The 72,089-nt window shown below is 41.6% G+C and overlaps 1 long non-coding RNA gene across 1 annotated transcript; it reads left to right on the plus strand.

Annotated features, from left to right (window-relative positions):
• Window positions 1-26,548: 26,548 nt before the first annotated feature.
• Window positions 26,549-32,075, plus strand: LOC114548838 (uncharacterized). The gene is made up of 3 exons (XR_003691432.1): window positions 26,549-26,639; window positions 26,905-26,961; window positions 31,671-32,075. It is a non-coding gene; the product is annotated as an uncharacterized LOC114548838 (long non-coding RNA).
• Window positions 32,076-72,089: the final 40,014 nt, after the last annotated feature.

A 72,089-nucleotide genomic window follows, 5' to 3' on the forward strand; every position in this document is an offset into this window, starting at 1 on the left:
CATAAATACTACAAACAGGATTGGTGACAAAAGCGCAGCCCCTGGCGGAGGCCAACCCTCACCTGAAACGAGTCCGACTTACTACCGAGAACCCGGACACAGCTCTCGCTTTGGTTGTACAGAGATTGGATGGCCCTGAGAAGAGACCCCTCACCCCATACTCCCGCAGCACCTCCCACAGTATCTCCCGGGGACCCGGTCATACGCCTTCTCCAAATCCACAAAACACATGTAGACCGGTTGGGCATACTCCCAGGCTCCCTCCAGGATCCTTGCGAGAGTGAAGAGCTGGTCCGTTGTTCCACGACCAGGACGGAATCCGCATTGTTCCTCCTCAACCCGAGGTTCGACTATCGGCCGAACCCTCCTTTCCAGCACCTTGGAGTAGACTTTACCAGGGAGGCTGAGAAGTGTGATACCCCTATAATTGGCACACACCCTCTGGTCCCCCTTTTTAAAAGGGGAACCACCACCCCAGTCTGCCACTCCTTTGGCACCGTCCCAGACTTCCACGCAATGTTGAAAAGGCGTGTCAACCAGGACAGCCCCTCCACACCCAGAGCCTTGAGCATTTCTGGACGGATCTCATCAATCCCGGGGCTTTGCCACTGTGTAGTTGTTTGACTACATCAGTGACTTCCGCCTGGGAAATCGACGACAATCCCCATTATCCTCCAGCTCTGCCTCTAACATAGAGGGCGTATTAGTCGGATTCAGGAGTTCCTCAAAGTGCTCCTTCCACCGCCCTATTACCTCCTCAGTTGAGGTCAACAGTGTCCCATCCTTACTGTACACAGCTTGGATGGTTCCCCGCCCCCCCTCCTGAGGTGGCGAACAGTTTTCCAGAAGCACTTTGGTGCCGACCGAAAGTCCTTCTCCATGTCTTCTCCAAACTTCTCCCACACCCGCTGCTTTGCCTCTTTCACGGCAGAGGCTGCAGCCCTTCGGGCCCTTTGGTACCCTGCAACTGCCTCCGAGTCCTCCGGGATAACATATCCCGAAAGACTCCTTCTTCAGTCGGACGGCTTCCCTGACCACCGGTGTCCACCACGGTGTTCGTGGGTTACCGCCCCTTGAGGCACCTAAGACCCTAAGACCACAGCTCCTCGCCGCAGCTTCAGCAATGGAAACTTTGAACATTGTCCACTCGGGTTCAATGCCCCCAGCCTCCACAGGGATGCACGAAAAAGCTCCGCCCGGAGGTGTGAGTTGAAAGTCTGTTGGACAGGGGCCTCCTCCAGACGTTCCCCAATTTACCCGCACTACACGTTTGGGCTTACCAGGTCTGTCCAGAGTCTTCCCCACCCTCTGACCCAACTCATCACCAGATGGTGATCGGTTGACAGCTCTGCCCCTCTCTTCACCCGAGTGTCCAAAACATACGGCCTCAGATCAGATGAAACGATTATGAAATCGATCATTGACCTTGGCCTAGGGTGCTCTGGTACCAGGTACACTTATGAGCATCCCTATGTTCGAACATGGTGTTCGTTATAGACAATCCATGACTAGCACAGAAGTCCAACAACAAACACCCACTCTGGTTTAGATCAGGGAGGCCGTTCCTCCCAATCACGCCTCCAGGTGTCTCCATCATTGCCCACGTGTGCGTTGAAGTCCCCCAGCAGAACAATGGAGTCCCCCACTGGAGCCCCATGCAGGACTCCAGTCAAGGTCTCCAAGAAGGCCGAATACTCCGAACTCCTGTTTGGTGCATATGCACAAACAACAGTCAGAGTTTTCCCCCACAACCCGCAGGCGTGGGGAGGCGACCCTCTCGTCCACCGGGGTAAACTCCAACACAGCGGCGCCAGCCGGGGCTTGTGAGTATCCCCACACCCGCCCGGGCGCCTCACACCCTGGGCAACTCCGGAGAAGAAAAGAGTCCACCCCTATCCAGGAGTATGGTTCCAGAACCAAGACTGTGCGTGAGGTAAGCCCCACCAGATCTAACCGGTAGCGCTCCACCTCCCGCACCAGTTCCGGCTCCTTCCCCACAGAGAGGTGACGTTCCACGTCCCCAGAGCCAGCGTCTGCCGCCCGGGTCTGGTCCGTCCGAGGCCCCTGACCTTCACTGCCACCCATGTGGCATCGCACCCGACCCCAACGGTTCCTCCCACAGGTGGTGGGCCCATGGGATGGAGAGGGAGTTGCCACGTAGCTTGTTCGGGCTGTGCCCGGCGGGCTCCGTGGCAAACCCGCCACCAGGCGCTTCGCCGACGAGCCCGCCGCCTGGGCCTGGCTCCAGACGGGGGCCCCGGGCTTCCTCCGGGCAGGGTCACTCCATCTCTGCTTAGCTTTTGCATTCGGGTTTTTGAACCATTCTTTGTCTGGCCCCTCACCTGAGACCACTTTGCCTTGGGAGACCCTACCAGGAGCACAAAGCTCCAGACAACACAGCCCTCAGGTTCACAGAGACACACAAACCTCTCCACCACGATAAGGTAATACTTCACTACATTTATTTGGTAGTATTTAGTTACAATACAAATACATTTTTGTACTTTTACTTAAGTAACATTTTGAATGCAAGTAATTTACCAAGTATTTCTAGTCCTATTACTCACTAAGCTCTGAGTACTTTTACCACTGCAGTAAACCAACTGGAGCTCGTGAGATCAGGACGGTCTCACGAGGCTAGATGTTTATATGCAAACCAAACAATTGAGAAAATCTGCAGATTAATTAATCATGAAAATAATCCTATGTTACTGCCTTAACTTAATTGTTTTTGGCTACCAAGAACCTTTAGTACTTAAAAGAACCATATAAAATGCTTGAAAAACCATTCCCTGAATATAGAGGTTCTTCAATTGGCGATGACTCTTTGAAGAACCATTGAGTCCTTTGAAGAACCTTTTAAGAACCATTATTTTTCTGTGTGTATGGTTGTTGGAAATAAAAAAAATTATGTTATGACGCAGGGTTGATACTAGCTTTTAATATGATAACTTCAGTCTGCAACGATTTTTCTCTATTTGGTCAAGGATAGGAGGAGAGAAGCTTTCTTTTTTCTGTTCTGAGGGGTTAAAAAGGCTAATTCGACTTCAGCACACAGTTCTTTTTTTAATACTTAATCACTGAAACACCCCATTAACTAGTTTAGGCTTTCTATAGTGCATAGGTCATCACAGGATTGAGCTTTATAGCTGCAAGCTAATCTCTATATATGATATCTGTAATGTTTTTGGCAATATGGTAAGTATAGAGTATGTGTTATTTATTAATTCATCAGAATTGGGATCAGCATAATTCTCGTTTGAAAGACACATTATGTCTATAAAAAATATTCCTTAGCGGTATGATGAAATCGAATTGGTCCAAGAATTGACCCCTGTGGTACTCCACAAATGTAGTGGTAACTTTGTGTGGTACTTTCATTGTTGAAAACAAGTAAACAAGACTTATATTTTAAAGGCCTGTCTCTGTGCTGTACATAAAACAATCACTGGAATATTTAAATAAAAATAGATGAGTCAGCTGTTGGAAGTAATGAGTCAGCTGTTGGAAAGTAATTTTTTCCACATTTTATTCCAGGAAACATAAGGCTTGCTATTGTAGGTAATTATTGAGATTGAAGCAACCCTACCCCTGCTGGAGCTGCTGCCCGACCACGGATAAGCAGATGAAGATGGATGGATGGATTTCTTTCCACCTGGCAAAAAAAAGTCCACCATTCACCCTACTTAAGCTCTGTTTTGCTCTCCAAAACTACGTGCCCCTGTTAATCCCTAAATTCGTCCGTCTGCTATTTGGTGTTGAGTAGTTTACAGTACAGTGAGTTTAAAAGAGCTTTTTTTTTGCTCAAAAACAGATGCCTGCTGCTGCTGGAAATTAAATTAATGAGAGCATTGAGATCAAATCAAAACATTATAGTTGTCATAAAACCAAAACAATAAGCTAAAAAAACTCTAAAACACTCCGTAGAGCTGAGGAGAACTGTGGAATCTGGTGATAATTATTTGTAGGTTCATCAGTAAGAGTGAGTCCTTTTTTAAGCTATTAATATTAATTACATAGTATATTAATGGTAAGGAGGTTAATAGTGCAGCTTGACATGCATGTTACTATGATGAATTAGTACAGCTTGGACTGATAGTTAACAGTGTAGAGCTGAGCCTGACAAGCAGAGTCTGAGATGCCCACACATACAGAACCTAGAATAAACCCTTTGGATTTAGATTTTTAGTTTAATTAATACATCATTCTAACAAGTATTGTGTTTGTATAAAAGCCTCTGTGCTATGGACCTTCATTAATGTCCAAATACAACATTAAAAACACATGAATGAGCCCTCATTACCATGTGCATGTAGACACACATGTAGTTTATTTGGACTCAATCACACACACACACACACACACACACACACACACACACACACACACACACACACACACAGAAATAAAGATCTGCGGTTGAATAACAATGCCTTGGAGGAGTGTGAAAGGATCAATTCGTGCCTCTAAGGTTAATTCGGGCAAAACCTATTTATTCAGATTTCACATTTTGTGTGAATTCGCTTCAGGCTGTTGCTCCATTTGATACTCCGTGCCACGCTGCAGAAATTGTGGCTTCCTATGGTTTCATATATAGATGATGAGGAATCAAGTGGAGGTTCTGCAGAGGACAGATGATGTCTGCTGTTCCCAAAAAATGACAATTCTTCCAAAAAGAGGCTTTAATGCATTTCTGCTGCCTGCGTGACTTTTTGAGTCACTGCACATCATGCATTAGTACAATCTGCAGTAGAGTGTTTCATGGATTGCATAGTGTTTGGAAACCATTGTGTAATCACAGCAGGGTTTGAGAGGGCAGGCTGCACAGCAAGGAAACAAAGCAGCCTCATTAATCCCTGCTGATGAAAGGTTAGCCATCATTTCACTGCAACAGAGATGCCTGAGCTGTTATATCAGTTCACAGCACAAAGGAGCTCACAACCTCGTAGAATCGGTATTAGACTATTTTCCTTGATTCATTCATGTGAGGTTTCTGCTTTCTCTTTTCACAGTCTCTTAAATTGTGTCATGACATTCACAAAGCCACACAGCAGCCTGCTGAGGGATTTTGGCACTATAGTATAAACACTTTCAGTAAGCACTCAAACCAACTGACTTGAAATACAAAGTGAAATCATAAATGTGACAGCAGATTATTTCCCATCATATTTTCCAAACTGTGCCTGCTCTACAGCAAATTAATGAAAAGTTCCTGACAAATAACAAATAAGCTGTCTGAACGGACATCTCCATCCATCCATCTTCGTCCGCTTATCCGGTGTCGGGTCGCGGGGGGAGCAGCTCCAGCAGGGGACCCCAAACTTCCCCGAGGCCTCCTCCCAGCTGGACGTGCCTGGAACACCTCCCTAGGGAGGCGCCCAGGGGGCATCCTTACCAGATGCCCGAACCACCTCAACTGGCTCCTTTCGACGCAAAGGAGCAGCGGCTCTACTCCGAGCTCCTCACGGATGACTGAGCTTCTCACCCTATCTCTAAGGGAGACGCCAGCCACCCTCCTGAGGAAACCCATTTCAGCCGCTTGTACCCTGGATCTCGTTCTTTCGGTCATGACCCAGCCTTCATGACCATAGGTGAGGGTAGGAACGAAAACTGACCGGTAGATCGAGAGCTTTGCCTTCTGGCTAAGCTCTCTTTTTTCGTCACAACGGTGCGATAGATTGAATGCAATACCGCACCCGCTGCGCCGATTCTCCGACCAATCTCCCGCTCCATTGTCCCCTCACTCGCATGAACACAACCCCAAGGTACTTGAACTCCTTCACTTGGGGTAAGGACTCATTCCCTACCTGGAGAAGGCATTCCATCGGTTTCCTGCTGAGAACCATGGCCTCAGATTTAGAGGTGCTGATCCTCATCCCAACCACTTCACACTCGGTTGCGAACCGATCCAGTGAGTGCTGAAGGTCGCAGGCCGATGATGCCATCAGGACCACATCATCTGCAAAGAGCAGCGATGAGATCCCCAGCCCACCAAACTGCAACCCCTCCCCACCCCGACTACGCCTCGATATCCTGTCCATAAATACTACAAACAGGATTGGTGACAAAGCGCAGCCCTGGCGGAGGCCAACCCTCACCTGAAAAGAGTCCGACTTACTACCGAGAACCCGACACAGCTCTCGCTTTGGTTGTACAGAGATTGGATGGCCCTGAGAAGAGACCCCTCACCCCATACTCCCGCAGCACCTCCCACAGTATCTCCCGGGGACCCGGTCATACGCCTTCTCCAAATCCACAAAACACATGTAGACCGGTTGGGCATACTCCCAGGCTCCCTCCAGGATCCTTGCGAGTGAAGAGCTGGTCCGTTGTTCCACGACCAGGACGGAATCCGCATTGTTCCTCCTCAACCCGAGGTTCGACTATTGGCCGAACCCTCCTTTCCAGCACCTTGGAGTAGACTTTACCAGGGAGGCTGAGAAGTGTGATACCCCTATAATTGGCACACACCCTCTGGTCCCCCCTTTTTAAAAGGGGAACCACCACCCCAGTCTGCCACTCCTTTGGCACCGTCCCCAGACTTCCACGCAATGTTGAAAAGGCGTGTCAACCAGGACAGCCCCTCCACACCCAGAGCCTTGAGCATTTCTGGACGGATCTCATCAATCCCGGGGCTTTGCCACTGTGTAGTTGTTTGACTACATCAGTGACTTCCGCCTGGGAAATCGACGACAATCCCCCATTATCCTCCAGCTCTGCTTCTAACATAGAGGGCGTATTAGTCGGATTCAGGAGTTCCTCAAAGTGCTCCTTCCACCGCCCTATTACCTCCTCAGTTGAGGTCAACAGTGTCCCATCCTTACTGTACACAGCTTGGATGGTTCCCCGCCCCCTCCTGAGGTGGCGAACAGTTTTCCAGAAGCACTTTGGTGCCGACCGAAAGTCCTTCTCCATGTCTTCTCCAAACTTCTCCCACACCCGCTGCTTTGCCTCTTTCACGGCAGAGGCTGCAGCCCTTCGGGCCCTTCGGGTACCCTGCAACTGCCTCCGAGTCCTCCGGGATAACATATCCCGAAAGACTCCTTCTTCAGTCGGACGGCTTCCCTGACCACCGTTGTCCACCACGGTGTTCGTGGGTTACCGCCCCTTGAGGCACCTAAGACCCTAAGACCACAGCTCCTCGCTGCAGCTTCAGCAATGGAAACTTTGAACATTGTCCACTCGGGTTCAATGCCCCCAGCCTCTACAGGGATGCACGAAAAGCTCCGCCCGGAGGTGTGAGTTGAAAGTCTGTTGGACAGGGGCCTCCTCCAGACGTTCCCAATTTACCCGCACTACACGTTTGGGCTTACCAGGTCTGTCCAGAGTCTTCCCCACCCTCTGACCCAACTCACCACCAGATGGTGATCGGTTGACAGCTCTGCCCCTCTCTTCACCCGAGTGTCCAAAACATACGGCCTCAGATCAGATGAAACGATTATGAAATCGATCATTGACCTTCGGCCTAGGGTGCTCTGGTACCAGGTACACTTATGAGCATCCCTATGTTCCGAACATGGTGTTCGTTATAGACAATCCATGACTAGCACAGAAGTCCAACAACAAACAACCACTCTGGTTTAGATCAGGGAGGCCGTTCCTCCCAATCACGCCTCCAGGTGTCTCCATCATTGCCCACGTGTGCGTTGAAGTCCCCCAGCAGAACAATGGAGTCCCCCACTGGAGCCCCATGCAGGACTCCAGTCAAGGTCTCCAAGAAGGCCGAATACTCCGAACTCCTGTTTGGTGCATATGCACAAACAACAGTCAGAGTTTTCCCCCACAACCCGCAGGCGTGGGGAGGCGACCCTCTCGTCCACCGGGTAAACTCCAACACAGCGGCGCCAGCCGGGGCTTGTGAGTATCCCCACACCCGCCCGGCGCCTCACACCCTGGGCAACTCCGGAGAAGAAAAGAGTCCAACCCCTATCCAGGAGTATGGTTCCAGAACCAAGACTGTGCGTGAGGTAAGCCCCACCAGATCTAACCGGTAGCGCCCACCTCCCGCACCAGTTCCGGCTCCTTCCCCCACAGAGAGGTGACGTTCCACGTCCCCAGAGCCAGCGTCTGCTGCCCGGGTCTGGTCCGTCGAGGCCCCTGACCTTCACTGCCACCCATGTGGCATCGCACCCGACCCCAACGGTTCCTCCCACAGGTGGTGGGCCCATGGAATGGAGAGGGAGTTGCCACGTAGCTTGTTCGGGCTGTGCCCGGCCGGGCTCCGTGGCAAACCCGCCACCAGGCGCTTCGCCGACGAGCCCACCGCCTGGGCCTGGCTCCAGACGGGGCCCCGGGCTTCCTCCGGGCAGGGTCACTCCATCTCTGCTTAGCTTTTTCATTGGGGTTTTTGAACCATTCTTTGTCTGGCCCCTCACCTGAGACCACTTTGCCTTGGGAGACCCTACCAGGAGCACAAAGCTCCAGACAACACAGCCCTCAGGTTCACAGAGACACACAAACCTCTCCACCACGATAAGGTGATGGTTCACGGAGACATCTTAGTTATATAATTATTTGGGCATTTTTGGCCTTTATTGTTTACATAGGACAGCTAAAAACAGGAAAGGGGGAGAGAGGGGGGCAATGACATGCAGCAAAGGGCCATGGGTCAGAATTGAGCCCGCAGCCGCTGCGGCAATGACTTAGGCCGGTTACACACTGGATGCGTCGCGCGAGCGTGTCAGTTGCGTGGTGTGTCTATTTATATTTCGGCTCCCATGTTAACAGGTTAGAGCTTACACACTGCCTGCGTGACACGCACGTCTCAGCGCGTGCCTCCTAGAAATAGAACCCACGCCTATTTCACGTGACATGCAAAATAGAATAGGAAAAGATGTTTATATGTCGTTTAGACACGAATACATCTTAATAAATGACATAATGTTCTAATATTGCACCTGTCAATACAGAACGAAATATTCTGTAGCCTATTTTGCCATCAATACTGCTGACGTTGTCTTTGCTGTAATCAAATCAGTAGATATTCATGTTTAAAGGAACATGCCGATTTATTGGGACTTTAGCTTATTCACTGTAACCCCCAGAGTTAGATAAGTCCACACATACCCTTCTCATCTCCATGCATGCTGTAACGCTGTCTGACGGCTCCAGCATTAGCTTAGCCTAGCACAGATCCTGCAGGTGACTGGTTCCAGTAATCCTACTGCTCCAAATTGTGACAAAAGTGACAAAATAATGCCAACATGTTCCTATTTACATGTTGTGATTTGTAGAGTCACAGCGTGTACACAAAACAACGTAACATGAGACACAGCCATCTTCTAACCGTAAACAAGCCGGGAACTATATTCTCAGACAGGCTTGCTGCGAGCATATCACTCAGCCAAAGTACTGTATTCTTCCACCTGAGAATATAGTTCCCGGTTTGTTTATGGATGTTGTTGGTGGCTGTGTCTCATGTTACGTTGTTTTTTGTACACGCTGTGACTCTACAAATCACAACATGTAAATAGGAACATGTTGGCGTTATTTTGTCACTTATTCGGAGCAGTAGGATTGCTGGAACCATTCACCTGCCTGATGCCGCTGGAGCCATCAGACAGCCTTACAGCACACACGGAGATGAGAAGGGTATGTATCGACTTGTCTAACTCTGGGGGTTACGGTGAATAAGCTAAATTCCCAATAAGTCGGCGTGTTCCTTTAACATGGTATTTCATTTTATCAATGAGAAACATACATGTGTACAGACAAGGCTAGCAGCAGCATGTTTCTGGTGTGTAAAGACCACGCAGCCGCCGCACAGCTGACACACAACAGAAACGCCACGCTCACGCCACACAGGCAGTGTGTAACTGGACTTAGCCTCTGTACAACAGCCAGTCCCTGAGCGGTCTGCATATCCAAGAGCCGGGTCAAGCAGGAGCCAATCAGAGAACCGATGCCATGGGGTGCTTCCCGCCCTCACCCCCTGTAGCGGCACAAGCTCCGAATATGATCTGCACAGGTACGCTAGGTTATTTACTACCTCAGCGAGTATTTTGAAGTCACGTTTCTGCAGAGGAAGATTTCGACTTCGTTGGTATGTTTGTTTACGTTTTTTTTTTACTGTATCGTAAGTGTCATGTTCAAAGTTACCAAACGGTCCCCTTGAAAACGATTGATCACTCACAGACTGAACTCTGCTTCATTCATAAAGCTTGACTGAGTGAAAGTTATTGTTTTTTTGTTATTGTTTTTTTGGCAAAACATTAGCATTAGCCTACCATTGATGATAAATCACTGCTAGTAATTAGGAGAGCCTTTATTACTATATAATAGCATCAAGCTATAGGTATGTGTGTGTGGGAGTCTCGGTACAGTGTCATTCTCTTTTTCCCCCCTGTAATGTTGGCTACCTGATATGTTGAAGTAGCTAGTCTACCTGCATTGATATGGGGTGGTTCATATATAGCCTTAGCGGTATCTGGACTTGTCATCATGTTTCTAACTTTTTTAATAGTCTTTAAGATGTGTCATTAGGCTAATCTTCTGATAGGTGCTCAGATAAACATGAGGTTTTAACATTGTCTTCCTTACTGACAGATATGGAGCCAAAGTTTAGAAAGAGGGCTGATGGTACAGTCAATTTAAATGACTCCCATGATGCTGGTCGGGTGAAGAGCAGGGCCGCGTCCTCTTCCACCAGACGAGGTGTTGGAGTCGGCCAAACGAGCTACAGCTGAGCAAGGTCACGACCCAGAAGATGAGGTCTGTGTGGTGGGTCTGCATAAGCTGCAGGTTGGTGTTTTCAGGGGGCAGACATTCAGGTGGGTCCTGGAGAATGCTCTTGGGTATGGTGGGTACCTGGTGGCTTCCCCCCACAGCCATTACTTGCCCCCACTGGTATTCCGCCGATGGAGAGGTACCCCCTGTTCCTTTGGATGCCAAGGAAGCTGTAGTGCGTGTGGCTACTCTGCCCTCATGAGGACTGCGGGAAGGAGGAGCTGACATCTGCCGGATTGCACCAGAGGGTACGGCAGGTGGTTGGTGTCAGGGGGACCTACTTTACCCTTGTGTTGTCTTCCCGTCAACCTTGAAAAAAACACTTTTTTTTTTACATTTTTGACGCCAAGGTTTTTCCAACGTTTTAAATTGTAAAATTTTTCATTTACACATTTTCAGCGCTTATTTCTACGTCCCATATTTTCTGATATAAAACTGAAAACGGGTCAATTTGACCCAAAGTCAAAGGGTTATGGTGGCACAGTATCTGGCCTGCAAGGGGTGCAAGTGGAAGGTCATCAGTTTTTTGGGCGAGTCCTGAAAATGGACTCAACCAAGAAGATTGTGAAGAAGATGGCACACCACTCCACAGCATCATGGGCCACCAACATTGGCAATGAGCACGGGCAGGTGATCATGTCCGTGTTTACGGCCAGTGAGGGCTATGGCCTCGGGCCACTGATTGGTGGCCTCGTCAGCCGCTACAGGGACGCTGGGGTGTCGCATCCTGAGGTGTTTTATGTGGACCTGGACTGTTGTGGATCCACATACGCCTGGACATATGGCACTACATGCGGAGGATTGCCGTTGGGTGCACCACAGACTCCCACTCTCTCTACGCTGGCTTCATGAACAAACTGAGCCAGTGTATTTTCATCTGGGATGAGGACGACGTACATGCCCTGACGGAAGCTAAGCGTGCTGAGCTGGCAGCAAGGCACATCCACCCCTCCATCCCTGCTGATCTCATGCGACACTTCTCCAGGGCAGAGATGGCGCTGCACTGCAGGCGGACGACCAGGAGCAGTGACGAGATGGAGGCCCTCGTCACCCAGCTCTTGGTGTCCTACGATGGGGAGAGGGGGTGCAACACTCTTGGAGTGCCCCTCATCCACAGTAAGAGGATGGCGGAGATCTGGAAGGCGCAGAAAAAACACCTTTGCTGCCTCCAGGACCCCCCTGGCGTGCAGCCGTATATGCAGACGGGGACCCAGCAGAAAGGGGCACACACTCTGCTGACCTACAGATGCGCCAGGGGGTCAACATCTCTGGATAGTTTCCATCTCCACATGAACCGGTTCATCCCAGGTAAAAACTCATCTCAACTTTAGCACAAAAACATGTAGATTTATGTAGAGAATTAAAGCACAATTGACTAAAACAACTATTTCTATCTTTAGGAACTCTGGCCAGTGCCACGTTCTTCCAGGCCTATCTATGGTGGATGGCCTTGCCAGATGGAATGAGGAAGGAATTATGGCTGTGGAGGGGAGAGTGGAGCCCCAGTCCTACAGTGGCCTTCTACGGCATGCTGTCAACCAGCTCGCCGAGGAGGTCATAGGAAAGAGTCCTGACATACACACCTCCACGGAAATACACTGGTACACTTACTTTGTGTCTAAAAAATCTTATTTGAATTAAAATGTTTTGCATCTACAGTGCTCAACCTAAGTGAATACACCCATGCTAAAGTTGACTGAAAAGAGGAATAAAAAAATCATCTTTTGGAAATTGATCTCAAGGCCTTAATTTACAAAATGAGGAAAAATCCAACCTTTAAGGCACCAATTTTCTTTGTGAATGAATAATGTATCATAAATAAATAAATGCTCTTCCTTAAAATACAGGGGGCACCCCTATGTTAAATTCCCATAGAGGCAGGCAGATTTTTATTTTTAAAGGCCAGTTATTTCATGGATCCAGAATACTATGCATCCTGCTAAAGTTCCCTTGGCCTTTGGAATTAAAATAGCCCCACATCATCATCACATATGGGAATTTAACATAGGGGTGCCCCCTGTATTTTAAGGAAGAGCATTTATTTATTTACGATACATTATTCATTCACAAAGAAAATTGGTGCCTTAAAGTTTGGATTTTTCCTCATTTTTAAAATTAAGGCATTGAGATCAATTTCCAAAAGATGATTTTTTTATTCCTCTTTTCAGTCAACTTTAGCATGGGTGTATTCACTTAGTTTGAGCACTGTAGATGCAAAACATTTTAATTCAAATAAGATTTTTTAGACACAAAGTAAGTGTACCAGTGTATTTCCGTGGAGGTGTGTATGTCAGGACTCTTTCCTATGACCTCCTCGGCGAGCTGGTTGACAGCATGCCGTAGAAGGCCACTGTAGGACTGGGGCTCTTATGCTGAGCACTGTACTTGTACATAAACTATAGTTTGATTTTCAGGTGAGCTCGTTGGGGTGGAGTATTTGTATCACCAGACTGGCCATGCACTTGAGGACTACAAACTCTCGGTGTCTGTGGCCGAGGATGAGGGCTTTGTTGAGCCTGAGGTAGAGGAGTTAGAGGACTTTACTGTCCCCATCCTGGAACCTGCCCCACTCACAGCTGCTTCACTCGGCACGGGTTCTGCTGATGTAGCACCTGCCACGCCACTCACCAGTGTGCCCCCAATGTCTGCCGCACCACCCACTATACGGTCCCCAGCGTCTGCCGCACCACTCACCAGTGTGCCCCCAATGTCTGCCGCACCACCCACTATACGGTCCCCAGCACCTGCCACACCACCCACCAGTCAGTCCCCTGCCACTGCAGTGCCCTCCACTGCCCAGTCCCCAGCCGCCACAGGTGTGTTTGCCACAGCCCCTCCACCTGTCACAGGTCCATCTGCTGTAGCTTCTGATCCTGTGTCTTCATCTGATGTAAGTTTTACCTTTTTTTGCAATTGATTTTAAAGAATCAATCTTAACATATTGTGCTTTGCTATAAGTCTGTCACTATGTTCCATTTTATTCATCTAGAGCTCTGTTGGCCAAGACAACATCTCCGGCTATGCAGCAATCCAGGACTTGGCACGCTGCCTTGTGGCCCTAAAAAGCCACAGCCTTGCCCTAACACAGGAGGAGGCACAGCAAATCATAGCCCTCTGGCAGGGCTTGTCTGATTTTGAGAAGGGCAGGACAACATACCCTCCTCGTCACCAGCAAACCCTAAACACAGGTTGGTTTAGGACCACAAAAAAGATTGTGGCACCAGGGGTGGAGTCCAGTAGACGGTACGTTCATTTGATTTTTTTGTTTGGTTATTTGTTTGTTTTGTTTACAATCTGTGTGACCATAGCTATAATAACCATGTTTTTCACTGCCTTAATTGTCCATGTCTTTCGTTGGGTCACACAGTCCGACCCAGGGGCCAGACTGCAACCGGCTGATGGAGGCCATCTTCATCCAGCTCTGCATGGCCATCACTGGCCGAAAGAGGAGCCCCGAGAGCAGCCAGAGCCAGTGGACCCAAGTCATCCACGCGTACAACAACTTATGCCAATGCGTTGTCAACAACGCATGTGTGATGAGAGCAGTAAGAGGAGCAAAGTGAGAAATGATGCACTTGCACGGTTTGTATATAGTTATTCAAATAAATTAATTATTTTGGAATCAATTCCACCCTCTGTGTAATTCAATATTGAACTGTATTTTTCTCTGACATGGTTATGGTAAAGAAATTGATAAGGACTTCTCTGTTGTAATTCATCACAAGTCTGGAGCCATTGATGAACTATTTACTGCGAAAAGGCAGGTATTCATAAAACTTCAAAGGCCATAAAAAGCCAGGGCTTTTATTTACCCAAATCATCTAACTGACCCTGAGCTGGCAGCAAGGCACAGCCATCCCACCATCCCTGCTGATCTCATGCAACACTTCTCCAGGGCAGAGATGGCGCTTCACTGCAGGTGGACCAGGAGCAGTGACGAGATGGAGGCCCTCGTCACCCAGCTCTTGGTGTCCTACAATGGGGAGAGGGGGTGCAACACTCTTGGAGTGCCCCTCATCCACAGTGAGAGGATGGCGGAGATCTGGAAGGCACAGAAAAAACACTTTTTGGGCAGTTTATGGTGACAAACTAGTTCTCCTCAAGGTATAAGTGCTGGCCTGGTGATAGAATGCAAAACCGATTTTACCTTCTCATGGTTGAATAACGACAGTTTGGAGGGTAACTAGGACATACATAGAACCTCAAAATCCCATTGACATCTCTTTCCTCTGCAAATCTCACAATTTGAAACTGCTGCTGAAAACGGGCAAATCTCAACGAAATTAATAAAACAATAAATAAAAAGAATCAAGGTTATAATCAGGGGGTCCTTTGCACATATGTATGGTTCTTTTATAGGTTTATTTTAAATTTGTATTAATTTAATGATTATTTGCTGGCCCATTGCCTTCAAAATCAGTTGTCCTCGGATAGGAGATAATAATTTCAACTTGATTCAAACAAACAAAAAGTAATAATTGAATTAAATAATATCTTTACCAAATGAAATAGTACATTGTAATATGTTTTAAAAACTACAAACAGTGAGTTTTTAACAATATGTACTATTATTTTGTGGTTGCTCAAAATGTGTCCCACATATTCGTCACCACCGTCAGATATTTATAAAAAGCAATAAAATCAGGCAACTACAAGGTCAACTACATTCCTGAGGACCCCATTTTCAAACCTTCAGCTCTACTGCATGCTTCAAGATCACTCAAGCTCCCTTAAGTCTGCTATTTTCTCTTAAACTTGTTCATATTTTTGGACACTGCTACTGTCACAATCATAACATGTCAACACCGTCTCTTTTGTATAAAAAATATTAGATTAGATTAGATTATGACAGAAATGTATACTTTTTAAGAAGAGGTCTGAAGTAGCTAGCAACAGAGGGGAAACAAGATGACTAATGATAACTCATGGATATCATGTGAAAGAGTAGGTTTTTGTCCCCACTGTCAGATGTCACCACCGTCAGGTTTTCGTGGATATCCTCACAGCTGTGGTTCGGCCGCAGCCTCGAGGCCGAACCACAGCCAGGATATCCAGCCAGGATATCCACAGCCGTGAGCCCGTATTTATTGTGATCAACAATTATATTCTAGCCTCCATTGAGGACCATTTGGAGGTTTTTGTCACCACTGTTGACTGTATGTCACCACCGTCAAACAGAAAACCTGAAGGTGGGGATGTCTGATGGTGGTGACAAAAACTTACTCTTTCACATGATATGCATGCTCAGGATTGTTATTTTTTGGACCCAATAGTTAAATAAAGTTGTTAAGCAAGAAGCCATCTTGTGTGGTATACATTTTGGAATTGTTTGTTGTAATGAGGGCACTGTCACCAGATTAGTGTCACCACCGTCAGTTCTAAAGTCACCACCGTCAGAGGGAGTTTTAGTTGTTTTAAATGAATCTGCTTACAATATGTTTCTTCAGTGCTGTTTAGTTATTAAAGTAATAGTCTCTTTTAATACAAATAAATGTTTGTTAAATAAAAAAACATGACTTTTTGTATTTAGGCTGTATTTATAAACGACATTCAACATTTAACAGCATATATGTGTACTACAAATGCGAGATAATGATTTAAAAACTCTAAATACATATTAGACCAAATAAATAAAACATAATGTGCTTTTTATTGTGTCTGACGGTGGAAAAACGTCTATTTTATGAAAAAAATACAAAATGAGGAGGTTGCACCGGTACATTGCTGAACAGCCAAGATCTTGGTCTATAATGATATACCTTCAGATTTTGTAATTTAACTAACTTTTTATTTTCAAAACCTGCTTTATCCAAATTCCCAAGAATCAGTGAAATATATTATAGTTATGCCAAAAGTGTAGCTAGCTAGCTAGCCACAATTTTTAGCTACCCATAGGATTGAATGGACACTAGCAGCTAACGAAACCCCTCATATTCACAAAAAATGCATTAAATTGAAATCGGACACAAGCGTTAGCTTTGTAAGACCTTAGGGCAAGCTGTTATATAAGTGGCGTGACGAAATTCAAACTGTAAATGTACTATAGTTATGCTGGCAGCTGGCCAGCTCCGCGGAGCCCCTAACCCTGGTTGTCCAGTAACCCAGAAACGGTGAAATATGAGACATGCTATCTCGTGTCCAATGTATGTGTATGTCAACCAATCAGCGCGCAGCTCATCTAAATATTCATGAGCATACCATATTTGGAAGAAAAGCTCTTGTTCCAAATAGGGCCAAAACACAGGGATGCATAAGGGCCCATAAAATAGCAACCAGGCAATTTTCAGCCCAATCAACCCTATTAGGAGACCTTAAGGAACAGTGTCAAATACCCTACATAATCATTCTGTCACCCCTTTAAGGGTCCTATCTTGCACGCATGGATCATTCCTATTTTGCACCCGACGCACAGCAGACTTTTCCCTCCACAGACTCAAATCTACATTAGGGAATTAAATTGCGCTCCCTGGGGCGGTTCAGCAAAAAGAGGAGGCGTGTTCTGGCGCAAGCGTTCCTTAGTGCTATTTTGCAGTTTCAGAAAACAATTCCGCCACTGACCAGGAAAAACCTAGTCTAAAGTCAGTGGTGCTAGTCTAAAGTCAGTGGTGCGTTATTCAAATGCTATTTTAGGGGCACATGCTTGGCCGTAATGTATAGTGTGCGCATACACTTTGCTTCTGTCATCTCACGGACCCTGCAGTTCCCAATATATGCAAACCATATATAAATACAAGGAAAAATATGACTTTTTTTTACACAACATTTCCATGAATCATGGATGTGTTGATGACATAAATGAGGAGCTATTAGAGGACTTAAGGAGATGTGATGTTGAACTGCATGTGCCGATGCCACTTAACCCAAATGCCCCAGCAGCAGCAGCACGGGAGAGGAGAGACAGAGGAGCTGCATCGTCTATAGTGAGCTCATCCCGGTCTAATGTTAGACTACATTGCAAAAATATCACCATGCATTCATAACCTTGTGATTCAGTCAGAGCAAGCCCAAAACATCGGAAAGTATGTTTGTGTGACATTTCTTTATTTACATTTTGTCAAAAAGAAAAATCAATAGCGAACGTCGGTCTCCTCGGCTGTGAAGCGCTCCTGGCGTGCGCCCATGGATGTATTAAGAGCGTGCGCCTAACAAATCCACCATTATAATAGCAATCCGCCATGGAACAAGCACGCCTGGCTTTTAAAGGGAATGTGAGATAACGCTCTGATTGGTTTATTGCACGTTACGCCCAAACCCCACCTATGAGTAATGTAGCTACTTCAGACCAACCCATTTTAGATTTGCGCCGGGCGCAAGAGTCATTTATCCCGCCGGTATAATAGCAACAGCGCCCGAGATCCGCCCACAAAGCTACTTGCGTTTGGCGTTTGATACTTGTGTTTCAGATCGTTAAAATAGGGCCCTAAATGTGTGTGAATGTTTATCTGATGAGCAGGTGGCACCTTGTACGGCAGCCTTGGCCACAGTGTGTGAATATGTGTGAATAATGATGGTTCCTGTACTATGTAAAAGCACTTTGAGTAGTCTTTAAGAATTGAAAAGCAGTATATATACTGTATATCACCCTGAATGTAAGCTTTAGTTAACTATATAATTGTGAGATACATTTGCATCTGTCTGTGAATAATACTGTTTAATGTTGAAGCAAATAAATTGCTTTGTTGTCATCCATCGCCACTCTCCCGTTTTCCTTTCTAGACTGGGGCGTAAGGCCGCATTCAGATTGCCTGCGTTGGCCGTTGGACGGTCTGGCAAAAAAACACAGGTCTTTCCATTCATTTTAAATGGGGGTAGTGCATTTAGGCTGTGGCGGGGGTTGATGCACTCAAAAAAACGCAGCTGGCTTGCGGCGAAATGTTGAGACCGACTCAACTTATGGAGAAATGCAACCCCACGACGTGGTGCCGTGGCCAATCATGTAAACGGATATCAGGCTTGTCAGTGTGTTTTGAGCTATGGTTTGAGGCAGTGTGAGAATCCTGTACAGTAAACAGGAAGCATCACTGCCTCTATTGCTGCCACAAGAAAGTTTTAAAACACTATGAGTTAAAAAAAACGAAACACAAGCACTGAACTGCCCGGGAGTTTGTGTAACAGCTGAATGTTTCCTGCAACAACAAAGCACTCACTATGTCTCCCTCGTCTCTTTTCTTTCTCTCTCTCTCTCCTGTGAAATAAAGCTGCTTTCAAGTGCGGTCTGAGGCTTAAGAGGCTTCACCTGTTTCAACGGCCAATAGAGAAGTCAGCTGGTAAAGTCAGATATAAACTATATAAATAAAATGATCATTAATCCATTTTATTTCTGCATTACAAACAGCTTTAGGAAATGACAGAGTTTTAGACGGAGCGGAGCCTCAACAACCGCCCAAAAGCACAGTAACGTTATATGGTGGAGCGAGATAGAGAGAGACTGAAGAGAGGGAGCACCCAGCGGCGTTAGAACAAAGCCATGAATCAGAGAAATAAAACGTGTTTTCGCCGATTCATCTCTAGAAATGCAACTGTAGCAAGCATGTCTTTTTTCGGTGTGAATGCCCCGTAACAGTCTGCCTGCTCCACCTTCGGATTTGTTTGCCTTTGTTGACTTATCTCGCCCATCTTCCTGATTTTTGGTCTGATTAATTGATCTTATTTGATACATTAAAATACAGTACACAAATGTGCATACAGTACTAAAATTCATGTGGTGTAGTCACACGACCTATTTCCAAAGGGGATGACATGTATTTGCTACATATATCACATTTTTACACTACTACATCTAATGAAAACAAAATAAGAATGTCCTCCCTACTTTTAGATTGTTTCGGGTTAGCTACACTAGCCCTCATATTCAGGCCATGACAGTCCTGAACATCCTGAAAATACCTGGTAAAATAATTTTGACATAGACCTTGTAAAATCTTGGGATTAAGGACAACCCTCAGATTGTTATAAGCTTTTTGAACCTTATCTTTTCTTCTTTTAGTTAAACCACTTTACCAGGTTATGCAGGTATAATAATAGTGGCTGTCCACTCAACACACAACATTATGTGTTACTCATCAAATGATTGCCAGCAGGGCTTGACATTAACACCAGCCTACCTGCCAAATGCGTGAAGAATCCAGCAGTGGCGTGTAACACAGTCACTCTTACTAGCCACTTTGAAAGGTGGCAAATATAGGCCTATGTATCGTAACACCGGTGCTACTGCTGTGCCACTGTGCCACCACCTGACACAGGAACACAGCTGTGAGCCAGTGTGCAGACCACGGCCGGAGCATGGTGGCCCATCTGCCCCGACAGTCACGAAAGTTCCGGACACCAGACTACTGAAATCCCCCAAAAATTATCTCCCAGAGCATGCCTACATGGTGGGTTCAGCCAAGGCAACGGTCTGTGGGAGGGAAAAACATTTTGACAAGAGGTTTATAAAAGAAGTAAAGAGAGAGCGCGCAGCAGGACAATATACTTTGTGCTCTGCTTCCAGTCACAGGGGACGCATGCCAGCTGCTGACTCTGCTTGAGTGACAAGCATGTGCTCGCTCTAAACCACTTCCAATTAATCTTCTACACCCCTGCACCACTTATGCAATAAGAAGCTAAATTTTTTTTATGTCTGTCTTAATCAGTTGCATGTGTTCATACAAAAGGAGCTTTACACACAACCTTATCAGCGCTGAATATTAGATGACTGCAGTGTTATACATTTCATGTAGTCTTGATTTGGGTGTTTACAGTGGTCATTTACATTTGATAAAAAGTTGTTGTCAAGTTATTGTAGCACACCATAGTCAACTTTAATTAAATAAAACGTAATTTCCAACAAATTTGTGGCTAGAGAAAATGCTGAGTAGCTAACTTTGGAAAAAAACACTAGCCACAGTGGCTGGTGAGAAAAAAAGCTAATGTCAAGCCCGGATTGTCAGTACAAGGACAGTCCCTTGATGCACATAAAATCTTGAATCAATAAATTAATATTGTGCTTGAGAGATGGAACTCTCTGGAAATGATGATGGAGATGTTCACAGATGACGACCACGATGATTTCAGATTATAGGCAGCTTTATTCAATATTGAACAAAGGAAATAACCCTGTGTACACACACAAGCTGCATGTACCCAAAGTGTCTCCCGATCTTAGGATTGAACATACATTTTATACTTTCTGGGGCCGCCCATCAGGAAACCCTTATTCATGATCTCATCCTAATACTGACAGGTCCCCCTACTCTAATAGACTCAAACATCCTGTAGCCCCTTCCAAAGGCCATTTGTTACTCAATCAGTTAGTCAATTAGTTACTCTAATTTGTTATTAACTTAAACATCTGAACCATAGCACGCACGGGGCCTCTTAGCCTCACTGTGATCTTCTTCCTCGATCATAATAACATTATAGAACATATGAAATATGAAAATACATTTGAGTACATACAGGCTTGATTATTTCACCTATCAGTGCTGATTGGAGAAGCCTCGGCACCTAGGCTTCAACAAGCCTTTTTGGCGAGCATATTTTTTTTATGTAACTGACTTAATTAACGTCTCCCAACTAACCGACACTCTGAAAAAATAGCATGACCACTCCTAAATGATGCTCAGGACCTAAATTAAATGTGAGTACAAACTGTATTCTACAGGTGGCTCCTACGGGGTGACAGATGCAGTTGTGGTGACGAGGGCTGTTCCCAGGGCAGCTGTGTTTAGAGAGCAGCAGAACTACTTTGTTTTCCATAATGATTTATTACACCAGAGATATAATAAATCTTTGTTGCTTTTCTGGGCCATCTACTGTACACGCTAATAAAAGAGCGCTGCTGTGAAATAGTAGGTAGCTCGTATTAGTTGACCATACGAATCAGTAATGATATACAGTAAATCTCATGTTCCATTTTAAGTGCTCTTTATTAAAACCTCTTACAATGATTTGCATCCATATTCCCAAACACTGCAGGCTTGCAGAATATGTGGTGATTTTAAATCGGCCCACTGATTTGTTTTGTTGTTTTGTTGTTATAGAGCTAAAGAAAGATAATTTGTACATTTCCAGCCGCTCATCGTGGTGGCAGCAGGGCAGCCACTTTCTCCATCTCCTACTGGGGGATCCCAAGACATATTCAGGCTAGATGCAGGAGAAGGCTTCCTTATCAGATGCCTAAAGTCAACTTGCTTCTTTTTGACACAAAGGATCAGCGATACACACTGACCTCCTTCTGGGTGTCTGAGCTCTTTGTACTCTTGTCCCCTTTTCCCTAACGATGAGCACAGTCACCCTGCTAAAGAAATGTCGAGGCTTTTCTGATGCCGAAGATGAATCAATGAATTATAAGGAGATGGTGCAATAATAAGATCTTATTCTATCAATAAAGATCTGACTTAGGTCTGAAGACATACATCTGAAACTTAGTGAGCAGTGCAGTGATAATATACAATTATATAAACCCCTCCTTTCTTCAGTTTCTTGTAAATCCTACACAGAAAACAAGTCTTGGAAATTATATAAGGTCTCTACAAGAATGCCAAATAAGGACTGACATGTCCACATTATATCATGCATATTGGAAGGTTTGGGAATGTTTGCTCAGGTTTTACCAGACTCTTGATTATAGTCTTGGCACAATAGTTAGGACCCAAAAGTTTAAAGAACATTCTTATTAAAGCATTTATCTATATATCTAAGTATGACATATTTATAATAGATAGATAGATGGACTTTATTAATCCCAAAGTTACACGTAACCAAGGACATACACACGTACTACCTCACACACATACAGAAAACACAAGAAATATACTAGAAATAATAAATAAGATAATAAAATAAGATAGCAAAAAAAAGATAGCAAAAATAAAAATTCCAAAACAACTACTGAAAAGTATACTTAGAGGGATGAAAAAAATGTATACACAATGTATACAAAACAAAATCTCTGCATGGACTTGAGGTTTTCTACCACAAAAAAACCCCATTTCAGCCATTTGTACCCATGATCTCCCCAAAGTTAATGATCATAGGTGAGATTTGGAGTGTAAAACAACACAACAATGCCTGCAGTAATGCTGACACTACGCCAATCCACCTGTTGATCTTGCGTTCTATCTGATCAACAAGCATTGGAGATACTTGAACTCAGCTGTGACAACAAGTCACTCCCAACCCAATGGGAACAATGAATGGTTTCCGAGTGTCATGGCCTCAGACTTGGGAGTTGCTGACTCTCATCCTAATCGCATCATAAGCAAACTAGCTATATGTGGCTTGAGCTGTACAACAAGCAGATACAGGTCAGATTGTGGCAGCTGTGGCTCAGTGGTAGAGCGGTCGGTTGTTCGATCCCTGGCCCTGCAGTCCCATGCTGAGGTGTGTAAATATGTGTGAACGTTTATCTGATGAGCAGGTGGCACCTCGTACAGCAGCCTTGGCTACAGTGTATGTGTGAATGGTTGAATGGTTCCTGTACTATGTAAAAGCGCTTTGAGTAGTTAAGACTAGAAAAGCGCTATATAAAAACAGTCCATTTACACTGCAATGGTATACTGAATCTCCAGGATTATGGAACAAGTGCAAAGAATGGTGGAAATAATCAATAGTCAGGTAGCCTACTTTATATATACTGGCTGTAGTATAGGCCTGTTGCAATTATTACATAATTGTAGGGCTGTCATGGTATTTCTTGTTGTAATACCATGCACATTTTGTGAAGTCCATCAAATTCAAATGGCCACGATAACTTCCATAAAAAAAACATTTTTGAAATAAACTTTTCAAATACATTTATTCCTTTAGTAGTCTCTTTTGTATAGCATATATAGGCTAGTCATCTTTATTTCAGTGCTGTCACTAAGAGGCCGACTTTACGTTTTGTTTATTTCTGCTTGTTGTTTGTTCTTAGTTGGGGGCTGCCCCTGAAAATCAACATGCCCGGAGCACGGTCCAGAATTCCCACTCCTACCGCTACGTTGTATTTATCAGATGAACTGCGGGGGGGAATGAACAGCTACGTGAGGAGGTGAGGGAATTCTGGACCCTCCACTTCGCTCACATGCATTCGGAATACACACATTCAGTATAGAAACAGACAGGCTACTAAACACTGTTTATGGACAGTAACACGCTTGCAAAAACAGTGCTGACACGGTGATAAGCTTGACTCTGCCTTTAATTCCAAGCAAAGTATCAAACAAAAATCACTAACTTGAGCAAAAAAAATTGTCACCTCAAAAGGTAAAATTTAAAAGTTGCAAACAAAACATTTGTGTAGTCGTAAACTATTGGTCTTTTATTTGTATGATAAAATGTCCTTTTGTTTACAGTTCCCTCTGCTTCTTTCTCAATGATCAGTCTTTTGCTCTCTCCATCGTGTTTGCAGTTTTGCTTCCAGCTTTCTCGTTTGCGCTTCCAAACTCTGTTTGCAATTCTGGCACAAACCTCTCGCATGGGTGGGTCTTACAGGGGTGCGTCCCCATTGCCTAATGATTTTTTGGAGTACGTTTGACTGACAGCTCAGTGCCTGCCTGCCTGACGTTTCAGTGCAGCTAAGGTTAGTGTTGAGGGAGGTTGGTGAATGGCGGACCCAAAATGCAGAGAATTGTTTTGATGATTTAATAAAACAAAAATATACAAAACCAAAAGGAGTTCTGGGGCCTGTTTCACAAAAGCAGAATATCTAAATCCAGGATAACTGATAAAGCGAGGCTTGACCTAGTCTAATCTGTGCATCCTGGCTTGGTGCGTTTCACGAAGGCCAAGCTAGGCTGAGGAGGAGCGACTAGGTCGAGCCAGGCTGAACTAATTCAGATAGATGCGCGTCCACGGCTTTCCTCAAAAGACCGCGAGGTCGATCACAGATTTACTGATGCCAAAATGGAGAATACGCATTGTACATACTTTATACAGAGTGAACAGCAGCTTCTTGTGGAAGTATGATGACGTGAAACACATTATTTGAATAAAAAGAAAATAACATGGCCGCTGTACTGAAACAGCGAGAGAAAGCAGCAGACAATCGCAGACCGACTGAATGTGTAAGCAGCCTAAATATCTACATTAACTGACCTCTGCTCTGAATGGAAACCGTCATAATCATACCATTCAATGATTAGGCTACTAATCATTTGCACAAATTAACAATTGTACTCTTTGCCTTAAAAGTAAGCAGAAGATAATGTTACTGAGGAAATTTACCATGAAGATCCATTTTCTATAACGCTAGAATATGAAGCGTATATCTCTTTCACTCTGTTCCTCCCTCTCTCTCATTGGCTAAAATATTAATTTCCAAAGTCATATTAACTTCCACTACTTGCTTTTAATGCAAAGTGTACAGGTGTTCGTTTTTGCAAATGACAAGTGACACATTGAATGGTTTCATTTAAGAGCAGTAGTTCATAAATGTATATTTTTAGACTATCATTTAGTCTGTCCGCTATTATCTGTCACGCTTTTTTATTTTTTATAGAGGACGAGTTTCCTTCTCTACATATTATATGCCTTGCTCCCTGGTATATATGGACATAGAAAATAAAGACACTGAAGTAATTGGACTGTAAAATCTAGAAACTATAAAGATAATAAAGTGATAAATTCCATGCACACTATAAACATGAATGGAACGGAGTATATTCATCTGTTATTTCCCCCCAGGCAAAATATAAGGTCAAAAACCATTAAGGTGTCCTCTCCCTGTTGTTACATGAACGTACAGTAGCCTACATCACTAGATAGTTACTGGTCCAGTGAACTACAGCTATAATTTGGGAGGATTGTACAATTAGGATATGTTCTTAAAATTGTACAATCCTCCCAAATTATAGTCCCAGTTTACTGGACAACACAAATTGTGTGTTAAGAATGCCAAATACAATGCAAGAAGTACAAACATGATCCTTATTGTTAAAGAATAAAAAAAGAAATTATAAACTAAAATAATTTAAGGTGCATTGGGGAACTATAGAAATGTACAGCATTGTATGTATTGCCCTTAGTAACAGACTTCATTTAAAACTCATTTGAAATTTTATTAGCCTTTTCTAATTATCTCAACAACTGCCATAATATATTCATCAAACTTCTTACAACAATGTGAACAGCAGTCTTCATACAGCAATATAACAGTAACAATGACACATTTATAATTATAAAAAAATAATAATGGTCACAACTTTAAATAATAACAGTACTTAAATGAACAGCAATATGCACCTGTTGTATTTTAATCCAGGCTGATAACAAAAGGGTAAAATCACTGCTGAGTGAACAGAAAAGGTTCCAGGATTAAATAAATCCTGGCTGTTAGCCTGGTCAGGACCAGGCTAGCTGCACAGAATAAATCTCCATGGTGATTTATGTGCCTCTGCTTTCGTGAAACTGAGTCAACGCTAAATTCATCCAGGATAACCAGGAAATCCCGGCTTAATCCCTTATCTTGGTTTTGTGAAACAGGCCCCTGGAAAAGGCAGGCACAAAGGTAATCCAAAATAAAGTCCAAGTCAAAATAGAAACACAGGAACACTAAGACTAACAGGGAAGACTAACACACGGGAATACGAACTGGAGACGAAACACACACAATTAACCCTATTAACCGTACACAATGATCTGACACAGGACGAGGGGAACACAAAAACTAAATCCAGAGGATAACGAGGTAATAAGAGGCAGGTGACACAAGGGCTGGGAAACAGGTGAGAAACATCAGGCAATCACAAGAGCGGGAAAAAACAAAAGACATGAAGTAAAACAAGACAAGACAAGACAGAAAACCAGACCGTCAAAATAAAACAGGAAACGGAGCAAAATACAAAATGGAAAAAAAGACTACCAAAATAAGACTAAACACCAAAACCATAACAGAGACTTTGGAGAACACACAAACCACTCTAAACAGTGGATTTCTACAATATTAATAAAGTGTAAGTATTGATCATATATGTATATTGTCTGTGATGTACGTTATTAGCATGGTTAAGAGATGTTTCTTGTTTTGTTGTGTTAAGTTACTAGTAAAGCTGCAAGTTGGCATTTAACATTAGCTAACTGCTAACGTTAAATGCTAGCCAACCAAGTAACTTTGGCTTACTTTAGCTACGTTACTGTGCTAATTTGCCATGGGAATCATGTATTCTTCGTGAGGCCTTACTCAATGGAGCTGTATTAATTATCGTCTTCTCTCTGTAGAACAATGAAACATTGTGGGATCTGCAGGACCCGAGCAGAGCTACAATGCTTTCCCAGGTAGGTCAATAAAGTAGCTATATGGTCTGTTATGACAAATTATTATCCAGCTTACTACAAATTGTTGTGGTTGGTCTGATAATACACAGTGCTAGGGTATTGGTTAAGTTGTACAATGTAGAAGCTGTGAATATAATGTATTCTATCTAGAGGTTGACACATACAGTACATATGCAGTGTTAGCACTGCTTAACTGGTTCATCTTTATAGTTATGTGCTTTATTATAGCATAGCATAAAAACAAACTCAGTAATGATAGCTACATTTACAGCCAAGAGGATTAGGACATTAGACAAGAATGTTCATCTGTAATTTCCTAGTTATGACAAAGACTGGCTGTAAACTGTAAACTGTAAAAAATGACATGTAGCATGCGCAAGAGGTTTGTGCCAGAATTGCAAACAAAGAGTTTGGAAGCGCAAACGAGAAAGCTGGGAGCACAACTGCAAACGTGATGGAGAGAGCGAAAGACTGATCATTGAGAAAAAAGCAGAGGGAACTGTGAACAAAAGGACATATTATCAAACGAATAAAAGACCAATAGTTTACGACTACACAAATGTTTTGTTTGCAAGTTTGCAAGTGCGTTGTCGACCGAGAGAGAGTGAGAGGCGGTGGATGTGCACAGAGCAAGAAGGTATTGGCGATCGGAACTTAGAAGACATTACTAGTAAAGTTGTCTAATATAAGTAAACCCTGAAGTAAACATCAACTTTGGCCCTGAAGGCAAAACCTTCCTGGCCGCAGTCTGGAAGCTGAAGCAGGAACTGTTAACACAGGCTTTGTGTTTCCCTGTTGTATTATTATAAACTTTTGAAAATAAAATCATGCCTCCTTCATATGGAGCAAGGACAGTGACAGTAATTTTTTGCATCGTAAATAAAAGTTGGTATTGAAAATGAGACATTTAGTGACAGTTTTTTTCCCCCACTGACAATGGTTTTCAACTTTCTGTCACTGTTTTGGCGTGTAGGTGAGGGGGCCAGGAGAGTGTGATTTATTTATATATAATCTGCTTACTAAGGAAAGAACGGTGCTCTTCTGGACCTTTCATCCGTAACTAAGTAACTGCCTTGAACCACGTCGTTACATTAGGTAGGCCCACTCAACAGTTTTAGAACAAGCAATTAAAATAAATCTGTGCAGCGGAGCGACAGGTGAAACATTGTTTCAGCAAAGTATTTGAATATGAGTTGACACCCCTTTGCCAATGATCGCATCATTTCGATGAACAGCCATTGAAATTAACAACAGGGATTTATGTCCAGTTGCAAGTTCAAATACAACAGCACCAATGTGTGGCAAGTGAACAGAAATAGACAATTAAATCGTTAACTAAAAGTCATGATTGTGACAACCCTGGGCCACCGTGCTGTGGACAAGCCAGACTCATCTCATAAAGTGGCATATGTATGACACGCCAATTCGTATGCCGTTTTTGCGTGTTATCTAGACGCATAATCGCTTTTTAGCGTGTTTATCAACGTTGTTTGGCCGCCATTGACTTACATTACGTGTGAATTTTTGCCGTAGAGAGTAGTATGAAAGGATGTAAGTCTGCAGAAGGAGGTTGGTTGGGTTTGCGGATGGGTAAAACACAGGGCTTTCACCCAGAAGAGCCCGGATCGCGTCCCACGTGTGGTGTTTCTCAACCGTTTTAATTTTTTTTAAGCCTTCCCCAATGTTTATTTGCTAAACCCAACTGTTTATTGTTTTCCTAAGTGTGTGACGTTGTGTTGAATATTTAAAAAGCTATTTCTGATATGTTGTAATTAGTTATATAGTCATGTAATTAAACTAGATACTATATTTCCATTGAATAATATTGTATGTTCCTTATATTCATATTGTTCTACAAATTATGAATAATCTTGACCTACTTAATCCTTGACTCACTTTCCTACTCCTTAAAACTTCTACGCTTAAAAATTATCATCTTTTTTTGTGAGTTCTGCATTGTCAAATTGATATGCTTTTAATTATACCTCATAATCCATCAGAAAGTGGGTTATAGGTGGGTAAGAATATGTGCTGAGTTAAGATTTTATAATGAAGGTACCATTTCTAAGTCCATAAGCATTCACAGTTTATGACCTGCCACTACTGTGGAACTGTGACGTACTTGAGATCTCAACATGAGCAGAGGATGTTTGTCATTGTTATTGTTGTTATCACTATTTTCATGATTGCTCCTTCACCAAGTGCTATTTGTGCTGGCAACAGATTGATCTTTAGTAGCAGATTTAGCAGCAGAATCATCTTGTGGAGAAGAAAAAGGTTGTTACCTTTGGGAGTTTAGCAATATGCTTCTTACTTGTCAGTCTCTTTAGAGGGGCCTTGTGGAAGATTTGGGAGGCCGGAGGCATTTGCTTGTTTGCCTGGAGGTACTGCAGATTTACACTGCAGTATGGAACCTTGTATGTATGTAGGAACGGTGGGTGGGAGCATCCAACTCCAGGTGTGAAGAGAAGAAAGAAGAGAGGCAAAGAAAGACTTATTATGAATTCCAAAAGACCCCACCTCCCCCCCCTCTCGTCTGCCTCTCTCGCCCTCAGACCTTGTTCACTTGATGACCTGTGGAGCCTAAGACAAGCAGCTACAATATCTACCTTGATCTGAATGATCTGTAACGTTCAGACACACCTCCCGTCTGACGGCCTCAGTTGACTCCCACTTCTGCTAGAATATTTATTTTGCTGGAGCCTATTTGCTATTCATTTTGATCTTGAAAGACACAGTAATAAATAAATATATGTAGTGGAACAGTGCATAATGCATTGCAAAAGGAGCGGGTGGCATGAAGACTGAACCCAACTCAAAGGGGTACTTGAAGAAGATGAGATAATAGAGCATGAACAGATTTGCACACACCGACGCACATATGCACACACACACACACACACACACACACACACACACACACACACACACACACACAGACATTTATGCAGATGTTTGGTGGCCTGTAGCATCTTCAGTGGCTGGTGTACCAGAGGATCAGCCACATACTGTAAGTTAGAGATGGTGCTATAGGAAGGAGATCAAAGACACACACACACACACACACAAGCCTGCCTTAGATTCACATTTCTAAACTCCACTTGACAGAAATTAGGAAAAAGGTTTCCATAACATTTGGAGTACATTTTTCTTTTTTTAACTGGCTCGATCCCAAGCTAATGCAATTTTTTGAGACAAACTGAAACATTTGCATGGACCAACTGGGCTGAAGGACCATATCAGTTATTGCACATGTTTTAGAAATGTACAACCTTCTCTTCTAAAACTTTTGTTTATATACTAAATGGGATTCCCTTTATGATTGCTTTATGCTTTATGTTGACTGGCAATGTTTTTTTTTCCAGTCCAGGAAGCTGTTTTTGTACCACACAGGTTGTAGAGAGCTAGATGGTGTGCGTACAGGACTTTGACATATGAGACTAAATCTTAAGTCTTGCCTCCCGCATATGGTTAGGTTATAGCTACTATAGGGCTTCCTCCTCAACGTTGATGATTCATAGCATCAGTCTAGAATATGTTTTCCTACGTGGATGATTCCACCATCTTTGCACCAATAACAGGTGGAAGGTCACCTTTGAGCCCAGTAAATGTGCAAGGCAATGATCCCATCTTGCCCTGATTTCCTCTTTTGGAGAGCTACTTAAAAAACAAAAAAGCTTACAGAGCAGATGGAAGTTCTAGGAATATGCATTGACAGAAAACTCCAGTGGACCAACTGTCTGTCTAGCATTTGCAAACTTGTTGGACAACTTCTCGGAGCATTGTGGAAGTTGGCCAACTAGCTTGATCCTAGAGGCGGAGCTGTGAGCGGGGTTAAACTTGTCCGTTTACCTGACATGCTGCACAACAACGGGATAGGGGTGGTGTTGCAAAACGTAAGTTTTAGTGACAAGCGGGACAAGAACGGGACATAAACCCAATTTCACCCAGGAGACCCCTGGGTGAAATTCCTGTGTTGTTTGACCCATCCCCAACCAACCTTCTTATGCAGATTTTCGGTCTTTATACTACTCCGTTCTTAATACTACGTAATCTTACAGCGCCAAGATTGAGCTACTGCTCTGCACGGTGTGTCCCATTCGGAAGCTAAAGGGGGATTTTTGTGACCAGTGAGCCACTGACCAATTGTCAGTGTTTTACGAGTTGGGAATGAGAACGGCTTGTGCCTGAATGAATGTCTCACAAACCACGCTTAGGCAGCTAGATATCATCCAAAGAAAGGCACTAAAGATGATGGCATGGATGAGGACTATGCCCTAAAGCACATGTGTCAAACTCAAGGCCAGAGGGCCAAATCCGGCCCCTAGCAAATTTTGATCTGGCCCACATCTCTGTTTAAGTTCACAATAGATTTTGGCCCGCCTAGCTGTGCACCAAACCAAAACCTGTTTTTCAAACGGATATTATGCGACATTCAAAGCAGAATTTGGTTGATTGCCAACTTTGAGACTCAGAAATTCCCCCAGAACCAGAGAGTTTTCATATTCAGGATGTACATGAAAATGTACATACAGGTTGTTGTGCTAAACTCTATAATGGCTAAGGAACGTTTTTGCTGACTTTTTAAGGGCTTTATGTCAACAAAACTGTAAGCGAGAAGGCTATATAGGACATGCAATAATACGGTCAAAGATATTTGCGTTTTCTACTATACACATCTGACCCATGATGTCATTCTTATTTTCCAGTGTGGCCCATGGTGAAATTGAGTTTGAAACCCCTGCCCTAAAGGATTATGCCATCACCAAGCTGAGCCATCGCAGAACAGTTGCTGCAACAACTTCTTGTCAAAATGCATACTCCTAACTTTTCAGCAGACCTGAAAACACTACTACCCTCATCTCATGTCCCAGGAATCTCTGAATCTCTCAGTTGTTACCACCAAGCCATGCTTTGTCATTCCCCAGGGCTTACACCAAATGCTTTGACAGGAGCTTTCTCCACTCTGCTGTAACAACATGGAACAGCCTTCCCCCTGCTGTCATCAGTGACATCACATCAAGTAGTGTTCAATCCTTTAAGAAGAGATTGAATAAACATCTCCTCAGCATGAGATTGCTATCCCAAAGCTCAATGACTTCAAGCATGCACTAAACAGCTTCATACATATTCCTGAGTGGCTGCAGATCAGTGATAGGCTGTCTGAATGTAGCTTGTATCTGCTGAAGAAATACAAAATAAAAATGCTGTCAGTCAAATCAATGCTTTTTTTTTTTAGCTGCATCATTAAAAACTGAGTAATGCAAGATAACAGCGCAGCAGGCTATACGCCTACAAGCTATAACTAAGTACCTCTACTCTTACCTAACCATACAACTGAATGTGTTGAAAACAAAAAGAGTTGACAAAACTGGAGGGCAGAATGAGTTGTAGTGTATGTGGGCTGGAAAGTGAATGATATGGATATCGATTCATAGTTCACTCGTGATTAATCACAAATGTATTATTATTATTATTATTGCAACAATCCAAAACAAAGACAAATACTGTATAGAATATTCTCTGGAATAACCTCAAAGGTACAGTATGCTTGGAAAATATGCTAAATGCATGATATGGCAAACCCATCAAGCCCATTAAAGCAACAACAGATGGACGTATAGACCTAAATACAACATTACTTGGTAATACTAACTTTACAGTAAAAGTTACCCAAACAAATCCTTTATTATATAATAACACGCACAGCATAATGCCACGCACTATATAATAGTGCGTGGCATTATATATGTATATATATATATATATATATATATATATATATATATATATATATATATATATATATACACATATATATAATTTAAATTTTTTCATTTGTTGGATTAATCCACATTTGGTCTCTAATGAGTATTTCCGGCAGCAGTACAGTGTGTGTGCAACTTAGCCAGTACTGTACAGTACAATGGGTGAGGTCCAAACATGTTTGATAAGAACACAAAAAGCCTTTATTGTCATTATATTACAATGAATACAATAAAATTATGAGTGCCCCTCCCAGCGGTGCCATAAAGAAAATTATATTGCACACATCCACGTATACAACATTCATTCATTCATTCATCATAAAACAAGGGCAGGTAGTTTGTGACAATAAATACTTAATAATAATAATAACAATAATAATAATATAATGCTCAGATTAATAAAATAGATTGTAAAAACACTAATAAAATGTGAATATGGGTGCAGAGTCATGTGTGGAAATTTAGATTTTAGGATAGCCTTTGGAAAGAAACTGTTAATTAGTCTGGTGGTTAATGTTCACAAATTTGTGGTTTCAAAGTAGTAGCAAATTAACATACTTTTGAAGAAGCAATGTTGCACTTTTACTACAAAACAAAAATATTTGCAACACTTGTATGACTTTAAGAAGTATTCAAAGTATGGGGTGATTTCTGCTTCATTGACTAGTTCTGAACGAAAAATCTGATAGAGGATCAACGGTTCATTGTGTGCATCTCAGCCAATTACATATTTCAGAGACACACTGTCTGCTTGATCATTATAAGTGTATGCACTGAAAATCTTTGATACACTACATTGCAATGAAGCTAGCAATTATATGCATATCTTATACAAATACATTATAAACTTCCAGTTTCACTAACTTCCTAAAGTTAATATTTGTGCACATCCCTCCTTCAAATCAAACTTACACAGCTATTTGCCTGAACAAATTTTTCTCCAGTCTTTTAAACACATACACACAGTTGCATCTTCAAGCTGACATGGTGTATCACTGGTCTGTTGTTTGCCTGTGATTATCAAACCCACTCATGTTCTATTTCTGCCATGCATTAACCTTTGAAATCATAGCGTGTCCCTCAGACACACACGGCTTTCCACTAACATCAGAGCAATGCAAACAGCATAGTTACCTCTTACCACTTGGCAAAATATGGGGGCGATTTGTGTGTCACACACTTCTTTATTGTGCAGTGCACACTAATTTGCTTTGAGGCTATTCTTGTGGTTGTCACATTGTAGGCTTGTAGATACCCAGATTATAGATCTTTATCTACAGACTTTTTAGACTATAGACTTTCCTAGATCAACATGGTGCCAGCTACAGTGCACATTGTTTTATCTTGTTTTTAGTTTTAATTTAGTTTTCAGCTGCAGTACCCAGACATCTTTCACTAGAGATGAGTTCATAAACCTCACAGAAACAGCTCCAGCTGACTTAATTCTCACTTAAGCAGACATCTTTAGCAACTTACTGAAGACATGCTTCCTACCAGCCTGCTTCAAATCTCCCACGATCATCCCTGTCCCCAAACAAAGATCACAGGACTGAATGACTGCAGACCCGTCGCCCTGACCTCTGTGGTAATGAATTCTATAATTCTAATATTTTGTAAAGTGTCTAGCTGCACTGTGGCCTTCCTGTATGTATTTTACCTGCCTGGCTTGACACATTCACTCGCGGAAGAAATAGAGGAAACGATCGCTGCAGTGCGAGCCGGAGCGGTCGCTCCGCGCATGATCGCTGCCGGTGTGGCAGGACAGATTGAATAACATGGACGCTGAAATTAAAATAGCTCCACTTCACGGTGGTTCGCGGCTGTTCGCATAAACTACCACTAGCGTTTGGTGGTAACTTAAGGAACTTGATTTTCTGTCTTGCCCTACATGCAGTTTAATGGCGGCAGTACCCCCAGGTCCGCGTTTATCTGGTCAAACTCCTTCAAAAGGGTTGAAAATCGGCAACGTTCCCGCTTTAGCGTTTAGCTTAGCGTGGCGCCATAGCAGCCAGAATCAACACTGGCTCTACCCTTTTGCTTCCTGTTTGGTGCTGGAGGGAGCGCACCCATTGGTTGTTGACAATATTCACATGATTTCAGTTCACTACCAAGACTTAAAACTTACGATAATATCAAACACGTTTGATTTTGTCGGAATGTCAAGACGAGAAAAAGACTGACTCGGACTGAGTTTTATGACCACCTTACATCAAAACCATTGAGACGACGGGAGTGCGTCTTCATTCAGATTTTGGCAATTTGTCTGCGACAATGGAATCTGAAAAGTCGTTTGGTGAAAAGTCGTTTGGTGTAAGGTCGGCATTAGTTGGATTTCCTCTGCATAGGAAATTGATGGAGACCAATGGCTTAATGGAATGTTGTGAAATGAAACCTAAAACAGTATGCTTTGGGAGAAGGTACCGTAACTTACAGTACCTATTATCTAAATGTGCTTACAGAAGCACTGGTATGGTTTTCTAATGGTTGACTGACCTTTGCAATTTCAAACTACTCAGTGAGCCGCTCATACAATAAACTGTACTTACAAGCTAAAGGCAGACTCCTGGCTTGTGACAGTCAGCTCAGCTGTTCCAAATGGCCTGGTGTGGTGTGTAAACAAACATGAAAATGCCACATCAGGATGCAAATGAACCAAAAATGAATAATTATTCTTGTCAGTTTTGAGGACAACAAAACAACAGTAATCTTTGCTGTGAGACAGTGCACTGAATTGCATAAGGGCTGTAAGCTGGCAATCACAATGCAGCTGTTCCATTTGTCACAGCCAAACATACAGACAACAGCTCTGAGAGGAAATAGAGTGTATAGGAAAATAAAAAGAGAAAGATTTCCCTTTGTTATCAGGCACCTGTAATATCTGCATATCTCTCGTCTTTACATATGGCATCTCAAACAACCCTCAAAGCTGTCTTTCTCCTGGCTCAATTTTCCTGAAACCCTAACTGAAAATCATTAACTAAAAAGGCTGTATTGTGCGGAAGTCATTTATAGCTACATTTTGTTGAGTAAATGCACCATAGCAATGGAATGGCGTACTCCATCTGCACAGCAGGTTAAAAGGAATCATTGAAAAGTTATTGCATTTAATTTAGCTTGGTGCTATGAATGATTTATTTGAAAGTCCCATTACAAGAGGAAAAGAGCCCTATTTTCTGAATGCCTAACGACTGGAGTGGGGGTTATAGGAAAAATTTTGTCCATTAGTTGCCATAGACGTGTGAAAAAAAGGAGATTAATTTTAGTGTGGTAATGAAACCACAGTCTCTCTACAGACAAATTTATTTGGAGCTTTTTAAAATGTAAGAGAGATAGATGGTTTACTGTGTCCAAAATAATTGCCTGTATCATGAGAGTTCATTAAGTTAAAGCGGGGTGTGTTTCCAACCATCACACTTGGACATAAGTTGTTTCAATCATAAAGGATGGAGCTCTTCCGTACCTCAGTAATCTCAGTGGCAGATTTACAGGAGGGGAACTGGTGCAAAACCTAAACACTCTTTCACACACACACACACACACACACACACACACACACACACACACACACACACATAGGGCGTGGCACTATCTTTGTGGGGACCTGTCATTGACATAATGCATTCCCTAGCCCCTTACCCTAACCTTAATCATCACAACTAAATGCCTAACCTCAACCCTTACCCTCACCCTAACCATAACCTAATTTTTTAGACCCCACAAATATAGTTAAACAAGAACACACATACACACACACACACACACACACACACACACACACACACACTTACGTCCAGTGATCATAGCCTAGCACTGTCTATGCAATTAAAACCGAGGCTGACTAGAAGGTGGTTTCAGGAAAACTGAATGTACTGAGAAAAAGATCAAGTTCTCTGCCGAAATACAAAGTCACAACAATAAACAATTTTAACAAATAACGATTTGTTTAGGCCATGATGCATAAAAATGTGTCCAAAATTTCGCACCACCCAATTCTAGTCTCAGACAACATGAGCGCTGCTACCCAACCCATCCCTCTGATGAATTGGCAGAAAAGGAAAACATATACCGTGGCAGGGTTATTTAACTGAAAACTGATATATGCACATATTTCTAAATCATTTTTAGTTAAACCACATACAATAAACAGCTGGCCTGAGGGCACACAAAGTGCGGTTTGATATGATTAACTGCCCTTCGTAAAACACTTTTGATTTGATACATTTATGTAAATGTCCCAGGGTGCAGGATTAGTATAAGTATTTTAATATATAAATACTGTATAAATTCTGACTTCAACATATTATTGAATGACCTAGAGACAACAAAACAATTAGCAATTGCCACAGGAGAATAATGTGACTTAATTATTTTTTTAAGATTATTTTTTGGGCATTTTAAGCCTTTTTTTTTTATACAGGACAGCTGAAAACATTAAAGGAGAGAGAGAGAGGGCAATGACATTCAGCAAAGGGCTGCAGGGCAGAGTAGAACCTGCGGCCGCTGCGTCAAGTAGTAAACCTCCTCTATATATGTGCACCTGCTCTACCAGGTGAGTTACCCAGGTGCCCAATAATTTGACTTTATATATTTATATAATATTGCCTTTTTTAAATATGTTGATTTGATAAGGGCATTTTTGTTTAATAAACACCACTCATCAGTTAGTTTGAGCCTTTTCCATTTTGTATTTTGTTGCTATATTAATGTATATAGCTCTAGTCGAGTATGACCTGCAGGATGATGAACAGCCGATTGGAAGCCAACAGCGCTTTGCTAAACGTCAGTCATTGTTCAGTTCATTTGCGTGGGTTGATTTAGGTCTTGCTTGCAGATCAATGCTGCAGGCAGGAAGAAAGGGTGGAGAAAATACATCAACGTTTTAAATGCATTCCCAAAGCCAAGCCTTCAATCTCACCCTTGCCCCGTGGGGACAGCCAACCTCGTCTTATCTCCATATCAGTCGGTCGCTTTGCTCGGCTTTGCCTCGTTTACCTGCCTAAATTTCAGCAACCCAGGATGGCATCTCATACAGCTGTGTGATGGAAAGGAAAGGTCAAGTGCTAGACATATTGTGGGTGCCAAATTCTAAGATGTTTTCTACTATTGTTCTCAGAGAGAGAAAAATAGATACAATATTACCTCTGGTGCCGTCATGAATCTTAAATAGTATGTTGGCCTGAATTTGTATTCATAACCTGCCTGCCAAGCACACACATGAAACAGATACAACAGAGGACATAATGGAATAATTTTGCTCTCTGCCTTTCATATGGAATAATAGCAAACAGAGAGGGCCGAGGAAGGAGTTGTGGAGGGTAAATTCAATAGTGGGATTATGATATCTGAGAGAAAAACAGTAAACATGAACCGTGCCAGTTTTCAGAGGCCGACTGTGCATAATTTCTTTAATGTGGCGCTTAAAAGAGCGCCACTTCAAGAGGCTTTTTATGGAAAGCACCACCAGAAAAAGAATGAAAGTACGAAGGGATGTTTTGCCAAAGAATCTGTGCACACTTAAGCCAAGGTTGCAGGCAAATGTTGCAGATAGAGATCAATTCATTCCCTAATGCTATTTTTCTCTCTCTCATTTGTTTCCTGTGTCATATTGTCCTCAATACCAGTATAAAGAGAGATTCGACTGGCTCCATAAAAATAAGAAACTATAGAGTTGGTGTGAAATGTGCCATCAAAATGGGATCGGAAACATCAGAGTAAATGTCAGTGGTCTCTATATCTGTAGCATTTATGGGGTTCACTGTTAGTGATCATTGAGGTTAAGGGCAAGATTAACTTTATTGAACCTTGAGGGGAAATTGTGCAGCAGTGTGACTTTTCAAAATCCCTTTTAACCCGATGATGTACCAGTTTCAAGGAAAACTAGAAGAAACATGTCCTTCAGTCCACAGTGGAAATGTGATTCCAACACGAAAGTTCATGTTTCATTTACTGATGCCTTTAATAGAATTGTTGTAACAGTAAAGCCATTTTGGGGGGATGCACAACTGACTGAGTGGAAGATGAAGTGTGAAGTGGATCTTAACTATATCTGAATTGAGGTTAACCAAAGTTTCTGACATCTTATAGTCCAAAAAACGAATGGCTTAATTGAGAAAATAATCATTGCAGACCTAATGAATTGTAATACCTTTTGTGATCATCTGACTTTCACCAGGTCATAGTTCTTCTTTGTCCAATATCAGCAAACGTTGAAAAGAAATTAAGGAAGTTGAGTGGCATATTTTCTTTATTTCTAAAGAGGTCTTGACATATTGCCTTAAGCAGCAGCAGATGTGCTTATACCCCAGCTGGATGACAAAACAGCCAGTTTTTGTTCTCTTTACAGTATTCAGGTTCCTATATTTAAACATTTTTTTTTATGCTTTCACATGGCTTACTGTTCTTTCATAACAGCAACATCTAAAACGACATATTGAAACGACCACTGAAAAAAATAAAGTACTGTGTTCAGCCCCTGGTAGTGAACAGAGCTACTGAAACAGAGCGACTGTTGTCACACTGATATATGTATATAGCCATTTAGTTATTATGACAGGAAGAGAAATGATTGACAGTAGGTGAAATAGTCCTTTTAATAAATCACTAATTCAGTTATTGTGAAATGCACACATTATGCTGAAACATAGTTTCTATAGTTCATAAAACATTCATAACATTCAGCAAATTATAGTAGATCAGTAGCTGAGGAGGCACTGTACATTGACAGTATTTTCTGTTCTTCAGGAAAATCACCCTGACCTCTTCCTGACCTCAGATCAGCAAAACAAAGAGCAGCACAACTGAGAAAATAACTGTTGCAGTTCAAACGTCTGATTAAAAATTTAGACTGATCATATCAGCTATATTTATTCACAGCGCCTGATGACTATGCAAGATTGGCTGAAGAGTAGCATCAAGCTGAACTTGATTAGTGATGCCTGATTAGCTTCTGTGATGGGGTAGTGGCTGTTGATTTGGGCTGATTAGACTTAATCATGCTAATCAATGGGCTCAAGGAGAAGGGGGGGTGGAATCAGCTCGATTCAAATTGTTTATATTATGCATTGTGTTGGTGATTCCTTTGTTTCACTTATATTTTAATCCTGTCAACGTAATTCTAAGCATGAACATTCCAATCAGGAGAGACTTCATTTAAGAGAGAAATAAGTTTAATGAACATGGTGCATGATAGGTTGATAGGTTAGCGCACGTGTCAAACTCAAGGCCCGAGGGCCAAACCCGGCTCCTCGCAGATTTTGACCCGGCCTGCATATCAATTTATGTTCACAATTTTTTTTTGCCCGCCTAGTTTTTGTCATTTATACCGAAGGTTTTGGTGCTTTTGTCGCTTAAACCTTTTTTTGGTGTTTTTTTCTATGATGGCTGAGAAACTTTTTCTCTGACTTTTTTTAGGGCTTTATGTCGACCAAACTGTAAGCGAGAAAGCTACATGAGATATGCAATAATACAGTCAAAGATATTTTACTTTTTCAATTAAATAAAAGCATGTCAGTAAACCATACATGTCTGGCCCTTGATGTGATTCTCATTTTCCAGTGTGGCCCTCAGTGAAGTTGAGTTGACACCCCTGTGTTAGAGTCTTTGGCGATTAGACTCCATCGCAATGTTAAATTATAAGGGTTATAGAGCCCATGGATATGTAGTAATATCCTTCCTGATGGAGTCTAGACAGTGGTAGAGGTGATGAAGGTATAAAGGAAGCCTGAAGATCTGGATGGATGTGATGTGAAGCGGGGCTTCTGATGACGGAGGAACCCTGGGTGCTGGGAATGATGAGAACTGGAGGTGAATGGGATGGAGGAGGGTCGCAATCGATTTTGCCTGAAATGACAACTGACAGCAGCAAAGAGCAGAACAGATGTAAAGTTTGAATGCAACAACGCAATAGCTCACAGAGATTGTGGCAAAATCTGGTTGGTTTAACTGAAAGAGTAAACGCCCACATTCAGCTGATGACATTGCGGCTGAATAGGATGGGAGAGAGAGAAATGTGAAGCATAGAAGTCTTCCTGAATGAACTGAACGCTGAGCTTCATTTAAAGTTTTCACCCCAGAATGCTGCAAATTGCTTGGACAATATGCAACAGTTGTTTTTATAATGGGTTTCCTATTTTGCTTTAGGCTGCTAAAGCTGAAATTCACATGAGGTTATGATTTCACCCGGAATGCACTGTTTCACCGAGCACTGCCCTCAATTGCATCCTTTTAAGATTTAGACACGAAATTAGCATATGCAAGATGCCCTTTCAAGCACTCAGAGGAACTTTGTTCCAGAGGGGAAACCATTAAAAGCTTAGTGCTAAGTATTTCAAATATGGAAGAGTAAAGAAGGTTCTTGACCCTGAGATCATTTCGTTCACTCCTACATGTGGCCTGGGATGTGTAACCTACATATCATCTATCACAGAAATCAGTGCATGTGTTTGTTTTGGAGTACATGTTGATGAAAGAGCCTGCAACACCGTTGTAGCCCACTGTTATTTGCATAACACCAGTTCTCTGAACAGTATGACTTGGTGCTAAAATATTGGAAACACCTCCCTGTGTATTCTTCAAAGCCTTTATTCTACCATGTCAAACCTGTATGGCAGAGGAACCTTCTCATGCCCAATGAGAACTTCTCACTTTGCTAATTAGACACAATTCTCTTGAAACAGAATATTGGGGGCTGTAATAATGAGGGGAGGGAGCCTTCAATCAAAGGTATGCCATATGAAAAGAGGAAGAACAATTTGATTGAAGGGGTAAAACTGTTTCAGTGGTTACATTGTTTATTCAAGCCTACTATTGTTGCATGATGTAACCATTACAATTAATACAGGAGATATAAATGACAGGACCTTAATATAGAACACACTAACTTGAAAACACCTGTCTCACAAACTGGGAGTGTGGAGTGGCCCGGTTAGCTCAGTTGGTAGAGCAGGGGCACATATATAGAGGTTTACTCCTCGACGCAGCGGCCGTGGGTTTGACTCTGACCTGTGGCCCTTTGCTGCCTGTCATTCTCCCTTTCTCTCTCCTTTCATGTCTTCATCTGTCCCGTGGAAATAAAGGCCTAAAAATGCCCAAAAGAATTGTCTTAAAAAAGAAAACTGGGAGTGTGGTGTCCCCAGATGCATTATGGGAAGTGTCAGGGTTCAGTGTTTTTGAAGCTTCACTCATACTAGGCCACATTTTTTTTGGTTTTTATTATGTCACTTTGTCATCAAGTTATGGCAAAGGAAATACACATTTGCCAACCCCGTCTCCTTGAAACCGAAAATAACATTTTGTTGTCTCCAACCTGCTGATTCTTTTAGATAAAGACAAAAGTAAAACCGGACTAATGAAATGAAAAATAAAAAGTTTTTAATTTTATCAAACTGACGAATGACAAGAGATGTTTGAGAAGAAGAAGACTCACTTTCACTCTGTTGGAGTTACACATTACACACAGGCCCGAAATACACACACAAACACACACATAGACACACACACACACACACACACACACACACACACACACACACACACACATGCACAAACAGGACCTAAACATGCATTAATGGAGAGATGTCACAGAGAGCGGGCTGCCCATCAAAGGCACCCCTAGCAGTTCGGGGTTCGGTGCTCGGTGCCTTGCTCAAGGGCACCTCAGCAGTGCCCAGGAGGTGAACTGGCACCTCTCCAACTACCAGTCTGCACTGTACTTGGGACTTGAACCGCGACCCTCAATGTTCCCAAGTCTAGTCCCTAACCCCTATTGTCCACTGGGCGTGTCTGCACTGTGTTCAGGATGCACCGCGACCCCCGCGAGCAATTGCTGAAATTCAAGTCAATGCTTGATATTTCCCCAGTCCCAAAAGTGTGCGTGAAGCAGCTCTCCGCTAAAGATATGTGCCAGGTCTATTTTAATGCACGCCGCAGGCACAGCAGGGCAGGAAGTGAAACAGCGAGAGCCTCCAGTCAGTTTACCAAAAGACACCCCCCAATATCAAATGCCAAACGGCCAGAGATTCATCTTGGAGGTGGAAAAACATAGTAGACATCACAGATTCTTTTTATCAGGACAACGCCAGAAAAGAGAAGGCATGGAGTTTAACTCTAGGAGTGCCTGGAGTGAAAGGTACTAGCTTAAAGCGCCCAAATTATGCTTATTTTCAGGTTCATAATTGTATTTTAAGGTTGTACCAGAATAGGTTTACATGGTTTAATTTTCAAAAAACAACATATTTCTGTTGTACTGCACAGCTCTCTCTCACTGCTGCAGATCCTCTTTTCACCTGGTCTCTGTTTTAGCTACAGAGTGAGACCTCTTTTCTTCTTCTTCTTCTGTACTATCTTTGATTGCACTTGCACATGCCCAGTAGCTCAGATCGTAGATCATGTCAGCTAGCTCCATAGACAGTAAAAGAAAGGTTGTTTCTCCAACTTCGGTCAGTTACAAGGCAGGATTAGCTGGGAGACTTCTTCTAAACGAGGGCGCACATGGAAGTAGTTCTTTTGTAGATTATGGTGAACTTGTGTGTGTTGTAGCAGTGCTTTGCCATTAAGAACGAGGTAGCATGCTAGCGTTAGCATGCTAGCGCTAGCATGCTAACTCTAGCATGCTAACAGTTGCGGTTAGCAAGCTCGTTTCGGCTAGTGACGTAGAAAGCCGTGCAGATTTTGACCAGCTCACCCGGAGACTGAAGGCAGGACACATTCAGAAACCGTATCTCACTCAGAACACCATGGAGGGATTTTTTTCAAAGTTTGTATGCGTGTGGAAGCACCAGAGACACAAAAGAACACCCCAAATCCCAGAAAAAGTGATTTATTCATAATATGGGCACTTTAATAAACACGTGATAATTCAGTTTAGTTTAACGTAGAGGCAATATAATCTGTGAGTCGGGCAGGCAAGACTCCAATTCTGAGATGCTCCCAGTGTGGTATGGCGTGTGGCGGAACAAAACCGGAACACAGCACACACGTGCCCAGTCAAAACTCGGTGTGAGGACTGAGCTACTGCAGACAGACCAACAGACCTTTCCTTAGGCCCTGCTGTGAGTTATTACATAATTCTACACATAAAGATGCAATACAGAGTGAGCTGTTGAAGTTTGGTAGTTCAGAAGCTCAAGGTGAGTCTGCAGGTGCCGTCCAAATCTTGCTAAAACATTTCTGAAAAAGTGATATCAAGGGAAATAACTTGACATTTTGTGGCTGCATGAGATGGATCTATCACTTCGTAGGTTTTTTGTTGTTCACTATGCTCCTGTCATACCAGATAAAAGGTTGGGTTGATGCATGTTTTTATGAAAGAAACACTTAACCTCACTCTTTATAGGCTCCCATCGACTAAAACCTGCTGTTGTTTACTGAGTCAAAAGGACACAGACATACGTTTGACACATTGAGTCATCACATCATGGCCCCTGTATCATCTGATCATTCAATCATTCCTGGCAAGCGAAAAACAAGACTACAAAGCAAGAAAACAAGGGGGTTTTGTTTTGTAGAAAAAAAGGAAACTGACTTTGTTTTCTAGGACAAAGGACAAGTCTTAATTCTGTTCTTCTGTTATTTATTATTTAGTAATTAGGGTAAATTTAAAGGAATAAAAAAAAAGACAGACTATAGGCCTACCTACCAGCGCAAAAACAAATCTAATTTCTAATTTTTTACACTTTTGTGAAATCTGACTTTCCTTCATCGTGCATGCACTGAAAGTGACAGCTGCACGCACCTCGCAGGACCTTGGAATACTATCCGTAATTTTAAGGATTTCTGAAGACATTTAGTGAGAGATATTAACCTTTTATTATTTGGTTCACCAATGTCGACACTACGATGTAGCCTGCATGCATAATGATCATGTTGGCATTATTAGACCAGAAACATCCCGAATTATCTTAGGCTAAGCTGGGTAGCCTACATATTGGTGAAGATAAAAAAAGATCAAAATCAATTTACTGTTTTAATGCAGAAAACCTTATTGATGTGCACTTCACTCCCACACTAATTTTTTCCAGCATTCCCCTCTGGTCCCGGCCTGAAAACCTCGTCCTCCCAGCAATCCAAAGCTCCTGTACCAGCGGTGTAGACACCAACACTCCCCCAGTGCTCCGAGCTGCTAACTAACTGAGCTAACTAGCTGACGGTAGTATACAGTCAGCAGCAGTTAGCAGTTAGAATTACTTTAGGAACACCATCAGGAAACTCAATAAATCCTAGAGTCAAGGCAGAGCAGCCGGAGGACATCAGAGAGAATCAGAAAACGGGAGCGTCTCAGAAGAGGAGCGTCTTGCCTGCCCGACTCGCAGATTTTATTGTCTTTAGAAGTTCTTGAAAGAACAATCACGTGTTGGATTTGTGATGTCTATTATGTTTTTCCACCATCAAGATGATCCTGTCGTCGTCCTTGGTGTTGTATTAGGAGACATATACAATATTGGGGGGTGTCTTTTGGTAAATTGACTGGATGCTCCCGCTCTTTCACTTCTCGCTCGGCAGTCTGAATGCCCCACGGCTCGCGTGAAAATAGACCTGGCTCGTATCTTTAGCGGATCGGAGAGCGTGGCGCCTCCCGGAATGCAGGTGGCAAACAGGGGTTATGCACTTCTCCCGGGAGATCCAAGTCACTCGCCAAAGTTACATAGGGTTAGGGTTAGCTTTTTCTTTATATTTTTTATTATTATTTTGTTTTTTAAGATTATTAAGACATGAAAGGGGGATATGACGTGCAGCAAAGGGCCGCAGGTCAGAGTCAAACCCGGGCCCGCTGCATCGAGGAGTAAACCTCTATATATGCGCGCCCGCTCTACCAACTGAGCTATCCGGGCGCCCTCGTTTTCTTTACTGAGCCCAATAGATGGCGCTCTTTGTTCAACCAGGGGTCCACTGAATTGCCATTCCTTGAGCCTTTTTCTTCAAACCAAGAGCACCATCTAGTTGGGTCAACAAATACAAATAATGGTACATTAAGCTTCATTTGGACATCACTACCATTCTCCCTATTACAGCGTACTGTAGTTATGGCCTAACTTTACAGATATTTTGTTCTTCAAAACAATTTCACATCATTGTACATGTGCAGACTAGTATTTCAGTGTCTTCTGAAACATAATCCAGCCCAAAGAGAGACACTCTCTGCCCTTCAAAGCATATCTGGGTTCTCTATACTAATATGTTGCTTGTTATATATTAATATTTAAGGTGCAGTGTATTACTATTTGGCCTGCCATATATTAATATTGTTGTATTGCTTTGTTGTATATTTGTGCCTTGCAAGTCTGCTGTCCCCCACAGAAGAGCAAGTTCAGAGAAGCTGGCCTCTTCTCTTTTCTCGGCTACATCCTCCTTCTGTTCACCGTCGCTGTATATTCATTCTGTTCTAGTCTCTTTCCCAGGTTGGGTCACGTAGTGTTGCTGGTCATCTGAATCGCAAAATCTGCTTGGTTATGCCTGCTTGTGCTTGTGGTCTGAGAGTGCACTTCAGGAAATTGTCTAAAGCCCTGTAAGTAAGTGAAATGTATTTATAAAGCGCTTTTCACAGACATTAGTCACAAAGTGCTTTACAGGGAAAGAAACACAATACAGAGAAAGAACACGATTCACAATCTGTATTACACAATAATACTGAAAGTGTTGGGGCGCCCTGGTCGATCAACTGATTGAGCATGAGCCCCATGTACAAGGGCTTAGTTCTTACTGCAGTGGCTCAAGTTTGAGTCTGGCCTGCGGCCCTTTGGCATGTCATTCTCCCTTCTCTCTCCCCTTTCCTGTCTTCAGCTGTACTATCAAATAAAGGCCACAAAATTGAATAATATTGAAAGTGCAGACCAGAAGACTATTTCACAAAACCTAGATAGCGGATTAAGCTTGGATTTCCCAGTTATCCTGGATGAATTAATCCTTGACCTGGTTTCCCAAAAGCAAAGGCAGATAAATTACCATGACAACTTAGTTATTAGCCTGCATTAAAATAGCACAGGTGCATATTGCTGTTCAGTTAAGTACTGGTATTATTTTTACATTGTGACCATTGTTTTTGTATTTATTCATATCACAGTCATTGTTGCTGTTATTTTGCATTTATGAAGACTGTTGTTAGAAGTTTGATGAATATATTATGGCAGTTGTTGAGATGATTAGAAAAGGCTTATGAAGTTGCCAATGTGTTTTAAATGAAGTCAGTGATGCAAGGGCAATTTATAAAGTGCTGTACACATGTGTTAGTGGTAACAATGGCAGACTGGTCAGAGACCAATACGTCTTATTAGTTGCATTATTTCTTTTTGTATTCTTTAACAATAAAGAATCATGTATTCATGTACAGTATGTACAGCCAGGTTTCTTTTTTACATATAATGTATTTCACTTAAATTTCCATAAGAAGCTGCTGCTCATGCTGTATAAAGTATGCACAGTATATTCTCCATTCCCGCATCAAGAAATCTGTGATCGACCTCGTGGCCTGTTAAAGAAAGCTGTGAACGTGCATCTATCCAAATGACTTCATCATGGCTTGACCTAGTCGCACCTTCTCAGCCTGGCCTGGCCGCTGTGAACAACGCCAGGTCGCGCTGATTAGTTTAGTTTAGTTTAGTTTAGTTTAGTTTAGTTTAGTTTAATTTATTTAGCAGGACAATGTGCAGTTACATTAAAAAGATGGCGGCACCAGATTTAGCATTATGCTACTTTCCATCTGTAGTCCTCCACAATTATAATGACATAACAGTTCAGACCAGACCAGGTCAAGCCTCGCTTTATCAGTTATCCTGGATTTATAACTTCTGCTTTTGTGAAATAGACCCCAGGTGCAGATATAGTATGATAGGAGGATAATATGAATAACACACTGATGATTTTAGCACGTAATCATTAGTCATTATATTTTATAAGGTTTTTTTCCTCTGGGAAATGTTGATGTTCTCTGGCACAATCGACCTATGCAACTCTATTACATTTGCAAGTGAACCAAGTGAAGGTTTTGTGGAATTGTAGTACTAAAGGAATGGCTATGGGATTAACTTTATGGCAATTATTATTGTGTGCAGAGTGGATAATTTGTCAAATATCAAAACAACACCACATAAATATTTAACTGGTGATGTCATCAAACAATAAGACAATCATTGTTTTCTCCAACACATGTATTAGAAGTTTTGTTTCTTTTACACAACTAGTCTTTCTTAAATTTGACCAAATTAAATATAAAAGAGTAAACAGTTCCTATTTATTTCTTCTCTGTTTCAAAATATTTCTGCACACATTCTTTAACCCTACTTGTCATTCCGACTGAGTGCTTTAGAAATTCAGATCTTTTGCCTTATCCCTCTGGTCTGAAAGGCCTAAAAGCTACCAGCAATGTTTGCCAAATAAGATGTCTCTGGATTCAGCCCAAGGGAGGTTATTATGAAAATACATTGTGAAATATAATTTCTATCAAGCCAGGGGGTCCATTAATTTGAGCTTAAAAGTGAATCCATTTGAAGAAAAGCCGCAACTACAGCTCTTCCCTGTTTCAATTCACTCGCAGCCATTTGTAATTGCTTTGTGCCGTGAGTGGAATGGACGCATGCTTATGATTGAATGCACAGTAGGCATTGATCAGAGTTGGAGATATCTGGGGTTTTCGTTAAAGAAATAATTCTTCAGTGATGCCAACTGGGATAATTCCCCGAACTAAATGGTCAACAATTTAGATTACAGCTCTCAGGATTGCCTTCCTGGGGTAAAACCGTCAAACAACTGGAGACAACAATCTCAAGCTTGATTTTCCTGGGGTGTAAGATTCAGTGCAGTGCCAAATAGTTGCTGTCTAACCTCTATATAAGCCTGTATCAATGTTGCTAAAAAATCAGTTAAACAGTTAAAAACAATATTAAAACAAATATAATTTTAATTTAAAAAAAAAAAAACATTTCAATAAGCATTAGAGGTAGAGTTGCATGAATGTAGAAAAATGTGAGACCGGTTTAAAATTATTTAAGACCTAGAACACAATACTTTGCAAATTTAAGACTTTTTAAGGCCTACAATTTTAGACTTTTTTTAGACTTTTTAGGACCCTGTGGAGTCAACTACCAAGTTACCTTGCTAGCGCAAACTTTGCACGAGCTCTTTTTTTTAGCGGGTGGCTCTCTGCTGGACGGTGTTTACAATGGAGATTTTTTGTGACACATGCCACTATATCAATGAGGACTGGTGGATTAATCAACTGTCCTACACACAGAGTATGCCAGGCAGACACACAGCTGACAACCTCTCTAAGAATGCAGTGAAGACAGGCTCGGACATATGCTCCGCAGACAGCTGCGGACGTTTACAAGCTGTTCCAGGAAAGTGGCTGCATGTGGCCAAGACAATACACGTAACATCGTGGCAGCACGACTGGTACAGCTCCGCAGTTGTTCTCAGATAATGAGTGTGGAAAGTATGTCCGAGCCTCTCAGAGGGGTGAACTGGGACTCCATTGCCTGCTTGTCAATTAACGGTTAAAGACCAATAATAAGGGTCGGCTATCGGTCAGAAAAAAAAAATCTAAATTTGCATGCCTAATGACAGTTCAAATCCCCAATGAGTATCTTAGTATATGTGTTGGCTGCTGAAAATGATCTGTTAAGGCACTGTGGAGTTGCATGTTCTCTGTAATATCAAGTATGCTTTTTTTTTTTCAATAGTTGGCACTGAAGGAAAAGTGCAACACACAAATGCAATTAGATGCTCCATCATCTCTTCTCTGTTTTGAATATGAAAGTAGTTATGTTTTCCTCGTGTTAGACAGTGGATAGATATGAAAAGGGGAGAGAGATGGGGAATGACACACAGCAAAGGGAGCAGGTCGGTTTTGAACCCTACACCGCTGCAGGACTCAGCCAACATGGGGCAAACGCTCTTACTGGGTGAGATAGAGGCCGCCCCATGTTTTGCAGTTTTAATAAATCACAAGTCACTGTGAGGCTAAGTTTTCTTTGTTGAGAACCAAGGACGACTAAACTTATCTGCTGGCTGATTTACAGGTTGCACTATCGAGCTACACAGTCAAAATGAATGCAGTTTTGCTGACAGTTAAAGCACCGATGTTTGGATGAAGGGCTTGATTTCCACTTAGGTTGGGGGCGGCATTTCTAAATCCTATTTTCTTCCCCCCTACTTTTATGGTTTCAGTTCATTGAGTTCAGCTGAGCTGATGAAATTGTTGATACACTCTTCTGAGTCACGTACAATTATTATCGCACGCTCACAGACAGCAATAGCTGCAGCGAGTGCTTCTTACGCCCAATGTTTCACCTCTCAGACTACACACAGTCATCTTCTTGCTTCTTGCTATTGTGCCACCCTACCTCTTGATCACCATAAGCAATTGCCGAAGATAGAATCTCAAAACACTGATCTAAAAGATTGACTTTTTAGCATTTTATGTATGGATCGGTCAGCAGTAAAGAGCTGACAGAAAATGAGCAGAGAGAGAGAGAGATAGATGGGGAAAGACATACAATAAAGGTCCCTGGCCGGATGTGATCCTGGGACATTGCATTTCTTGGTCAGTGCCTTAAAGATCCTAAGACAATGACATAAACTGGAAAAATAACATTAATCTACCACTTTTGTCCAGAAACCAGAGGAAAGATTTGAAAGTGCAGATGCAATGCTTCATTATTGCATCAGAAATACAACATTTAATACATCTTTTGAAACCATGAAATTGGGGATGGGAGTTTTAAAGAGAATCAGCATAGAGAGCAGTGAGTTTTGCATTATGTTGTTTTCAGAGTTACAGGTGAAAATAGCGAATTCTACAAATGAGTCAAAATTTGTGGAACACTTGGAGGTCTTTCTACAGCACTCCATTAACTTCCTGCATTAGGGTTAGGATCTTCTTAGTCCGGATCAACATTTGTCCGGTCATTTCCAGGATAGTTTAAGTTGTGTGTTGCTGTTGTCTAACTGTTCTTATCAAGAAACTGACTGAAAATGGCAAGTTTTGAAGAAAATTTGGATCGTGCAACAAGACAGGCCTGCTTTGTTCTTTCAGGGAATGATTGTAAAGATTTACAAATAATACGTCTACGGCTTTAACTATCTAACTGAGACGTTTTGGGACCGATTGTTGGGATTTTTGATATGAACAAAATACACACAGCGATACACTGGTCTAAGCAAATTAAGTTTAACCATATATCCAGCTCATTTAAATAGCTCACGTAACTGTGCTGTGTCAACAGTTAACTTCATTTAATATTGGATGTGGTGTTTTCTTTTGCGGGGTGCAAATGTTCCACAAAACAAGTTCCTTACTGAGACTATTTAGCAGAGCCACCATCTCTATGACAGGAGCTTAGTGCTATGGTGTAGCCAGACCTTACTCCACAGCGCTGTGGATATACAGTAGATCTGGGAATGCAAGACTAGGATCTCCTAGACATATTGGCAACAGCTGTATAAAAGTGGTTACAATGAAATGCTTTACACACTACAGTCTACCTGGGTGGGTTTACCAGTGAGATGCTAACGCAGTTATGGTGGCGTTTGTTCTACCAGCAACAACCCTACAGGCTATATTATTATTATCATTCCAGTATAAAGTTATTATTCTCATTCAACATTTTCATGAAATCAAACTCATTTTTGATACTATTCATGGTCTGCAATTGTTTTGCGATAGTCATTCAATGTATTAACATTCAGTAATTACTCACGATATAGCAGTTTTTATTGTTAGTGGTGCAGTCCACCAGTAGGAAATGTTGCTTTTGCTTTAGCTGTAACTGCTTACAGCTCTGATACAATGTTTATGAGAAAACAGAATGGTGAGGCTGTTGTCAATGAGATAAAATTATGCTGGATTACGTGCTGCATCGTTTTCTGTGAATCCTACGTGTGAAGACAATTCAAATCCAGCACAGGAATGGTAGCACTGACCACAATAAAAAACATGACAATGGTCATTTTCAGCATTTTGTGACAGCGGATCAGTTTGAAATATTTCTGGAAGTAATGGAAGAGTGAGGAGCAGCCACAGTGAGCTGTTAGATGAAGAGCTGCAGGCTGCACACCTACGCGTTTGGCTCCACTGTAAACAGATACACTCTTTGTACATATGCTCTTTTGTTGTATATCTGACAAAGAAGCTGCTCAATAAGCTTTTGCTGTAGTATTAAACTGCACTTGCTGTTACCATGGTAACTACGGGAGTCGCCAAACAACCAGGCCCAAAATCGTATGGATTCCACCATGTTGTATGAAAACGATGACGTGTGCTGTATTAAAGTTGCTGTGGCTCAGGAGGTAGAGGGGGTGGTCCATTCATCAATGAAGCTACATTAACCACTAGTTGTATTCGTTGACCCAACTAGATGCTGCTCTTGGTTGAAAGAAAAAAGCTCAAGAAATGGCAATTCAGTGTGCTTTCAACCCTTTGTTGAACAGAGAGTGTCATCTTTTGGGTTTAAAAAAATAAAGAAAATGCTTCATTGAGCTTCATTTGGACACCACTAGTGAAAGGCACTATGTAAATGCACACTGTTTGTACACCTGAACAACTGTTCAGATAACCGTAAACAGATAACAATAATTATGTTGTCTAAATACAGAGAAACTATGTATAAATGATATACTTCAACTGCTTACTTACTTTACATATAATATTGATTTAATATTAACACATTATTAACATATTGCAAAATACAGACTTTGAGGCACTGCTCGGCTCTGTCTGGGAACATACAGTTTAGGACTCTGAATCTATTTAAAGGAAATGTATAAATGTTATATTGTTTGAAATTCTGTAAAAGGGGTTTAAAATGACAATATTATGATAAATGATGTTGATACTACTCAATATCTGAAAATCATGAATATCAGGTTAATGTGTGATTTAAATTTTCATTTCTATAAAAAAAAACTGTTTTATTTTTAATTTGATTAATAATGTATGGCACCGAAGAGTACAGCTTTATTTTCCTGTGCAGTACAGTACTATGTCATTATTGACTTGATTATCATTACTCATTCAGAAACATGTTTGATTCAATTGATTCCCCTCTGACTCATTTGCTTGTAGGACATATACATCATAATACAAATGTTATGTGCAGTGTTTTGGCACCACACAATGTTTGCCAATAAAATGAATTAAGAATATAAATGTTAAACATTTGCACACATGCTTTATTTATCACTGCTTCCCCAAGTTTCCGTCATTATAAATTGTACATTGAGCTGGGATTTTCATAACCAGCGGGATGGATTATATTGGCATCATTGGACATCAATAATACATCATACAAATGTTTTCCTGCAGACTCATGAATAATTTTTTTTCGCACTTTTTTAAAAGAAATATGCACACATGGTTTGTCATATATGTCACAGATTACTTCTGTCCATAAACATCAGGCTCTGTGACACGTAAAGCCTACATACTGCTGGATCTTAAAAGATATAGGCGTGCCAAGTCAGCATCACAGATGGGAAAATGCCATCTTCACATTTTGAGTTGTCTGCACACATGAAAAGACAGTCAGGTGTTGGAGCTGGCAGGAATCCAGAATCATAATATTCCTCTTTATATTCAATGATATGCAGAGGGCTGATGATACAGAAAATGTGTTGATGTCTTCTTGCACATCTGTGATGTCTGTGATGTATACAACTGGTATTCTGATGTACCTAATCTCCAGCAGTCCTCTGTCTACAGTGGACCTGCACTGCTGTACACTCACACGTGTTTTGACAGAGCTCACAGCCTTTTATATAATTATGTACTTTTGCACATATGTGGATAAAAAATAGATTTAAAGCGTAAAAAGTTGTTTTGGTTCACAGTTGAACCCTGTTTCCTAAATTTCTAATTTTTTGGGGGCTTTTATGGCCTTTAATTGATAGGATAGCTTGACAGGAGAGGGGAGAGAGAGGAGGGACGACGTGCAGCAAAGGGCTGTGGGTCGGATTCGAACCCAGGCCACTGCCAAGGACTTGGCCTACATGGGACTTGGCCCACTGCGGGGTCATCAACTACATTTTTCCAAGGGTCAGAACTCCGGGGGCCAGACTTTCAAATAAAAATACCTAATACGCATGTCATTGTTTGAGATTATCACTTTCTTACTAAATTAATTCTATATTTTTTACATGTATTAGTATGAGCAAACTCCTAAAAACATGGAAAATCCATAATGATAACTGGCTCTTTAACTAGAACTTCATCTCAGACTAGGAGGCAGTTCACTGAGGAGAATGATGCTTTATGACTCTGACAGTTTTTGTTTTGATTTTAATGTGCTATAGGTCTTAAATTTGACTTGGTGAAACCTGCGGAAACCCTGGAGTAGAAAAAACTGTTGAAACCGGAGCGTTCAAAACAGTGGGAAATCTGAACGTTTTAGCTCACAAGGATTTCTCTAAAATATGTTAACCTCATTATTGTTTTAACATGAAAATCCGACATTATAACATTATAGATATATGTATATTATAGAAGTATTAAGCAATTAAATATGAGTGAAAAATCCAGTGAACATATTACATTATCAGGACATATCCTATTATAAAAGTTTTTTTCACAGATACCAATGTTGTAGATTAGATCCAAAAACTGTTCACCAGATATCCAAATTTTTCTGCACACGTAATTTTTGTCTATTGGGAATTTTACTGAATACACACATTTTAGTGTTTTCAAATATACTGTAATTTGTACAGCATCTATAGTCTCCATATACATGCCGTCTCACAGCTTTTAATCATTTTAGTCACTGAGGCCTCTACAAAAGCCCAATCTCAGGACATGATTGGAGAACTCGCAGCTGTAATTAAATGATAAGGTGTTTATGCAAATATATCTGATTTTTGTTGGCGGCAAGACAGCAGCTGTTTGAATAAGGAGGTTAAGATAAAACAGATCATTGATTAAATAGAGAGTCTGTTAGTGTCATCCCACTTGCTCTCTGTCTGTTAGACAGTCACTTCCTCACCTTATCAGTTTGGCAGATTAGCTGTGAAAGTAATACTGATGCTGTGAATGCCATCAGATATATTTTAATAAGAACTGTGGCAGATCAGAATTTACAGCCAACCTCGATGCACGCAAATATAGGAAGCGTATCCAGTGCTTTTGAATAGCTCTCATCAGTTATCAAATGATCTGCTCACTCCAGCAGCAGTAAAAACATGTTTGTGCCATTAAAGCAGCAGAGAGAACAGTGCAGAGAAATGAAATGGCTGAATGCTTATGTAATTATGAATGTAGTTCATCTGAATCAACACATGGTCTTCAGCAAATGCAATTTCTTCCAGTTTTTAGAGTTTACCATAATTGCTTTAACATTCATACTGTAAAGTGGCTGTAATAATGTCCCAGTGATCGTGGTTGAAGCTTTTAATTGCTTTCACTAGAGCCAGGTGGTTCTCTCAGGCTCATTGTGCAAGCATTCACAAGCTTGACACCATCTATGATGAGGCCTGTCTTGGGAAAGTACTTCTTTAAGTTAAGATGTAATGTCATCTCTTTTTATTTTAGATAGTTTTTTGGGTATTTTAACCTTTAATAGACAGGACAGCTGTAGACAGGAAAGGGGGGAGACATGTAGCAAATGGCCACAGGTCAGACTCGAACCCTGAGCTGCTGCGTAGATATGCGGCGCATATGGGCGCCCACTCTACCAGGTGAGCTACCCAGGTGCCTTAATGTCATCTTTTCTTTCTGAGCAGCTTGTAACTGTCTGAGGGACAGTGTTATAAAGATTTGCTCTTGTGGTCTACATTTCTGATAATTTCATATTACATTAAAAATTTAATGAATAAGAGTTTAAAAAGGGGATGTTCAATTTAAAATTGTACAAAAATATTTTACTTTAAAAATAAGTTGGTTTGAATGTTGTTCTGTAGTACAAATGTAATTTTTGATGTGGAGGTCAAATGACCAGAGTTTAATGAAGGCCACACCTCTTGCATTGTGGGTCGAAGACAGACAGAGAGAGCAAACGTGGCCGCAGAGACACATGTACGGCTTCAAATTAAGATTATGCATGGTTCAAGAGGCGCACATGGTAATTTTGCCCTTGTATTTCAGCCTTGTCACATTTATGTTTAATATTGTCGTACTTTCTTTACATTTAACGTATTGTTGTGAAGCTAACATTTTGGGCCCGTCTAGTTGGTGAAACGTGTTTTAGAGACTGTGAAATGACTGGTGGAATTGCATTTGACTTATTGTATTTTATGTGTTTATTTTTCTTTTAGTTTTCACGGTGTCTTACTATAAAACATGGAAATAAATGAACAAAGGACATCTGTATGATGCGTGGCCTTACCCAATTGGACCAGTGTATTTACACAGCTGTTTAGAGATGTTGGTGGTGTAACACGAGTTAGCATTAAATGGAAAATGAAGAAGAAACCTAAACCAGTTAGCTGGTGCCTCAAACCTCAAGTCAATGGCATTACTAATTCTACCATAACACATCTTTCTGCAACTCATTTCTTGATCTGAGTTTGTAGTTTACTGATTTGCTGTTTTAGCCATGCTAGTGGCATATAAAATGGTAATGTCAGTTAGTGTGTCCACTACTATGGACCAAACTGAAGTTTCTTAACGTTTTGATGAATTGCCAAGAAATGTTGTACAGACAATTGTGGTTACCAGGGGATGACTTTTTGTCTAGCAACACTATGAGGTCAACATTTGTTTAAAATGTCCTAACTTCATTACATTTATTTATAAAGGTCAGTGCACATTAATGTGGTTAAAGTTTTGACACTTATGTAGTTATTAGTGTTGGGTACTGAACTCTGTACTTTATATATATATATATACCGACCAAATTATGTCAGTACTATGGTGTTTGGTGTTTTAAGCCCCCAACATCGCCTTCCAGGAAGCGCGGCAATGGTTATGTTTAGAGTTAAGGTTAGGGTTAGCGGGAAGGCGACGTTGGAGGCTTAAAACACCATCGAGCCAGTACTACAGGGTACCAATTCAAGTTAAATCGTGTAGTAAGTAAGTAAAATAATATAAAAGCGAGCCGAAAGCGGTCGCAGTGAGATTACACTTCCTCTGAGACACGCACAACAGCGTTCTCTATGCCCTGGTGACAGACTGACAGGCTGGAGGTTGTAAGTCAAGACAAGGTAAGGTAACTAGAATAAGACATAAAAAATAATAAGCAACAAAAGTTACACTGCAGTTAATAATTTGATTGATTGTAGGGATGTGTTTGGGACGGGAGAGGGAGTTTTTTTTATATATGTGGTGAGTAAAATGTTTAAACAAAATGTAAAACTAGAAATAGACTTGGATTTTTACAATTGAAATTATTTTTTTGTTATTACTGTGAGAAAGTAATGAAAAGACGTACTGTTGGGTACTGGTACCAAATTCTAATACCAAAAACTGACAGTCATATGATAGATAGATAGATAGATAGATAGATAGATAGATAGATAGATAGATAGATAGATAGATAGATAGATAGATAGATAGATAGATAGATAATTTTATTAATCCCAAATGAAAATGCAAGTGTGACAGCAGCCACTTGACATAAATCAAAAAACAAAAACAATGAGGTAGGTAAAAGAAGCAAATGCAATTAAAGACTCAATTATATACAACTAAAGGCATTCGGAGAGTGCAGACCTCAGCAAAGAACTTAAGGTAAATGTACAAATATGAGAAAAAGGAGCCACTTGCTACTCCCTAACCCCCTGTGCTTAACAGCTGTAGCCACCATTATAAGAACATATTTACAATGGTATCAACTATCCTCAAATTAATACAAAAATGATCACAACTAAAATCAAATAAAACAAAATAAAAAAATACTACAAAAGATACAGAATAATACAACAAGACATAACTTAATATAGTCAATATCAAGTGAGCTTATCATGATTTAACCCGGACAAAACATGAGTGGCATTCATGGTGGTCACAGTTATTCACATATGCATTAAATCAACCAGTATCGACAAACAGGGTACCTTGGCTATATGCAACACTTTTAATCATTGATTATTTACGATAACTCTCTGCACCAAGCAGACTTTCACGCCTGGATTTCAATGAGCCGTTTCCAAGGACACACTCAGGAGCGGGGCAGCCCACAGGGATGTCAGTCTGGAATATTTTTACAGACTCAATGACATATTGACACAGACAAAGTAATGGCATCAAGCGCACGCCACATACCTGGACCAGGGAGAGCAGGAACACCATGCAGCAGCTTACTATTAGATTTACGATTTATTCCTGGGGGACCGATGTGGAAACTCACTGCATTGATTGTATCACGCGGGTCAGCTAACTCAAGTGGGCGTGACAGAGGCCGACTTAACCTGGCGGTTACACATTTAACAGCCTGGCTGGCAAATGGCCTGTCTCCCCCTCATAGTCTATCACAATCACTGAGGACAGCATCGCTCTCATTTTGAGGGATAACTGCAATGTTGCATGCCTTGTCTGGGCGGTCACCTATATCTAACTTATCCAGAACTTGACTCAAGGTGAAACTAAAAGAAAGGACGGAGTAGAAAGTTAGGTAGAACTTAGGTAGAAGTAAATCGAAAGACCCTGAGCTATTTTTCTGCAGAAAACTGTCTGTCCTTCCACATGCTTCTCATCAGACATCTCAGCAACCAACATCCTCATATAAGGTCACTCTAACTCCTCATGCTCATTCAATCAATTATAAAAACAGTTGTTGGATTGACTGATGTTCTGAACTGCATGGAGGCAGAAAAACAAGTCAAAAACAAGTTTCATAAGCATTTGACACAGAAAAATAGGAAACATATTAAGGTTAAAGTACTCCTTTTAAAAAAGGGTGTAAGAGAACAGACAAAAGTCATACATTCCCACCTTTGTAAGATTTAAACTTACACACCTGTATGCAATAATAGTTTTTTCAAACATGAACATAAATATACACAAATATATATATACATATATATATATAACAATACATATCGTTATATATAAGTTTTTGAACACCCCAATTTTTTGTTTTTTTATTGAAGTTTTAGCAGTTCAAGTCCAATGAATAGCTTGAAATGGTACAAAGGTAAGTGGTGAACTGCCTGAGGTTAAAAAAAAAAGTAAGGTTACCCAAAATTGAAAAATAATGTACATTTCAGTATTTTACAAAAAGGCCTTTTTCAGGGAACAAGAAATGGGTTAACAATGTAAAGCTGTTCTGCAGCAATGGAGGTTGATCAAGCTTTGAAAGTTGGTGCTACCAATTCCCACAGGTGTTCCAACTGGTCTGGATTACTTCCAACCCCCTCTGTTTGTATAAAAGTATTGTTGGAACACACTGTGGTACCATACCCTCATTAGCATTATTTGAACAGTATTGTTATTATAGTATAATTGCAAAGAAAAGTCAAGGTGTCAGTGAGTACAGTATTCTTCACCATCAAAAGGCACTTAGAAACTGGGGGAAACTCTGACAGGAAGAGGTCTGGCAGACCCAAAGCCACAACAGAATCAGAAGACAAGTTTCTGAGAGTCAACAGCTTGCGTGATAGGCGGCTCACAGGACAACAGCTTCAAGCACAGCTTAATAGTGGTCGTAATAAGAAGTCTCAGTTTCAACTGGAAAGAGAAGACTTGGAGCTGCAGGTTTGATAGGCTGAGTTGCAGCAAGAAAGCCATTGCTAAGACATCAGAATAAGAAAAAGATGCTTGCCTGGGCCGAGAAACATCGTCAATGGACTACTGAAGACTGGAAGAAGGTGCTATGGACTGATGAATCAAAATTTGAAATCTTCGGTTCATCACGCCGGATTTTTGTACGCTGTCGAGTAGGTGAAAGGATGGTTCCTCAGTGTGTGACATCAACTTTCAAACATGGAGGAGGAAGCGTGACGGTCTGGGGCTGTTTTGCTGGATCCAGGGTCGGTGATTTGTACAGAGTGAAAGGCACCCTGAACCAAAATGGCTACCACAGCATTTTGCAGCACCATGCAGTACCCTCTGGTATGGGCCTAGTTGGTCAGGGGTTCATCCTACAGCAAGATAATGACCCAAAACATAAGTCCAAGCTATGCCAGAACTACCTTAGCAAAAAAGAACAAGATGGTAAGCTTAAAAACATGGAGTGGCCAGCACAGTCACCACACTTAAACCCCATTGAGCTGGTTTGGGATGAACTGGACAGAAAAGTGAAAGCAAAGCAACCTACAAGTGCCACACATTTATAGGAACTTCTGCAACAGAGTTGGGAAGAACTTCCTGAAGAATATTTGATATTCATTGGAGAAATAATGCCACGAGCGTGGTAGCCATTTTGGTTCAGGGTGCCTTTCACTCTGTACAAATCACAGACCCTGGATCCAGCAAAACAGCCCCAGACCATCACGCTTCCTCCTCCATGTTTGACAGTTGATGTCACACACTGAGGAACCATCCTTTTGCCTACTCGACGGCGTACAAAACATTTAAAATTTTTATTCATCAGTCCATAGCACCTTCTTCCAGTCTTCAGTAGTCCATTGACGATGTTTCTCGGCCCAGGCAAGCATCTTTTTCTTATTCTGACGTCTTAGCAATGGCTTTCTTGCTGCAACTGGACCTATCAAACCTGCAGCTCCAAGTCTTCTCTTTCCAGTTGAAACTGAGACTTGCTTATTACGACCACTATTAATTATTCTGTTGTGGCTTTGGGTCTGCCAGACCTCTTCCTGTCAGAGTTTCCCCCAGTTTCTAAGTGCCTTTTGATGGTGAAGAATACTGTACTCACTGACACCTTGACTTTCTTCGCAATTTCTCTGTAGGAAAGACCAACATTCTTAAGTGTTATGATGGTCTGTCTGTCTTTTTCCTGCCATTTTTATAGCAACACACTACTTTCTGCAGTACAATACTGTTCAAATAATGCTCACGAGGGTAGTGTGTTCCAACAATACTTTTATACAAACAGAGGGGGTTGTAAGTATATACCGTAAAACTTCAAATAATAGCCGAGTCCCAAATAGACGCCTGTCTCTTTTAAACGCCTGGTGTGACAACAGATTTGGGTAAATAAAGGCCGGTCTCAAATAGAGGCCTGGTCTGTTTTTTTTTTTCGTGTCGGGTTGTATTTGATCTTTTAAAACCCGTCAGATCGTTTGTTCTATGTTTTGATTTGATTTCACGTGACAGACGCAACCGTTCATAAACGACTCATCACTATGGCAACATAACAAACAGGTTAACGAACTTTCTTTTAGTCTTCAGTTTTTCTTAATTCTCTCAATACCACCATGGAGACAAAAAGAAAAAAAGTATGATTTGACATTTAAGCTGACAGTTGTCAAATTTGCCGAACAAAATTCGGGAGAAGCAGCGGCAAGACATTTCTCGATTGATCCTAAGAGAGTGCGAGAATGGCGTAAACATAAAGCAGAACTGCAACGTCTGTCGGAGGAAGACAACAAAAGGGCCAGACTGTAAGGTGGAAGGAGGAAGAAGGTCAGTTAAGAGCTGGAGGTGAGCGTGTGTGAGTGGATCCACAGCATGCGGGCAAAGCATCTCAGAGTCTCACGTAAAATGATCAGGGCCAAGGCAAAAGAAGTGTATGCAACAGTGAGTGACGGCAGGGATGAGGAGAGATTTACTGCGAGCGCTGGCTAGCTGGACAAATTCCTGAAGCGCAACGACTTTTCAGTCAGAAGACGCACAAATGTAGCCCAGAAAGACGCCAAGCACTTCACTGAGAAACTGGTGAATTTTGTAACATATACAACGCGGATTATTAAGTCAAAGAAAATGCAGCCGAAAAACATTATAGCCATGGACGAAACAGCAGTGTGGTTTGATATGGTGGGCTCTACAACGGTGGATGCCAGAGGTGCGCGCAGTGTCCCACTGAAAACCACAGGTCATGAGAAGAGCCACTTAACTGTGGTGTTGGCTGCGAAAGCAGACGGGACCAAAATGAAACCGTACGTTGTCTTCAAAGGGGGGATCAAGGAGGTGAAAGCAATGCAAAATATCAGTGGGGATGTTGGCCACGTCCAAAAATGGATGGATGAACGAGGAGCTGATTGCAGACTGGCTTCAGAGAGTGGTGGGAAAGCTCAACTTCGCCCCTCGTCTCCTAGCCTGGGATTCATATCGCTGTCATATCAGCGCAGCGACCAAAGCTGAGCTCAAAAGGGGCTACAACATAACCACGGCTGTGATACCCGGGGGCTGGACAAAGTACATACAGGCCCCTGACGTCGTATGGAACCAACCGTTCAAAGCCAGCCTGCACGAGTCCTATGACAACTGGATGGCAGGGGATGTGGACAAGGAGTACACCGCTGGAGGAAATATGAGGGCCCCAGCTCGCCGCTTGTTGGTGTCCTGGGTACTTCAACCGTGCGCATCTGGGCGGGAGCTGTTAGTGCAAGCCAGGCAGGCAGAGTTAGCGGAGGCTGGAGAGGGCGAAGTGGAGGAGAGCGACGTGGAGGAGGAATTTGCCAATGAAATTGTCATTGAGGATCGCGGGGATGATGATAGTGATGAATAGAGTAATTTTCTATCACATGATTGCAGTTGTTTTACAGGGTAGCGTTCTTTCTTGTTGATGTGTTTCGGGCAACAAGTTCATATATGATGGATTTTAGCGGTAGATATTGTTCTGCCCATTGCTGTCACATCGTTTCTTTTTTTACGCTGCCAATAATATAAGACATTTCTTAGTTTAAATGATTTGTTAAACATATTCGTTTAGCATTAATTTATATTGTTCTGCCCATTGCTGTCACATCGTTTCGTTTTTTATGTGTTTTTTTTATGCTGCCAATAGCCAAAGACAATTCTTACATTAAATGATTTGTTAAACACATTCAAATTAATTATAAATATTAATTAAATACAAATAATATGAATTAAAGAAAAATTATACAATGTGGTAACCTCCTATTGTCAATTAAAGGCCTGTCTCTTATATACGCCTGTCTCAAATACAAGCCGGTGCATTTCGGTGATTTGGGTAAATAGAAGCCCGGGCTATTATTTGAAGTTTTACGGTGTGTGTGTGTGTGTGTGTGTGTGTGTCTATATATATATATATATATATATATATAAATAATTTGCTTGTACACAAATTAAACAAAAATAACCAGTAACTAACAAACACCTTTTAAACTTACTAATTGAAATTGAGATAAAAGTAGAATGAGGAACCTAAAATAATTATTAATATTAATAACTAATCATATTTAAAGTGGCTATGAGGAGACTCCAGTTAGTGTTAATTCTAGCCACCCATCTGTGACCCCTCCGAGTGTGTGCTCTGTAGAGCAGGTCTGGCTGCCGTAAATCATTTTATGACGTCATGGGAAAAATCTAATCCTGGCAAAAGGCATTAATAAACACTATATCAAAAATAGCGTTCTTTTCACTGTCAGTCACGTTTTGGTACAGGTCATTTATGATTATCAGATGAAAAATTAAATATGACTTAAGAAACATTAAAGGTTCCCCATAGTCACTTCAAACCACAATAATTTTTTCACAGAAAATAACCAATCACACTTAGGTTTAACCCTATATTCAATGAAGATTTTTTTGGGTATATTATAACTTACCAAACTAATACAAACCTTTACAAATATGGAATTTGAACATATATGATTTACACAGTTCATAATGACGAAGGTGATGCAACACCTAGTGGTTTTTTTCTCCCTTCCCCATTCTCAATGTCTGTGGATTCATTGATTCCTCTGCCCGCATCCTCCAATCTTCATCTATCTATTAACTATGTGATGTATTTACCTATTGTAGGGACAACTTACGCCACATCAGATGGATTACTCAAGGCCTGCAGGCCAAAAAAAAAATCATTGTTTTGCTTAATTTGCTAAATTCTATGATGGCTAAGGAACTCTTTTGATGACTTTTGTAGGGTTTCATGTCAACAAAAATGCGACAAAAATGTCCGAAAAACAACAAATTTACAAATGACAAATGTCTGAGAAAGCCACAAAAAAGTCGGAACAAAAACAATAAAAATTATAAAAAAAGCTACCAAAATGTTAAAAAAAGAAGTGACATGCAGTAGCATGCACGTCAATAAACTCTACATGTCTGGCCCTTGGTGTGATTCTCTTTTTCCAATGTGGCACTTAGTGAAAATGAGTTTTGATCCGAGTTCAGTTTAGTATTAACCATTCCATTCACTCTTTCCATTCAATTCATAGCTTCTGATAACTTCCTTACCCTGTTTGAATTCTACTGGATTTTATCCACAAACTCCCTTTTATTATCTGAACTTATCATGCTTAGAATTTCCCTTCTAGGATTCACTTTCCTGTACCAAACTTTTTATGTTCCTGCTGTCTGGATGATCTTTTTTTATCATTATCTTTTTAAACCAATTAATCCAAAATCCCCCCCAAAAATCTATTTTTATTTTCTATTTCTATATTTAATGATCTCCCCTTTGCGTAATGGCATTTATCCAGGCGCATCAAGGACCCGCATGTGCTGCTATCAGCCCTCTCACTGTTGCTTGTTGGGTTTACAACAATTACCGCTTGGACAGCTCTATATTATTTTCTTTCGTTTTCAAGGCTTATTTGTTTTATGACCATAAAAAGAACTTTCAGTCTTTTGGAATGTTTTACACTTCCTTTAAAAAAAGAGATCCTATATTTCAATATTTGCTGGAAATGTATAGACACATCATTCAGTAACAATTTTAGAGACTTATTACTGAAAACGTTCATAGGATGATATTTGTACTTTCTTTTCTGTGAAACTCAGCCACCATTGGATTCCATTGCATCCAAGCTGAATGAAATTGCTACTCTATGCAAAGAAGTGAGCTATAAACCTTTTGCAGCCACACTTTAACCTCTACAGGACTGAGTGTTTGATGCTGAAAAGATTTAGGGCCCTATTTTAACGATCTGAAACGCAAGTATCAAACGCCAAACACAAGTAGCTTTGGAGGCAGATCTCGGGCGCTGTTGCCAAAATGGGTTGGTCTGAAGTAGCTACATTACTCATAGGTGGGGTTTGGGCGTAACGTGCAATAAACCAATCAGAGCGTTATCTCACATTCCCTTTAAAAGCCAGGCATGCTTGTTCCATGGCGGATTGCTATTATAATGGTGGATGTGTTAGGCGCACGCTCTTAATACATCCATGGGCGCACGCCAGGAGCGCTTCACAGCCGAGGAGACCAACGTTTGCTATTGATTTTTCTTTTTGACAAAATGTAAATAAAGAAATGTCACAAAAACATACTTTCCGATATTTTGGGCTCGCTCTGACTGAATCACAAGGTTATGAATGCATGGTGATATTTTTGCAATGTAGTCTAACATTAGACCGGGATCTCTCCTCTCCCGTGCTGCTGCTGCTGGGGCATTTGGGTTAAGTGGCATCGGCACATGCAGTTCAACATCACATCTCCTTAAGTCCTCTAATAGCTCCTCATTTATGTCATCAACACATCCATGATTAATGGAAATGTTGTGTAAAACAAGGTCATATTTTTCCTTGTATTTATGTATGGTTTGCAAAAATTGCTGGGTCCGTGAGATGACAGAAGCAAAGTGTATGCGCGGTGTGCACACTCTACATTACGGCCAAGCATGCGCCTTTAAAATAGCATCTGAATAATGTGCCACTGACTTTAGACTAGCGCCACTGACTTTAGACTAGCACCACTGACTTTAGACCAGGTTTTTCCTGGTCAGTGGCCGAATTGTTTTCTGAAACCGCACACGCCTCCTATTTTTGTTGAACTGACCCCGGGAGCGCAAGTTAATTCCCTAATTTACCGACGTGAGTCTGTGGAGGGAAAAGTCTGCTGTGCGCCAGGGGGCAAAATAGAAATGATACATGCGTCGGCGTACAAAGGCAATTGCTCTGAGTGCAAGATAGGGCCCCAAGTGTTAAAAATCGTTTGGAGTGACATAATAAAACCAAAGATGGTCTACTGATTCGACAGAGAACAAAAAATGGAAAACGTAGATCCACAAACCTGGATCACAGAGAGATATGAAGACAGACATAATTAGTTGACTTTGGGTCAGGCTGATATCAACAAGATGCCAAATATAAATCAGAAAATGGGAAGAGTTTCCGTGCTTTGTATTGTGTAGCCTTTGTCAATCGACTCTACTGTTGGTTTTAGGTCTTATCTAAAAAGGCCCATAATTGCCTACTTCTGTTATCAGTAGTAGGTGTACATTGATTTAGCAACACTGGTTAAAGCAGCAGAAATCAATATTTTTATATTAAAGTAGATTAAATCACTTTGTGTAATGTGAAAATGTGTCACCACCTGGAGACTTTTATTGTCAGCCATGTTTGCGTTCTTACTGTCTCTCTCTAACCCTCTCCAAATCTTTTTATTTTCTGTGCAGTTTTACTTGCATTTTCTCTCGGGTCCTCTCTCCTTTACCCTGCAGTTGTCCTTCAGACACAGGCTACAAGCTTCAGCATGGCTAATGTTATTTAGGTCCTCTATTTAAACCTACATTGAAAATGTTTTTAGTTGATTCTTAACAAAAAACCCTTTGTTCTTTCACAAATATGTGCTCATTCATGTGTAATTACTTCAACCAACTAATCAAAGTATTCTCATAAGCGTAGACTCTGCCATTTAGAATCACTCAGAATACATACAAGCGTATCTGTTGATATAGGGTTGTCAGATTGGAAGAGTGGGAGAGCGTAAGAGATGAGGAAGTGGTCGGAGATATGGAGTGAGGTAACAGTGAGGTTGGATGAGAAGATTGATACCATAGAGCCCAAATATTTATGATGCGTTTAAGGGTATTCTAGTTATCTAAGATTTGTAGTATTTTTTAATCAGGGAGAGAAACATCTTCATCCCATGTCTGAATCTGGTCACCTGTGATGAAATATAGTTTGAAATATATATAATTGTCCAGCCTTCTTGTCCATTTTGTGGGGGGGGGGGTTGAACTACACTGAACACAGGTACACTGGCTACAGAGCTAAGTCCAGCACCTCAGTCAACAAATAGTGTGAAAAGTTAATTCACATTGAACTCGTGTACATGTCATCGGGAACCAGGAGTTTCTTATGGCTCAAGAAAGCGAACACCTGCTGTATTCAGCTCCAGATGACCTCGAGAAGTCCTAGGCAGGCATCGCTACAATAATCAAAAGAAAGGTGGAGGCTGCAGTGGCACTGAAAGAGGCAGAGAAAGCCATGCTGGAGCAAAAGGAATGGCTAAGGGGAGAACTGGTCTGGGAAACATAACACCAGTTCAGTCTGGCTTGCCTGAGGGAAAAGGAAATAGAAAGACACAAACAGTGGTGGAGTCAAAAAGGCAAAATGATTCCAAGGCCTGAGCTATGCATCAACCTGTTTTTAGATAAGTAAAGTTTGTGAAGACAGTGTTTCCCACAGGTTGAGAATTTACTTGTGTTGGTGGGTGGCACAGGATGTGACAGCGCGGCGCATGATGGCTGGGTTCAGTGTTAAACGAAGGTTTTATGAACAATTTATTGAAAACAATTACTACATAATATTAACAGATAATTTTACTTTAAACTATTTACATATTAAGCAAACTAGACTAAAATATGATACAGATTGATACAGATGAGCCATTTATGTGCTTTGGCAATCAAATGTGCTTGGTTTGTCCAAGTATATTTTATGGTTCAGGCAATAAAATACCTGATTACCCAGACCTCAAATGTTGTATCGGCCTATATTAACAACTTAACCTTAAAACTATACTACAGTCGATACAGACAGTTACATGTTAACACTGTCTCCTCCTAACTCCAGTTAAATCATATAAGACTAAGGCTATATAGCCATAGCCGACGAAAATTCCGCTGGATTTTACTCGTTTAGGCCATATGTACGTTACCTTTTGGCATTTTAAACTCCCTGCATGAGGTATTTAACGAGAGAATGAGACCTGTGCTTGCCTGGATGAGTGTATACCTTTCTACCTAATAAGGGACTCACCATGGCTCTGGGTTCGCTTTCCAGCGTATTTTGTCGGCGTCGGGACTCCGCGAGCCCGATCTTTGTGTTGTAGTTCAGGTTTTAAAGGGGAACTAATATATAGCATTTTCAGGTTTATACTTTTATTTTGTGTTTGTACTAGGACATGTTTACATGCTTTAATGTTCAAAAACACTTGATCTTTCTCATACTGCCCATGGCTGCTGCACCTGTATTCACCCTCTGTATGAGACGCAAGTGTTTCCTGGAATCTCTGCTGCGCTCCAGTTTTTGTTTCACTAGCAGCTGGAGCTAATGCAACGGAGCATATAGCAGGACTTGTAACGTGAAAAATCACCAATAAAGGCTTCTAAACCAAATACTACACAACCGGACGTGTCCCAGCAGTAATGTTACCCGAAATTGGGGAGAAATTAACATTGGCCGCCAAGATTACAGCTATCTTCCGTTAGCATGCAGCTACTTAATAGTTAGCAGTATTCTAACATTAGATTGTAATGGAATGAAGCAGCATATTCTACCATCAAAAATCTCAGATAACGGCTTCTTATCCAAATACTATCCAATCGGACATGTTTCAGCAGTAATGCAACACAACATTGGGGAGAATTTAACAACATTAGCAGCCAAGATGACATCTTTTACTGCCATTAGCATGTAGCTGCTATAGTTAGCAGTGGACACTAGCATAGGGTGACCAGACATCCGGTTTGACCGGGACAGTCACGATTTTCAGTTGCTTTTTTTTGTCGTTTAAAAGCAATTTACTGGTGAAAGAAGATATTGTTTAAAGTTATTGTTATTAAATTTTTAATAAATCATTTAAATTCCCCCCTTTTTTTGTGCTGATCCGAAAATTGATCCGATTTGTGACTCATAACCGTGATCCGATCCAACTGTGAGTTTTGTGATCTGTTGCACCCCTATACAAAACCATTCCAAATAATCAAAGTGATGTAAGGCAAAACAGGTTATTGAACTCATGTCAATTCCTGATGATTGATAAGATATAAAGGAATGAAGTAATGCACAAATCATGAATTAATTCATGCATTAATTCATAATTCATGTACCATTCCCGTAAAGTGTTAACATAACTTTAGTTAAAGCCTGTGGCACCAGTTCCAAATTATTTGTTTAGTGCCATGCAATGAAAAATATCTTTTCACCAGTTCAGTGGGTGCATTTTCCAAAAGAATGCTTTACTTCTGAAAAATAAAGTTGTCCCCCCCCACGAAACTCACGCAATGTCTTTTAATATTATTTCTTAGATATGTAGGCTACATACCAAGAAAATTCATGAATATTAAGTGAGAAACCCCATTATATTGTGTGTATGTTAAGTGTGCTGTTGGCAAAATTGTGTCTAATCTGTCTGTGTCTATGTCTGACCTGGGCTGGCAAGAGCACTGCGGTCACACGCAAAGTGTCCCGGTTTTAGTTCCGGGATATCTGGTCACCCTACACTAGCAGTACTTTCTACATTCAAAAATCACAGATAAAGGCTTTTAAACCAAATACTACATGTTTCAGGAATAATGTGACCTGGAATTGGGGAGAATTTAACAACATTGGCACCCAAGATGACGAAACGGGCGAAGGCAGGAGAAAGCTGGCTTGGAGTTACGTAACACTTAGCTGAGAGTAGAAAAAAACTGTTGAAACCAGGGCGTTCAGAACAGTTGGAAATCTGAATGTTTTAGCGCACAGGGATTTGTCTAAAATATGTTTACCTCATTATTTGAAGTTGAGTTTTGGCCATTTTCGGTACAAGAGAGTTATGGCGGCGTGCGGTCTAGCAGGTGCTGCCTTGCTGCCATCCAGCTTCAAAATCTCTCAAAATTCATCTCTGAAAGTGGCCAGGTTAGCTCAATTGGTAGAGCAGGTGCACATATATAGAGGTTTGTTCCCCAACACAGAAGGTCCAGGGTTCGAATTCCCAAAAATAATCTATAAAATAAATAAATCTTCTCTGAAACAGCGATGCCGTAAAAGTGGTGTTGTATCCAAAGGCAACTTACTTCATGTCAAGATTACATTGATCGCCATCTACAGTATATTGTGGCTCTTTTCGCCAATTCAGTGCGGCCGTGCTTCAGTGCACTCAACGGACACTCGAGGAATGAGAACCGCTGTTCCAAACATTGAGTCTTCTTTGTTCTGTGGATATAGGCCTACTCACATATGTTTGCCTAGCGGACAATTTGCTTTACAGTATATTGCAATGTTCTTAACAATGGAAAAGTGACAATCCCAAATACTACTTCTTCAAATAAAATGATCACAATCAAGCCTCCGCAACTACTGTGAAAACTTTCTGGATGCCTGCTGCTCACCCTTTTGCTTGCGGGAGATGTTCATCTTAATCATGGGCCAGTCGAGGGAGATGTGGGTCCAGATCATCATTGAGCGCCACTCGCGGAAAATACCCAGCAATATCCTGGGTTGGATAACATGCCGGGGTATGAATTTACTATCTACTGATTTTTATTTGAGGAATTACGTTAGATGGAAATGTAACCCATGACCCAAGTAAAGTGGCAGCAGCATTTAATTGTTATTTTATTAATTCTATAAAAGCTCTGTCTCAGAATTACTAGATCAAATTACTCTCTCACTCCTTTAAATACAGTATATGAATATGAATTTTAGAGGAGTGACTAACTTCAAAGTAAATAAAATCATCTCTTTTCTTAATGGTTCAAAGGCAAAATATATATATGGGATGGACACAGCATTTATAAAAACCCATAAGGAGGCACTTATCTCATCTATTACAAAAATTGTTAATTGGTTGATTAACGAAGGAGTGTTTCCCAGTTCTTGGAAAACTGCAATAATAACACCAGTATTCAAATCAGGTGATCACAGTGTCATCAGCAACTATTGACTGATAAGCATTCTTCCAACAGTTTCCAAAATTGCAGAAAAATGGATATCTGAACAGGTTACAATGTATTTAAATGCAGGGTCCTTCCCATTACATCCTATGGAATTTGGACTTAGAAATCATCATTCTACGGAAACGGCTAATGTCTTTCTGTTGGAAAATATAAAGGCTAAACTGGATACAGTACATCACCTCCACCTCCCCCAACTCAGCAGGGGCCTGGGCCCTTCCACCAATGCCCACCTTAAACGTCCCTCCCCCTCCACCTCCACACCTCCACCCACCTCAGTGACAACTCTTTCCATCCATGAGGGACATCAACAAACTCTTCAGGACACAGAACCCCCAGAAATCTGCTGGACTGGATGCTGTCTCCCCATCCAGCTTGAAGCACTGCGCTGATCAGCTGTCTCCAGTGTCCACAGATATTTTCAACAACTCACTGAAGACATGTCACGTGCCAGCCTGCTTCAAGTCCTCAACTATCATCCCTGTTCCCAAGAAGTCAAGGACCACAGGACTTAATAACTTCAGACCCGTCGCCCTGACCTTATGAAGTCCTTTGAGCGCCTTGTGCTTTCACACCTCAGAGACATCACTGATCCCCTCCTGGACCCCCTGCAGTTTGCCTACAGAGCCAATAGGTCTGTAGACGATGCAGTCAACTTGGCCCTCCACTACATCCTCCAGCACCTGGACACCGCAGAACCTATGCCAGGATCCTGTTTGTGGATTTCAGCTCTGCCTTTAATACCATCATCCCGGCTCTGCTTCAGGAGAAGCTCTCCCAGCTGCCTGATTCCACCTGCAGGTGGATCACTGACTTCCTGTCTGACAGGAAGCAGCATGTGAAGCTAGGGAAATACATCTCAGACTCACAGACCATCAGCACCGGATCCCCCCAGGGCTGAGTTCTTTCTCCTCTGCTCTTCTCCCTGTACACTAACAGCTGCACCTCTAGTCACCAGTCCGTCAAGCTTCTGAAGTTCACAGACGACACCTCCTTCATCGGACTCATCTCTGATGGTGACAAGTCCGCTTACAGGTGGGAGGCTGACCACTTGGTGACCTGGTGCAATCAAAACAACCTAGAGCTCATCGCTCTAAAGACAGTGAAGATGGTTGTGGACTTCAGGAAGAACTCAGCCTCACCTGCCCCCATCACCCACTGTGATTCCACAATTGACACTGTGGAGTCTTTCCGCTTCCTGGGAACTATCATCTCCCAGGATCTCAAGTGGGAGTTGAACATCGGCTCCCGCTCCCTCATCAAGAAAGCACATGTACTTTCTTCTTGATTTAAAGAAATCTTTTGATTTGGTTAATCATGACATTTTAATTAACAAGTTATGGAAGTTTCATTTTTCATCAGATGTCATTAAATGGATAAAAGCATACGTTACAGACAGCACACTGTGTTCGTGTGGATAATAACATCTCCCAATAACATACATTCATTTGGGTGTACTCCAAGGTTCCATTTTGGGTCCCCTGTTATTCAGTTTATTTATCAATGATCTACCTGAGGTCTGTCCACATA

This window comes from Perca flavescens, chromosome 22 (genome assembly GCF_004354835.1).
Source record: "Perca flavescens isolate YP-PL-M2 chromosome 22, PFLA_1.0, whole genome shotgun sequence".
NCBI lineage: Eukaryota > Metazoa > Chordata > Actinopteri > Perciformes > Percidae > Perca > Perca flavescens.